Source organism: Hetaerina americana, unplaced genomic scaffold (assembly GCF_022747635.1).
Source record: "Hetaerina americana unplaced genomic scaffold, ioHetAmer1.1.p SCAF_124, whole genome shotgun sequence".
Lineage (NCBI taxonomy): Eukaryota > Metazoa > Arthropoda > Insecta > Odonata > Calopterygidae > Hetaerina > Hetaerina americana.
Genome location: NW_027286337.1, coordinates 469,740 through 541,828, shown reverse-complemented (window position 1 = coordinate 541,828; position 72,089 = coordinate 469,740).

Here is a 72,089-nt window from a genome sequence, read left to right as displayed (position 1 = left end):
AATCCAATTTTCCGACGCCTCCAGCAGCATCAAACGCCATTTCCCAACCCGTTTCCTCGGCAACCACACCAGCGCCCCAGGTCGAAGGAATCAACGAACTCAAAAACAGAATTATCTCCTGGCTAACGGGCTTGATAAGTAAACTTATCAACCCGCCCCTTGGCAAATCAACAACTGAAATACTTATAGAAGAAGTAACAAAAGCCGCCATCCTTTTCTTACGAAGAAAAACGCCCCAACATCAAAAATGAGAATCATTCAGTGGAATGCGAATAGCATCAGCAACAAAAAGGAAGAGTTACTCCTTCTCTTATCGGAAAACCATGCCGACATAGTATTGCTCCAGGAGACTTTGCTTAGCGTGTCAAAAAATCTTTTCATTCCGGGCTAAAATCAGTTTCGCTGTGATAGGAAAAATAAGGCTGGAGGAGTAATGGTGCTTATCAAGTCCTGCCACCAAGCTAAAATGTTACCTCCTCCACGTTCCATCCGCCTTGAAGCAGTAGGCGCCACGATTACCACCACCGGCGGAAACATAAATTTTTGGTCGATCTACCTGCCTCCAGGCAATCTCACACCCACGGACGAAGGAGCGCTGAGGGCAATTATTAAGGAAAAGTGCATCTTGGGAGGCGACTTCAACTGCAAACATCCGGACTGGGGATGCCGCGCAGCAAACGCAGCGGGAATTGGACTACGCCGACTGCAACAAGAATTAAACTTCGTCATCAGTGCACCTAACACCTACACTCATTATACCAATATCCCTAGCAACAATGATGATATCTTGGACATTGTTCTTTCGAAGAATATACCCAGTTTACCAACTCCCATAACTCTCGATAACTCCTCTTCGGACCACCTTCCGCTTCTGTACACTATCAACCTATCACCAATTCCTTCTTTGAGTAATGAAGGAACCAAAATTAACTGGAACTTGTTCGGCGAGACACTGGAAGGAAAAATGACAGACCTGAATAGTCTACCGCTGCACTCTCCCCCTCAAATAGACCAAGCTGCCGCCATATGGGAAAAGAGATAAATGCAGCATTGCGTGTTGCAAGGCAACCTTAAAAAAATACCACACAGCAACACGGTATTCCAGATGAAATTTTACGGAGTATTACAGAAAGGAATCGAGCAAGACGCAAATGGCAAAGAACTAGAGAGATAGAAAGTAGACAGCTCTTATGCGTCCTCCGGAACAAGGTACAAACTCTACTGAGAGAACAAAGGAAAAATACCTGGGATAAGACAATTGCGGAGCTCTCCACTGTACACGCCTCAGCCTGGAAACTGGCCAAGGCCCTCAAAGGGCCGAAGGCTGGATCTCCACCACTGGAGAGCGAAGACACCACCGCCTTCACAGACGAGGGAAAAAGTAACCTCTTCGCAAATATACTCGAAGAACGGTTTAACAACAGTGGCGGCTCAACGCACGCCACAGAGGCCAGCCAGCCGTCCCCAATCACGCCAGAGGAAGTCGGCTTTCTAATAAAGCGACTCAAACCTAAAGGCGCAGGTGGTCCGGACGGCATAAGCAACAAAATATTGAAACGATGCCCACCGAACGCCGAACTGTTCTTAGCCAAGCTTTTCAACGCCGCTCTAAACTTCGGCCACTTCCCGACTGAGTGGAAGTGGGCCAAAATCAAAATGCTACGAAAACCACAAAAACCACTCAGCGACCCGGCATCATATCGGCCGATCAGGCTAATCAAAACCACAGGTAAACTCATCGAAACAGCCATTAAAAATCAACTAAGCCCGTTCCTGGAGGAAGTAACCATCCCCGAGCATGCAGGGTTTCGGCCCAGGATTTCAAAAACTCACCAGATATTAAGGCTAACTGAGAACATTACAAATGGTTTCAAGTAGTAGTTTTAAGGATTTATAGGGTGCGTCGACAGCTCTGGTCATTTTACACCACCGTCACAACCTAAAACTTATGTTCCTTTTTAATTAGGAATAAGTAAATAAATAAATACGAATAAATATATCAATACATAAATAATTGCTAAAATCAAAAGGCATTAAAATTATCAGCTCCAAAGCTAAAGCAGCCTGGTTAAACCAGTTGCCCTTAAAAAAGTTAACACTATTTATATACCCAGAGTCATCCCCTAAAATATTACTTAAGTCTCCCCTTATATTAAACTTGTCTCTGGTCCTTTGGTATGTTCTACATTCCGTCAGGATATGTTTTATTGTCAAGGGTTGGAAGCACTCATTCCAGCGGGGCTGTTCTGTTACCTCCGCAAAGAGGTACGAGTGAGTGAGGGCAGGGTGCCCTATTCTTAGGCGCGTAATCATGACCTCTTCCCTCAGTTTTCCGGATGGAAGAGGACCATGGTGAAACGACCGCTTTTATTGCCCTGAGTTTATTATTTTACAAAGACCGCCAAGCCTCCTTCACCTAATGCAGAACCGAGTTTCGCAAGGCAGCCTTTAGGTCCTCCATTGGAACCAAGGCGGAGTCGGTCTCGGGTTTTCGAAGGGCATCCTTCGTTGCCTGGTCAGCTTTTTCGTTACCTCTTATTCAAACATGACCAGGAGTCCATATAAAAGATACCCTGTTCCCCATTCTCTGAAGGGACAAGAGGGTATAATGGATCTCCTTGACTATCGGGTGCGCAGGTGAAAAGCCCGATATACATTTTAGGGTGCTCAACGAGTTTTTGCAGATGAGGAAAGAGCCATTGCTTTCTTTTATTTCTCCTTGGGCCGTCCTAATGGCTGACAGCTCGGCTGTGAAAATGCTGCAAGAAGTGGTTTTTTCCTCACGACTCCATGGTAGTGGGACACGACCGCATAGGCACATGAGAACTCTGACTTTGACCCGTCGGTGTAGACTGGAACAAAGTCAGAAAGTGAGCCGAGGACGGCACTGAAGAGCTGCTGGTATTCGGAATCGGTCGTCTTGGCTTTGCGGCGTGCATTAGCAATGAATTTAATATCCGGCTTTGGGGTTAACCAAGGCGGATACTTAGCATAGGAGACGGGGCATACTTGAGGAAATGCAAAATTTACCTCATTAACAAAATCATTAAAACGAACGGCAAAGGGCCTAGTTGCCCTTCTCCGCCTGTTAAATAATTCTAAAAACCGTTGGTTAAAAGCTATGTTAAAACAAGGGTGGATTGTCTCTGATAAATTTTTACAGCCATAGTTGCCCATTAATATCATCCTGCAGGTTTCCAACGGAGGCTCCCCTGCATCTGCAAGTAAGCTTGGGACTGGGCTTCTTCTAAATGCCCCGGTGGCCAACCGTATCCCAGCATTGTGGACACATGTAACAGGTTTCAAGTAAGACTCTCGTCCTGAGGAATACACTATGCAACCATAGTCAAGTTTGGATCGCACCAAGCCTCTGTACAATAAAAGCATGGTGGTGCGGTCTGCTCCCCATGTGGAGTGAGTTAAAAACTTTAAAACGTTGAGGGTTTGGCGACACCTCTCACATAACACGCAAATACGCTCCCGCCAGTTCAGCTTTTAGTCCAGGATGATACCGAGAAAGCGGACAGACTCCACAAATGGGAGAATCCTACCCAACATGGTTAGGGTTGGGGTAACGTGGTAGCCGCGAAGACGGTGAAAGTGCACGCATTTCCTTTTCTCCATGGAGAAACGAAATCCATTCTTTCGCGACCACTCTCCCAGTTTGTTTAGATTCATCTGGGGTTGCCTGGAAGCGTTTGGCAGTCTTGTTGACCGGCAAAATATGGCTAGGTCGTCCACATAGAGCGATGCCATCACCGGGGCATTGATGCATTCCACCACGTCGTTGATGGCTATGGAAATTAACGTCACGCTCAGTACTGAACGCTGGAGTACCCCGTTCTCCTGTGTAAAAGATCTGGATAAGTGCTTCCCAGTCCTTACTTTAAAAAGGCGGTTTGTTAAAAAATTTCTGATAAATAGGCCTTCTCCAGCTCGAAGAAGACTGCTATGACGTGTTGACGCTGGAGAAAGGCTTCCTGGATGAAGTTCTCAGTGCGTACCAGATGGTCTGTCGTGGACCTGCCACGCCGAAAGCCGCACTGAACGTCGGAGAGCAGGTGTCGACTCTCCAAGCACCACATGAGACGTCGGTTTACCATCCGTTCCATCACCTTGCACACGCAGCTGGTGAGAGATATGGGACAGTAGTTATTCGGGTCATTTTTGTCCTTGCCCTGTTTTGGGATTGGTATCACGATGGACTCTCGCCAGGCATTTGGAAAACTGCCCTCGTTCAAAAGTTGGTTGATGGTATTTAGGACCTCCCCAATCGCAGTTTCCGGAATGTTCCGGAGAAAAGCGTTGTTGATTTCGTCCGCCCCTTGCGAGGTGTTATGAGTCTTGATGGCGGATTTAAGCTCCCAGGGCGTGAAAGGCTCATTGTAACATTCCCGTGTAGGACCTGCACCAAAATTGAGAGGGACTCTCTCGCATCGCCTCTTCATGTTCGCAAAGTCCACGGCATAACCCTCGTCACTGCTATTGGCCGCGAACTGACTGGCAAATGTGTTGCTTATTTCGGAAGGTGAAGAAACCACCCGGCCAGCGACAATCAATGGCGAGATGACAAAAAGCCCCTTGACCCGGAGATTTTCTTTACATAACGTGATCCTCTCAGGGGTGTGCACCTTGACAGCGACGGCTTGGAATGGAGAGTTCAGTTGGACTCGGGAGGTGTAAGGGGCCTCACCAGTCGCAACCGCCACTCCACCTTGAGCTCGTGGGCCACTTAGGTCATCTATTCCAAAAACAGTGAACCCCTTTAGAATACCCTTGTCTTTGGCCTCAAAATGTGTCTCTTGCAGACAAATGCAAGAGGGTTTAAAATCTTGGATTAAAATGCCCAGATACTTCTTGTGTCGATAAAAACCATTGCAGTTCCACTGCAACATTAAACACATTTAGAGGGTAAAATTAAAATGAATTAAAAAATAAATAAGTTAATAAAAAAGGGAGATGACCAACTCTATTGAGGTTATCGCTTGAAGCGATGTTTCCTCTTCCACTCGTTTGCGAGGACCTCAGTACCAGAGATAGTCTGGTCCTCTTCAGGTACATCCGGCTTATTTGGCTCGGCTGGAGGTGGCGGGGAAGGTGTATTCTTGCGCCCTTTTGGCGTGTTCCCCTTGGTGGTTTTTTGTGGGCTCTATTTTGAAGGGCCAACTGAGGTAGGTCGCTCGTTGTCCACCTTACTCTTCATATCTTTTACCTTTTAGGTTTAGGCGCTTGCGTGACGACGACGATGGAATTTCTGCCTGGGTTGCGATGGTACACTTTACACATGGCGTGGTTGCAACGGAAGCAAAGGACCAGGAGAAAGTTGGGGCGATTAGCGCCCTGTATTTTCTCCTCGCTTCCGCATATGGGATTTTTTCCAGTGTTTTTATCTCCATGACTTTCCTCTCTTCTTTCATCTTCGGGCAATCACGAGAGTACACTGGATGTGTACCCTTGCAATTGACACAAAGAGGTTCCGAAGAGCACTCTTTATCCTCGTGCGCGTCTTTGCCACAGCGCGGGCAGGTGGCCTTGCCCTCGCAGCGCGACGCGACATGGCCGAACCGTTGGCATTTGAAACAACGCACGGGATTTGGGATGAATGGCCTCACTGGTACCGATTCATAGCCCACAAACACCTTGTCGGGTAGTCTATCACGCGCAAACGTCAAGATCACGGAGATGCTGTTAACGTTTTCTCCGTTGCACCTCGTGGTGAGTCGACGACAATCAGTAACTCCCTGAGAGAACATTTCTCTTTTGATTTCGTCGATGTCCACATATAGGAGGTCGTAGTGACTGATGACTCCCCGACAGGTGTTAAGAGTGCGGTGCACCTCCATTTTTATCGGAATGTCATGGAGCATTCCCATAGCTAGCAGTTTTTCGCTCAGTGTATCGTTCAGGGTCTCTATAAGAAGTGTACCATCCCTGATCTTCTTCACGCTCTTTGGGTCCCCAGGCACAATCTGGGACAACACTGCGAATTAAGAAAGTAGAAACCTTTTTCAAGGTCTCACCTTCCTTCACACAGGCCATAATCAAATAACGTTTACATGCGCCAATACACTTTTCTCCCCCGCCGGTGTCCGAAAGGGTTTTTCCTCCATAATAATAAATGATTCGTCCCTCGGCCTCCCCACCCGCCACGGAGCCACACATTTATAACGCCGCTCCGCCGAACCGGAGTGGTCGCCAGGGCTAACTTGAGGGATATAGCGCTTCAGGAGTGGTTGTCTGTTTTGGGGTGGATCTTCGGTGCAAGGGCCCACCAAAACCCTTACATCTCCGACCTCCCTACGCAGACCCCCACAACCTTGGCACTCGCCACCGGAGCGCAAATGCGACGGAAGCCGATTGACCGGGAGTGGCTAGTTCCCGGCCTCCCGTTTACGCGAAATCCGGGGCCGAAGAGGGATATCGCTCTCCGGTCCATACAGGGCATCCGAAACCCTGCTGGGAACCAGAAAGCTCACCCTCCAGGAGCCCCTTCTCTCCTTTACGGGTCTCTAAGCACGGCAAACACCTGGGCGGATCGCAGGCCAGATGGTATGGCCGCTCACAGACAGTGGATCCATTACATTGTCCGGACGCATCCCTTGCTGACTTGGGGTTTGCTTTCGGGGTTTTCTCCCCGCCCTTTTAGTAACCTCTTACGACAAGCAGGGATACTGCGGGGGTATTCTTTTTCCCCTTACCCGCGGGGGTGTGTACCCAAGGGTTGGGCGTAGCACCGCCGCCAACAGGTGGACTCTTCTCCGCAGCGGAAGGCATGGATGGTACAGGATCGGGCCGAATTCTTGCTGCCGGGATGCCGCGATGCCGGATGGCCTCATAACATGCTGCCGCATAGAGAGACGCTTGTCGAGGACAATGCCAAGGTACAGCACCATCTCCGCCCAGTGGACCTCCGTCGCACAACCGAGAATTAAGCCAGGCTCCTTTGGTCCCTTGGAGAAGACGATTGTTTGGGTTTTATCCTCTCTGACACAATCTCCAATGGGAATACCATGCGATGAGGTCGTCGACCACTCAATGCAGGTACCGTGCCAACTGGTGCTCCTGCAAAGATATCGCCATATTGTCCAAGTACGTCGCTACGAGGACATTGCTTCCGAAGTCTGCAGAGTAGATGTTAAAGAGAAGTGGCAAGAGCAAACTTCCTTGCGGAATGCCCGCTTGTATTTGCCGCTTCCCCTCCCATGGGCAAAGCGGGAGCATCTGTGAAAGAATTGGGGATCTCTGTATGCATAAAGACACTAGGAAACAACGCTGTTACCAATGCTTCGTAACGTCTTAATTTGCAGAGATTGTCCTTTTCTCCAAAGTTGCGATGGCAACCACCAATATGCCAATTGGCTTCCCCTCCAACATTATCTGGCGTCCCCGATGCGCATCAATTCCCAGAACGCGCTGGTCCTTGAGGAGATGCTTAACCTGTTGGCGCGCCGAAAAGCCTGTAAAGCCCGAAAGCCATAGTCTTCTCCCAAACCCTACAAGTCGAAATCTGTGCATCTGCTGCCAAGAGGGCCATGCACAGGGACATGAAGTCCAGCATTGGGCGGGTTTGCACCTGCGTGGAGGACTCCATAAGTTACGGTGAAGGTTAGATCCTTCACCGCTGAATTGTTCATTTCACGAAACGACCTCGCGTCCTCAATGTCATAAATCATGAGAGGGGGAGTTTCCCACGGCTAGGGCGAGGAGCAGCAGCACCTTCAGTTTGGGCTGGAAAAGTGTCCACATCCATTTTGGTTGCACTCTCCACTGAAGACAGGTTAATTCTGAGGGCAACATTACGCCTCGGCTGACTCCTGGTAATGAGGCGCTCTGGGAAATTGCTGGCACTCCACCCCTAGAGGACGTCTTTCATAAATGATCTATTTCGTTCCTGAAAAGGGCAGTATCATCTTCTCACGAATAAATTCAAGGAATCAAGGCTGTACTGATCTGTCCGTGGGATAAACATCCTCATCCATGGGCAGGGGCATGCTTCGCTGAAGACCAGCTGCCTGCCAAGCAGTTTAAGTCCAACGGCCACAGTTACACATCGTGGCCTATGCTCCGAAATGGTACAATAGAGGAAGGATTGTTCAGGCACTGCGCAAATGCCGATTGTGATATAACCCCGGACCTGATAGAGGAAGAACCCTCTGAATCTCAGCCGCGGCCTCCACTTCCTTTGATATACCTAAAGGATATCCGGAATTGGCAGGAAAAATACAACTCCCAGCATTTGGCTTGTGTCCTCCCTCCTGTGGCCACCTTAGTGCGATATGAAATCAAAATAAACTGCCAAACGGTTTTGGACTTCCATGCTGCCAATTTCCTTCTCAGAACCAAGGGTTGGAGCATTACACTCACCAGCTCAAGTGCGATAAAAAATGCCACTTTGTACTCCGGGGCATCCTGATTAACACTCCAGGGGCAAGCATCAAAGAAGCCCTAGTGGACATCAGCTTTCCGGCGGACCAAGTTGTCCAGCTAAACACCACATGCCCTTCCCCCATTGAACAGACGGAGAGGAATATGATCGAGACTGGACTGGACCGGGGAGATCTACTGAGCTGCTGGTGTGCAGGTGGAGGAGCTTGGTGTGGAGACCGGCTGCCTTAAGAAATCTGCCTTGCTGCTTGCTAGGCCTTCGCTGAAACTGACCGTGACCTCTTGGACTTTTCTTCGGTTCCTGTTCTCTGCTGTTTTCTTTGCTGTTATCGACCGTGCACTTCCTGGACAACGACGGCTTATTCTTTACCACTGTTTGCTGCTTGAACTCGACCTAGACCGTCTGGACTTTCTCAGGTGTACGGCCCCTATTGGGACCACATCTCACTTCGGTTCTTTTTGGAACCTCGTCTCTGCTGTTCCTTTTAAGTGACAAAACAAAAGCTGCCTTTACTGGTTCTGGACAACGGAGGCATAAAAGGGGGGTGGCTAACTTAGTCCCACCTGCTCTCCCCAATTTGGTGCTCCAGTCCATCTACGTCCCCTGGTTTTCTCAGCCGGCAACACTGAGCAGAGGGCTTGTACCTTCACTGCACGCTCAGTGAACCCTACTGGGTCCACTCCTTAGGATCTTCCTCCCTCTCTAATAAGTTATTGTCTTATTAATTAAATGACAATTTTGGTAATTGCTTCCGTTCCAATGTGATAGTAAGTAAACTAAGGAGTGATCATGCCGAAATCAGGGCAACCCTCTGAGCCTCCGACTGTGTACTCAACCAGAATGGCAGCCAAAGCACGTAACGCAACAAAAGAACAATCAGCTCCCTCGCTTAATTTAAATCTCCTGAATGCCTTTTCATCAATGACCAATGATGATAAAGACGACTTTATCAGGTCCCTTTTATCTAAATACCCGGACATCATCAGCAAAACCTCGACCTTCTCTTCCACCAAGGACGACGCCTCCCATAAGCCCGAAGAACAGCCCACTATTGTTCAAGCTCCCCCTGCGTTCATTGAAGTGACCAAAAGAAGGCAGACTGCTCCAAACCCGACCACAAAACCTACAATAATAACACAAAATCGTTTTACTGCCCTCACTACCTTAGCAGATAGCAATCCCAATCCCAGCGCACCTGCTGCCATATCCCCACCACCCATAACAGTCAAGCGAAGACCAAAAATTCCTCCCTACCGCATTGCCGATACCTCCAAATGGTCAGCGCTTCACGCAGAAATCACCAGCAACTCCTCCACTCCTCCCATATGCTACTCCACTGGTACCAACTCAGCAATCATAAAATGCTCAACTATTGATGATTATCATACAGTTGGTACCACCCTCAAAAGATTGTCTATTCCCTGTCACCTACCAACTCCCATCAGAGCGCAATAAGGAATTTCCCCTCAGGGGACTATTCCCGTCAATAAAAGACGAAACCATACTCGATGAAATCTAACTGCAAGGGTTTCCAGTGATAAGCGTGCAGAGAATCTGGTCCACCCGTCCCTCTGTTGCTGAACGTGCCTCTGGCATCTTTGCTGTCGAAAAATACCCCACCCGAACATGTCACGTCATTTTTGAAAACTTCGTTGATTGTCAAAAACTCCTCTCGAAAACTAACCTTGCTGGTCTTGCAGTCAAATTTGACTATTTTAGAAAATCCCCCAACTCGTCCAATGCCATAGATGCCAGCAACTGGGTCACAAAAAATTGCACCCTCCCGCCAAACTGCGTCCGCTGTGGGGAAGCCCACGCCACTTCCGAAAGCAAAAAATCTAAGGATTCCGCAGCAACTCACTACCTTTGCAAACAGGGCCACACTGCGAACTATAGGGGATGCCAGGTCCATTAAAAAGCTAAACAGGCCATGTTGTTGCGTTCAGGTTTCACCCAGCGCGTAGATCCTGCTCCTTTACCAGCCCCCCTCACACAATCATACTCTGCTGCTCTCACCAACGTCAATTCCTTTCCCACTTTAATCCACCCCTCACCCACTGAACCTTCATCTCACCCGGAAACAAACACAAGCGAAGCTACAGCACTAATGTCTTTTTTTAAAGACACTTGGTCCAAAATGACTTCCCTTCCGTCCCTTAAGGATAAAAAACTGTTCCTCTCAGAGCAGATGTTCCTTCTCCAGGCCGAACCATGAATACCACACCTTCAACTATTCCACATCACATTAAAATACTTTCCTGGAATTGCAGCAGTATACAACATAAAAATCACGAACTATTCAAATACATTAACGACAACCATATACTTGTTACACTCCTACAAGAGACATTCTTAAAACCATACATCGGCTTGCACTCACCGAACCACAACATATGCAGACTAGACAGAAACACACCTGAAGGAGGAGTCGCAATCATAATAAACAAAAACATTAAACATACCCCATTACAAACACCCTAGAGGTCCTTGGTATCACACTACACACATCACAAGGTAACCTACACATTTACTCAATATACCACTCGCCTTGCAGGAAACTAAGCAGGGAAGACCTCAAAAAGATCTTCTCACTCCACGACAGGGCCGTGTTTGTGGGCGACTGGAACTGCAAAAATAAAAAATGGGGTTGCCGCTCCACAAACCAAGACGGCAAAACTCTCTACGATTTCATATCGTCCAGACCAATCGCCATCCTCATCCCACCCGAACCCACCCATTTTCCTCCCAGCTCGAAAGCTCGCGGCGACATCCTGGACATTGCCGTCTCTCAAAACTTACCCTTTACCATTTCCCCATCCGTTATTCACGCCCTAGACTCTGACCACCTGCCGATCATCCTAGAAATCCCCCTCAGAACCGAACTAGACTCTTCCTACTAAAAAACTAATCGACTGGAACCGATTCCCAGACACCCTACGTATCTTACTTGACCCACTTTCCCCACTGGACAATCCCACATACGAAGACCTAAACACACGAGCCGTACAAATATCAGACTCCCTTCTCAACGCCCAAGAAAAAATAACACGTACAATACCCAACACAAAACACATCCATAATCGTCCACTCCCACAAGTCATCAAAACCCTCATCACCACAAGAAACTTCTCGAAAACTTTGGCAACAAACCCGACTTCATCAACACAAACACGAATACACGCATTTAAGCAACAAAGTAAAACAAGAACTCCGTAAGATCAGAACCAAAGAATGGGAGTCACACCTTTCCACACTAAACTTTGAAGACAATTCCCTCTGGAAAATAACACGCTCACTGAGAAAACCAAACAAAATATACTCCCCTCCCCTAAAACACAACAACAGCTACATTTTTGATCCTAAACGTAAAACCGAAATTCAAGCAGACATACTACAACAAACAATGACTCTTAACCCCGCACCCTCAAAAATGGACAATAAAATAGACGAAACCCTCCGCTTTCTACCACATAACCCCCCTGACCTAACTCCGATAACGGACTCTTCTGAGATACTACAAATAATAAATTCTTTTCCTTCCAAAAAATCCCCTGGACTCGACAAAATCTCCAATAACTTACTAAAATCAGCCTCCACAGTCCCTAAATTCCTACTTTCCCTGGCCGACCTCTTCAATTACTGCTATCTGAAGTCCTACTTTCCAGAAACCTGGAAGATAGGCAAAGTAATTTTGATTCCTAAACCCGGTAATGACCCCACCACCCCAGGCAATAGCAGACCCATCACATTATTATCCAATATTTCAAAACTTTTCGAAAAAATTATTCTCACCCACCTACAAAACCATGCTTCCTCCCACAATATCCTTCGCCCGGAACAACTAGGGTTCCGTCAAAACACCTCCTCAGTACATCAAATCCTTCGACTGGTTGAAACGATCAGTCGCGGCTTAACTCGCCGTCGCCCAACAGACGCCGTGTTCCTGGATGTCGCCCGAGCATTTGATAAAGTATGGCGCAAAGGTTTAATCTACAAACTCTGCACCAATGATTTCCCACCGCCGTTAATCCGTTTAATCAAAAATTACCTAATCCGTCGCAAATTTACAGTTGCCGAAGCACCGGTCCTGTCTACGGTGCGTCCAGCACCAGCTGGCGTTCCCCAGGGGTCCCTGCTTAGTCCTCTACTGTTTAACCTCTGCATTAACGATCTCCCAAAGTCAACATTCACACAGGCACACATGTATGCAGACGACACAGCCATCTCCGCCACCTCACGTTCATCCGACAGCAACATCAGAAAACTAAATGGTCATCTCACAAAAATACACCCCTGGACGAAAACATGGAAAATTGGAATCAACGCCACAAAAAGCACACGTACACTTCGAACGCGGACGCAAACACGACACCAAAAACTCTGCTAAAATCAACAAAACACCAATTCCAAGGGCCTCAAACCATCGTTTCCTGGGCGTAACACTGGACCGGGCACTCACCTATCAAAACCAACTGCAAAATAGTATTACCTCGGCCCTGGTTGCAAGAACAAAGTTGCTGTGCCTCTTCACCGATCAATCTCCGCTATCACACCCCACTAGAGTCCGTTTGTATAAATCCATAATCCGCCCGAAACTACTGTACGGGTGTGAAATCTTCGCAATCACAAAAACAATACGTAAATCACTGTAAACCTTCAAAAATAAATCCTTGCGTCTCCTTCCCCAGAGCTACTAACATGCAGCACGTGCGCTCCGCTCACCATCGCCCAACAATAGGCTCTTTTATCACACATCTTGTTAAAAATTTTCACAAACGCTTAAAAAAGACGAACAACCGCCTACTAGAAAATATCTGGGACTATACTATTCCCGATAAGACCAAAACTAGACTGCCTAAACAAATTACTCGCCTATGAGTCTTTCCTATCCACTCTTTAGATTTTAACACTTACTAACTTTAGAAAATTTATCTAATACCCTAAGTAAACCATTATTTGGTCATGTGTCTAAATCAAAGATATGTGGAACCTAGGACATTTCGAAGTGTCCGCAAGTCGAAACGGAGGAATCCTACCGGCGCGATGTTTGCCACGGAGTCGCTTCGGAGGACATCTGCTGAGGCGGCCGGGATGCTAGCGGGGGAAATGGGGATCGGTTCACTCAAAAGCGTGAACCGGTTCTGAACCGTCTTGGAAGACGGCGGAACAGCTGAAATTGCGCCTGACGCCATTAAGCGACGACGCTTATTTGCAACTATTTGGAAACCCTCCTCAGGGGTCGGCGGAATGCCATCTATAAGAATATGAATTTCTCGAATTCATTTTCACAAGAGATTGACCGGTAAGGAAATAGTCACTCACCGGTGGTTCAGAGTCGTTTCCCGCTGCAATGTCCATCGGCATGGGCTCAGGAGAGGATTCAGCAGGCAAAATGGATGCGGTGCGGCTTGCGGCGGCATCCGTCGGAGGAGGAGAAGCGGCGTTGATCTGTTGAGGATCCGGGACCGGAGAGGCGAAGCGGAGGTCCGCGAGCAGCTCATTTCGTTCATTGACCGAGACAGCGGCTGGGGCGGCTGCCACTGATGATTCGGGTGGCGTCTTGGGCATCTTGGGAACACAAATCACCTTAGTTGCACACAAGGGGGAGCTTGCATCATCTGTAGTGGGGATATACGGAAGAATGGCTCGGCGGCGAAGGGCCTGTGTCCCGAGATTAATGCTCAAATCACGACAGCCTCGGGGATGATTAAAGGGGCCCTCGTGAGTGTTTTCTCGTAATAGTTTCTCGTAAGTCGCATTACGAAATTAACAATAAAAAAGGCCTTTCACTGGCCATAGTCAAAAATAATTCGATAAAAATCCTTCCCATTATATGTGGCGAGAGGGGAAGGAGGGGAGGGAAAAGTGAAAGGCCACGGCCGGGCGGTGGCGGGGCCTAGGCGGGCAGGCGACGCGCAGACTGGGCGCGCTGCAGGGGGAGGGGGTGGCACGCGACCGGCCTGCCTGGGTGGTCGGGCGGGCGGCGGCTTCGGCGGGGACAAAGGGTCCGCACTGCGGCACTCGGAAAACACAAGGGCGGCACGAATCTTTCAAAGGAAAGAAGGCGCACTGACCAAAAGCACGTCCGTACTTGACGGAGGTTGAACAGAGAATCTTAATCCTCAATAGCTGCACAGAATCGTCGTTACGCGCATCTGTAGTAGCTGTTGCTCCCTGGAGGCCGCCATCTAAGTTTCTTCGTAGTTTGTCGTGGTCGAGCGTCGGGCCGGAGAACTGAACGAGGGTATTAAAGGAGGAGACTTTCTTGTTCGGAAGAGGACTGGAAATGGAAAGGAAAGGAAGGAAGGAAATGGAAAGACGATACTCAAATACTGACTGCAAATAGAGATCCTGATTACTGATCCTGACTGCTGAATTTACTACGGACTTTGCCTGCTTGGACTTTCTCTCCTGGATATTATACGGACTGGACCTGAAATTATCGTATCTTCTCTCCTGCTCGACCTTGACCTCTTGGACCACCCTACGGCTTCTGCATACTCTGCTGATTCTCCTGGACATCCTTTCTGCCCTCCAATTCGACGTTGTGTCGAGAAAAATCATACCCAAACTTCGGAGGTGGACGGACCTTTCCAGGACCATTCCTACACACCCGTTTCACATAGTACACTCACTACACTTAGGTGACTTGAGACCATCTCAGCCGTAGCTCCGGAGAGGGGAGGCTAACTTAGTCCCTCCTTCTCACTCTCTGGTGGCGATCGAGCTGTGTCCCCATTGGTCGTCTCGTGCGGTTACCAAGGAAAGGGAGCCAGTCTCCCCTTGCACTTCCTTGGGACCCGTGCGGGTCCACTTCTTAGGGATTTAGGGCGGGTAGATCCCTGGACACAGACCTGCTGTGCCCGCTCTGCGGATCGGCAGGGGTGTCCAAGGGGCCTCCCAAGGTAACCCTCTCCCCCCCCTAGGTACGTCTCGAGTCGCCAACACTCAAAACACTCACTACACGATTTCACACTTACCTTTCACATATCTGCTCTTTACCTCCCCTAAAATTTATTCACCTCCTCCAAAGCGACCTATCGATTTCAATCTGGCCGAGTAACGCAATCATGGATCTCCCGGCCTCGGAAACGTCGTCGGCAGTCCAGCCGGATACTCTATATACGCTACGCCCTGACCCTTTATCATCATCTCAAATTTTACCTCACGACCTGCCTTCAACTTCCATGACAGATCCTTCCGAAGCTACTGCGAACTCAGCCAACCTTAATCTACTAATGGGTTTAATCCCAAAGCCGAAACCAACTGTAAAGTAGTAGTTTTAGGGGTTTGTAGGGTGCGTCGACAGCTATGGTCATTTTGCACCACTGTCATAACGTAAAACTTATGTTCCTTTTAAACTAGGAATAAGTAAACAAATAAATACGAATAAATATATAAATAAATAAAATAAACAAAAAAAAAAAAGGAAAATGCTAAAATCAAAAGCATTAAAATTATAAGCTCCAAAGCTAAAGCTGCCCCATTAAACCGGTTGACCTTAAAAAACTTAAGACTCGGTTAATAGACCCAGAGTCATCCCCTAAAATATTTTTTAAGTCTCCCCTTATCTTCAACATGTCTCTGGCCCTTTGGTATGTTGTGCATTCCGTCAGGATATGTTTTATCGTCAGGGGTTGGAAACACTCATTGCAGCGGGGCTGTTCTTTTACCTCCGCAAAGAGGTACGAATGAGTGAGGGCAGAGTGTCCTATTCTCAGGCGCGTAATCATAACCTCTTCCCTCCGAATTTTCCGGATGGAAGAGGACCATGGTGAAACGACCGGTTTTATTGCCCTGAGTTTATTATTTTGCAGAGACTGCCAAGTCTCCTTCCACTGATGCAGGACCGAGTTCCACAAGGCAGCCTTTACGTCCTCCATTGGAACCAAGGTGGAGTCGGTCTCGGGTTTTCGAAGGGCATCCTTCGCTGCCTGGTCAGCTTTTTCGTTACCTCTTATGCCGACGTGACCAGGAGTCCATATAAAGGAGACCCTGTTCCCCTTTCTCTGAAGGGACAACAGGGTATAATGGATCTCCTGGACTATCGGGTGCACAGGTGCAAAGACCGATATAGATTTTAGGGCGCTCAAAGAGTCTGTGCAGATGAGGAAAGAGCCATCGCTTTCTTTTATTTCTCCTAGGGCCGTCCTTATGGCTGACAGCTCGGCTGTGAAAATGCTGCAAGAAGTGTGCAGTTTTTTCCTCACGACGCCATGGTAGTGGGACACGACCGCATAGGCACATGCAGATTCTGACTTTGACCCGTCGGTGTAGACTGGGACAAAGTCAGAAAGTGAGCCGAGGACGGCACTGAAGAGCTGCTGGTATTCGGAATCGGTCGTCTTGGCTTTGCGGCGTGCACCGGCAATGAGTTTAATATCCGGCATTGGCGTTAACCAAGGCGGGTACTTAGCATAGGAGACGGGGCATATTTGAGGAAATGTAAAATTTACCGCGTTAATAAAATCATTAAAACGAACGGCAAAGGGCCTAGTTGGCCTTCTCCGCCAGTTAAATAAGTCTAAAAACCGTTGGTTAAAAACTATGTTAAAACAAGGGTGGATTGTCTCTGATAAAATTTTACAGGCATAGTTGCCCATTAAATTCATCCTGCGGGTTTCCAACGGAGGCTCCCCTGAGTCTGCAAGTAAGCTTGGGACTGGGCTTGTTCTAAATGCCCCGGTGGCCAACCGTATCCCAGCATTGTGGACACATGTAAGTGGTCTCAAGTAAGACTCTCGTCCTGAGGAATACACTATGGAACCATAGTCCAGTTTGGATCGCACCAAGCCTCTGTACAATAAAAGCATGCTGGTGCGGTCTGCTCCCCAAGTGGAGTGAGTTAAAAACTTTAAAACGTTGAGGGTTTGGCGACACCTCTCACGTAACACGCGGATATGCTCCCGCCAGTTCAGCTTTTGGTCCAGGATCATGCCGAGAAAGCGGACGGACTCCACAAATGGAAGAATCCTACCCAACAGGGTTAGGGTCGGGGTAACGTGGTAACCGCGAAGACGGTGAAAGTGCACGCATTTCGTTTTCTCCATGGAGAAACGAAATCCGTTCTTTCGCGACCACTCTCCCAGTTTGTTTAGAGTCACCTGGGCTTGCCTGGAAGCGTTTGGCAGTCGTGTCGACCGGCAAAATATGGCTAGGTCGTCCACATAGAGCGATGCCATCACCGGGGCATTGATGCATTCCACCACGTCGTTGATGGCGATGGCAAATAACGTCACGCTCAGTACTGAACCCTGGGGTACCCCGTTCTCCTGTGTAAAAGATCGGGAAAAGTGCTTCCCAGTCCTTACTTAAAAAAGGCGGTTGGTTAAAAAATTCCTGATAAATAGGGCCATGTTGCCTCTAAATCCCCACTTGTGGAGCGTGTTGAGGATTCTCCATCGCCACACACTATCATAGGCCTTCTCCAAGTCGAAGAAGACTGCTATGACGTGTTGACGTTGGAGAAAGGCTTCCTGGATGAAGTTCTCAGTGCGAACCAGATGGTCTGTCGTGGACCTGCCACGCCGAAAGCCGCACTGAGCGTCGGAGAGAAGGTGTCGACTCTCCAAGCACCACATGAGACGTCGGTTTACCATCCGTTCCATCACCTTGCACAGGCAGCTGGTGAGAGATATGGGACGGTAGTTGTTCGGGTCATTTTTGTCCTTGCCCTGTTTTGGGATTGGTATCACGATGGACTCTCGCCAGGCATTTGGAAAACTGCCCTCGTTCCAGAGTTGGTTGAGGGTATTTAGGACCTCCCCAATCGCGGTTTCCGGAATGTTCCGGAGAAATGCGTTGTGGATTTCGTCCGCCCCTGGCGAGGTGTAATGGGAGTCTTCGATGGCGGATTTAAGCTCCCAGGGCGTGAAAGGCTCATTGTAATATTCGCTTGTAGGGCCTGCACCAAAATTGAGAGGGACTCTCTCGCATCGCCTCTTCCGGTTCGCAAACTCCGCGGCATAGCCCTCGTCACTGCTATTGGCCGCGAACTGACTGGCAAATATGTTGTTTATTTCGGCAGGTGAATTAACCACCCGGCCAGCAACAAGCAATGGTGAGATGACAAATGAGCCCTTGGACCCGGAGATTTTCTTGACTTTGTCCCATACCTGACCAAGTGGCGTGCGATGGTTGATGGTAGAGACGTATTCTATCCAGGAAGCCCTCTTGGCCTCCTTCACGGCCCTTCGAGCTCGCGCTCTCAGGCGGCGGTACGATACCAGATTAGTTGCCGTGGGATATTTTCTAAAAATATTCAATGCTTTTTTCCTCGCCCGAATCGCCCGGTCGCATTCCCCGTTCCACCAAGGGACAGGAGCTCGATTTATATTCCCGGACGTACGAGGGATACTTTTGGTAGCTGCCGCCAACAGCGTTGAACTTAGTTTATCGACGTTGTGCAACGCGTCGAAACTTGCGTCGTGTTTATATGTAAACGTACGCTTGAAAAGTGGCCAGTCCGCACGGTTAATACGCCACTTTTCCGGAGGTTTTGAAATGGTGGGCGAAGAGTCTTCTTTAACGAGTAGAAGAGGAAAATGGTCACTCCCACAGAGATCGTTGTGGGTGGACATTTTCAGCTTTGGGGCTAGACTTCTCGAGCATAGACAAAGATCTATTGCTGAGAATTCCCCATTGAAGCTGTTAAACCGGGTTTTTTCGCCGCTATTTAATAAAAACAGGTTAAAATCCTCAATAAAGTTGGATAAAATTCGACCTCTCCTATTGCTTTTGGTTTCTGGCCCTCCCCAGAGAGGATCATGGGCATTAAAATCTCCCATCAAAATGAACGGCTGAGGAAGCTGGTGGACAAGGGCTTCAAGGTTCAGGCGGGTCACCGGTGCACCCTCTGGCAGATACACGTTGCATAACGTCATCCTCTCAGGGGTGTGCACCGTGACAGCGACGGCCTGGAATGGAGAGTTCAGTTGGACTCGCGAGGTGTAAAGGGCCTCACGGGCCGCAACTGCTACTCCCCCTTGGGCTCGTTGGCCACTTAGGTCAAACATTCTAAAAACAGTGAACCCCTTCAGAATACCCTTATCTTCAGCCTTAAAATGGGTCTCTTGGAGACAAATACAAGAGGGTTTTAAATCTTGGATTAAAATGGCCAGCTCCTCCTTGTGCCGATAAAAACCATTGCAGTTCCACTGCAGAATGGAACACATTTAAAATGTTAAATTAAAATAAATAAATAAATAAATAAATATATAAATAAATAAGTTGACTAAAAAGGGAGATGACCAACTCTATTGAGGTTATCGCTTGAAGCGATGTTTCCTCTTCCACTCGTTTGCGAAGACCTCTGTATCAGAGATACTCTGGTCCTCTTCAATTACCTCCGGCTTCTTTGGCTTGACTGGAGGCGGCGGGGAAGGTGTATTCTCACGCCCTTTTGGCGTGTTCCCCTTGGTGGTTTTTTGTGGGCTCTTCTGTGAAGGGCCCACAGGAGTAGGTGGCTCCTTGTCCACCTTACTCTTTCCATCCTTCACCCTTTTGGGTTTAGGCACTTGCGTGTTTTCAATTGGGGATTCTTTCGGTATCTCCGTCTGCGTGGCGATGGTACACTTTACACATTGCGTGGTTGCAACGGAAGCAAAGGACCGGGAGAAAGTTGGGGCGATTATTGCCCTGTATTTTCTCCTCGCTTCCGCATATGGGATTTTTTCAAGGGTTTTTATCTCCATGACTTTCCTCTCTTCTTTCATCTTCGGGCAATCACGAGAGTACACTGGGTGTGTACCCTCGCAATTGACACAAAGAGGTTCCGAAGAGCACTCTTTATCCTCGTGCGCGTCTTTGCCACAGCGCGGGCAGGTGGCCTTACCCTCGCAGCGCGACGCGACATGGCCGAACCGTTGGCATTTGAAACAACGCACGGGATTTGGGATGAATGGCCTCACTGGTACCGATTCATAGCCCACAAACACCTTGTCGGGTAGTCTATCACGCGCAAACGTCAAGATCACGGAGGTGCTGTTTACGTTTTCTCCGTTGCGCCTTGTGGTGAGTCGACGACAATCAGTCACTCCCTGAGAGAACATTTCTCTCTTGATTTCTTCGATGTCCACGTATAGGAGGTCGTAGTGACTGATGACTCCCCGACAGGTGTTAAGAGTGCGGTGCACCTCCACCTTAATCGGAATGTCATGCAGCATTCCCATAGCAAGCAGTTTTTCGCTTTGTGTATCGTTCAGGGTCTCTATAAGAAGTGTACCATCCCGGAGCTTCTTCACGCTCTTTGGGTCCCCAGGCACAATCTGTGACAAAACTCTGCGAATTAAGAAAGGAGAAACCTTTTTCAAGGTTTCACCTTCCTTTATGCACGACATAATTAAATAGCGCTTACATGCGCCAATGCACTTTTCTCCCCCGCCGGTGTCCGGACGGGATCTTTTTAGTGGTGGAAAGGGTTTTTCCTCCATAATAATAAGTGATTCGTCCCTCGGCCTCCCCACCCACCACGGAGCCACACATTTGGGACGCCACTCCGCCAAACCGGAGCGGTCGCCAGGGCTAACTCGAGGGATATAGCGCTTCAGGAGTGGTTGTCTGTTTCGGGGTGGATCTTCGGTGCAAGGGCCCACCAAAACCCTTACATCTCCGACCTCCCTACGCAGACCCCCACAACCTTGGCACTCGCCACCGGAGCGAAAACGCGACGGAAGCCGATTGACCGGGAGTGGCTAGCTCCCGGCCTCCCGTTTACACGAAATCCGGGGCCGAAGAGGGGTATCACTCCCCGGACCATACAGGGCATCCGACACCCTGCTGGGAACCAGAAAGCTCACCCTCCAGGATCCCCTTCTCTCCCTTACGGGTCTCCAGGCACGGCAAACACCTGGGCGGATCGCAGGCCAGATGGTATGGCCGCTCACAGACAGTGGATCCACAGCACTGTCCGGACGCATCCCTTGCTGGCTTGGGGTTTGTTTTCGGGGTTTTCTCCCCGCCCTTTTAGTCGCCTCTTACGACAAGCAGGGATACTGCGGGAGTATTCTCTATCCCCCTACCCGCGGGGGGGCCAGCTGTAAAGAAAGCATACATTGAGCTCGATGAACACTTCTTAAATGACCCTCGCTTTCAATCCCTACTAGCCGGATTCAAAGGAGCAAAGGTCACCATCGCACCTGAGCCTGCCACCTACGAACTAAGACCTGAATGCGGACCTCTGCACCCCCCTTCTCATTCCAGTCCAACAGTGCACCCGATCAAAAGCGGTACCTCTCAAAGCACCCAATGCCTTGATCCACCTGAAAGCTATCCGAACCAAGCTTCCACAGTCAAACGCTCCGCTCCACTCGATGAACCTTTTCAAACTGTCACTTCCAAACGGAAGGCCCGGAATAAACCAACCCAGCAAGCGCCTCAAATACTTACTGCCAACCGCTTCACCTGCCTTACCCCCACCCCCATGGACGATCAAAACGAAGACTCTTCCATCCACGACGAAAACACCTCAGCAGAGCCCACTCCTCCTCCCAAAACTCGCATCCCGCCCATTTTCCTCCGTGATATGGCCAACTGGCAATTAAAATTCAACGAAATCCGGGGTGTCTGCACGATCCCCCCGGTCGCCAATCTGATCCGCAATGAAATCCGTATTCAGTGCCAGACCATCACGGACTTCCGAGCGGTAACTAAAAAGCTGTCCTCAAAAAACATTTCCTACTATACCTATCAACTACAAACGGACAAAAAACCACACTTTGTCCTTCGTGGATTACCAGCTAACACTCCTAAGGAAGCCATAGAAGAAGCTCTTGCGGATGTTGGTTTCCCAGCGGAGAATATTTCTCAACTACGCTCTAGCCGGCCAAACCAACTTGAAAAGGAAGAAAGGGAAGCCATTCGCAGTCAAAATCCCAATGCAGAGCTTCCACGAATTGACCCCCATCCGCTACCGCTCTACCAGGTCCGTCTCCAGGACCCCTCTCGTGCGAAAGAATTCCTTGAACTCAAATCAATCCTCCACCTCAAAACCTCGGTTGAACCATTCAGACCCCCCCCGGGACCTCCGCAATGCCTCAGCTGCCAACGGTATGGCCACACTTACAAAACGTGCGGCCTTCCACCTCGTTGCGTTAAATGCGCTGGCAACCACCACTACAGGGATTGCCAAAAACCAAAAGCCACTCCAGCCACCTGTGTTAACTGCGGCGGTCCCCACACTGCTAATTACCGCGGTTGCATTGTTCACCGCGAACTTCTCCTTAAGATACGAAACAAAAGAGATTCCCTGCAAATACAACCCACGCAAAATTCTTCACCTCAGTTGCACAATAACTTCAACGCCCAAGCCTTCCCCTCACTTCCAAATCCTTGGAACAACCGTGCAATCCAACAAACGAAGAAGCCTCAGCCGTCACACAACCCGCCGACCTATTCCGATCAAAACCAGCCACCCCCGGCTTCGCACGATCTCCCGGTGACCATTAATACACCGTCCAATGACGTTAAGACCACTCTATTAAGTATTATCACGAAACTTCTCTCCCCCACCGATAACAAATCCCTCATCCGCATCATCACCAACGATCTCATACCTGCCCTTCTTCAACTCATAAATGGCGCCTAATATACTAAACTCAGCCCATATGCTAAAAGTTCTACAATGGAACGTTAATGGAATCAATGCCAAAAAACAGGAGTTAAATCTGTTAATAAGCCGTCACAATCCAGACATCATCCTTCTACAGGAAACCAAAATGAACAATAGACAAACCTTCAGCTGCCCAAACTACCGTGTTGTCAGGAAGGATAGGACAAGCGGTCCCGGAGGAGGAGTTAAGGTCCTATCTAAAACAAGCCTGCTCTCTGTCGAGCTTCACCCCCCAACCACAATAAAACTCGAACTTGCCGGTATTGCAATTAAAGGACCAACAGGGACGCCGAACGTCTGGTCTGCTTACTTCCCACCTTCAACCTCATCTAAAGTAGACTCCTCTGATCTATCAGCGCTTTCTACCTTGCTGCACTCAAAGATAATTATAGGAGGTGACCTGAACGCCAAGCACGCTGCTTGGGGCTGCAACACCACCACTACGCGAGGACGCGCCGTCCGTAAACTACTATCATCCAACAACCTAGACATTCACGCGCCACCTTTTCCCACCCACTTTCATGCCAATCCCCTCTCCTCTGATATTTTGGATGTGGTCCTCTCATCCGCGGATATTTCATTCCAAATAACCAATCTAGACAACTCTGCCTCCGACCACTGCCCGATATTTTACTGCGTTCCTACCCTTTCTTACTCACAACCCGAGCCTCCCAAAAAAATCGACTGGAAACTCTTCAAAGAAAATTGTTTGAGTGTAAGCCTTGCCTCTACCATAACTTACTCATCTGAAAGCATAGAAAAAGCGGCTATAGACTTCACTGCCACCCTGAGCCGAATTATTCAACGGTCCTATTACCCTCCTTCCCCGGCCTCCATCGCCGGACCCACGCTACCTCCTGACATCCTGCGCCTAATTTCCCTCAGAAATAAAGCGAGAGCTCTTTGGCAACGAACCCATCTCCGCCAAGACAAAAACTATTACTGTGCATTAAGAAACTTAATCACATCCAAAATCAGAATCCACAGGCAAAAAACTTGGCACAACAAAGTTAGCTCCCTCTCACACGAGGACAACTCCGTCTGGATCCTAGCCCGCTGCCTACGAAGGAAGAAGTTACCAACTCCGCCAATAATCTATAACGGCAGAGCGCTATATGATGACGGCGACAAAGCCGACGCCTTTGCGGACTCCTTGGAACTAATTTTCAAAAATGACAAATCCTCGCCGTTGGCCTCAGAGGCCTTGAGCAATGACAAAAACCTCTCCCTATGCCCCCCACCGCCTTTCCCGGAAATCACGTCGCAAGAACTAATCTCTATAATCTCCCACTCCAAATCCAAGTCGTCTCCAGGCCCCGATCAGATATCCTACCTTCACCTCAAAAACCTACCCAAGACCCTCATCAAACACCTACTTTGCATCCTTAACGCTTGTATCACTGCAGCGTACTTCCCGAAGATCTGGAAAATGGCTAAAGTCATCCTCCTACCAAAACCAGGAAAATGTCCATCAGACATCCAAAACTACAGACCCATCAGCCTGCTCTCCTGCATGGGCAAGCTTCTGGAAAAATGCGTGCTAAACAGGCTTCAAGAAGAGGTCTCCGCCCTTGACTTGATCAGACCTGAGCAAACCGGCTTTCGCCGTCACCACTCTACAACGCAGCAAATCACAAGACTGGTAGAGCAAATAACGTTCGGCTTTAACATACATAAGCACACCCAAGTAGCCTTCTTGGACTTGCAAAGAGCCTTTGATAAAGTCTGGCACGGTGGCCTGTTGCTTAAATTGTCCCAAAGTGAAATTTCAATTTACTTGTTAAAAATCATCCAATCTTTTCTCTCGCACCGCACGTTCTATGTATCCCTCCATGACTCCAGATCAACCACCCGCACTATAACAGCAGGCGTCCCACAAGGATCCATCCTATCACCTGTCCTATTCAATATTTATATTAACGACATCCCCTCGCACCCAAAAACCGAAAGCTACCTCTACGCGGATGACACAGCCATAGCCTCAACATCCTTTGATCCTGATCATGCTGCCGACAATGTCCAAGAACACTTAGACATCATAGAAGAGTGGATGTCCGACTGGAAACTCTCCATCAACCCATCAAAATGTGTGAACGTCAATTTTGCCAGAAAATGGAGGAAACCAAACAGCACCCCAATATACTACGGCAAGGAAAAGATCCCACAGGCATCATCTGCCAAATTTCTCGGTGTGCAGCTAGATACAAAGCTAACCTGGCAAACTCACATCCAGCATGCACTAAATAAGGCCAACGCAGCTTTATTCTCCATCTACCCCCTTATCAAACGCACAAGTCCCCTCCGTCTGCTCACTAAAACACTCCTGTTTAAATCAATGATAAGGCCTATTCTGACGTACGGATATCCAGCCTGGGGGTCAGTAGCTGCAACCAATCTGATAAAATTGACTCGCTTCCAAAATAAAACTTTGAGAATAATCACTAACGCTCCTTGGTTCGTCCGAAATGAAGATATCCACAAAGACCTCAAAATTTCAGACCTACCAACACATCTCAATGACCTTGCGTCGTCCTTCAACCAAGCTCTGGGTAAAACTGGGAACCCAATTATCGAATCTCTATGGGACTATTCTACAAATCCTCACTTCAAACACAAACGCCCCAAAACTAGCCTCAATGAAAAATAGACGCCATTAAATTAAATACGCAATCAGCTCCTTCGACACATCCTTTATTGCTTAACCACACCCTGCAAGAAATAAATCCGCCAACCGTTGATCAGCTTAGCTGGATATCGGAAATTAAAAATGCGCCTAACGGCGCAGTCCTTTACGGTGGTCATGGTCATGGTTCGGAGGAGATAGATAGGACTGGTTAGGGTGGTGACTTGGTGACGACGTAGACTTGGCGAAGAAGGAGCGCAGATCTTCAAGCGGAGATTTCCCTGCCTACGGGAACCTTCTCACTTATCTTTGACCGGACCGGAAATTGGACTTTTTCTCCTGGCTGACCCTGCTTATTCTTGGACAACTCTGGACGCCCTGCAGTGACCTCGACCTTCTGGACTACTCTTTTCTCCCGGCAACGACCTCAGCTTTCCACTGGACTCATCTACTTTCTTCAATTGTACGGACCTTTTAAGGGCCACATTTTGCTGCGGTATCCACGTGGTTTACTCGGCCCTTATTAGGACCAGATACAAAATCATTGCTCGTACTATTACTCTTAAGCAACTGGTCACCAAGTGACTGAGGCGCTCGGTGGGGAGGGCTAACCTGTCCCCTCTTCTCACCCCCGGGTGGCGCTCTCTCACATCCCAATATTTTTGGTCGTCTTGTCCGGGGAGACTAGGCAGAGGGCTTGCACCTCCGCTGCACGCCTAGTTGAACCGGAGGGTCCACTCCTTAGGGCTGTTAGGCTTAACTTCCCCTACATTGGTAGTTTGTAAAATGGTACTAGCTCTAACTTAGAATGCCGAAGCCGGTTAACCAAGAACCCCCGACCGTGTATTCTACACGGATGGCGGCCAAGGCCCGTAAAGACGTGAAGGAACAGCCTGCACCCGAACTTAATACAAATTTACTAAATGTCTTCTCAGAATTGTCCAACGAAGACAAAGAAGGCTTTTTGAAATCTATACTCGTTAAATACCCGAATTTGCTTGGGAAAACTTCAACATCCCCAATAGAGAGTGCTGTTAATAAAACCAAAGACCCTGCAAAACATCCGTGCTCTTCAAGCCGCCCGATGAGTCCACTTCCGAAAAAAAATGAAATTATCACACTCCCTCAACATAAAATTGCCACTGACATAAGTAGTAGTAGTTTTAGGGGTTTGTAGGGTGCATCGACAGCTATGGTCATTTTGCACCACTGTCATTACGTAAAACTTATGTTCCTTTTAAACTAGGAATAAGTAAACAGATAAATACGAATAAATATATAAATAAATAAAATAAACGAAAAAAAAAAAAGGAAAATGCTAAAATCAAAAGCATTAAAATTATGCGCTCCGAAGCTAAAGCTGCCCCATTAAACCAGTTGCCCTTAAAAAAGTTAAGACTCGATTTATAGACCCAGAGTCATCCCCTAAAATATTTTTTAAGTCTCCCCTTATCTTCAACATGTCTCTGGCCCTTTGGTATGTTGTGCATTCCGTCAGGATATGTTTTATCGTCAGGGGTTGGAAACACTCATTGCAGCGGGGCTGTTCTTTTACCTCCGCAAAGAGGTACGAATGAGTGAGGGCAGAGTGTCCTATTCTCAGGCGCGTAATCATGACCTCTTCCCTCCGAATGTTCCGGATGGAAGAGGACCATGGTGAAACGACCGGTTTTATTGCCCTGAGTTTATTATTTTGAAGAGACTGCCAAGTCTCCTTCCACTGATGCAGGACCGAGTTCCGCAAGGCGGCCTTCACGTCCTCCATTGGAACCAAGGTGGAGTCGGTCTCGGGTTGTCGAAGGGCATCCTTCGCTGCCTGGTCAGCTTTTTCGTTGCCTCTTATGCCGACGTGACCAGGAGTCCATATAAAGGAGACCCTGTTCCCCTTTCTCTGAAGGGACAACAGGGTATAATGGATCTCCTGGACTATCGGGTGCACAGGTGCAAAGGCCGATAAAGATTTTAGGGCGCTCAACGAGTCGGTGCAGATGAGGAAAGAGCCATTGCTTTCTTTTATTTCTCCTAGGGCCGTCCTTATGGCTGACAGCTCGGCTGTGAAAATGCTGCAAGAAGTGTGCAGTTTTTTCCTCACGACTCCATGGTAGTGGGACACGACCGCATAGGCACATGCAGATTCTGACTTTGACCCGTCGGTGTAGACTGGGACGAAGTCAGAAAGTGAGCTGAGGACGGCACTGAAGAGCTGCTGGTATTCGGAATCGGTCGTTTTGGCTTTGCGGCGTGCACTGGCTATGAGTTTAATATCCGGCATTGGTGTTAACCAAGGCGGATACTTAGCATAGGAGACGGGGCATATTTGAGGAAATGTAAAATTTACCTCATTAATAAAATCATTAAAACGAACGGCAAAGGGCCTAGTTGCCCTTCTCCGCCTGTTAAATAAGTCTAAAAACCGTTGGTTAAAAACTATGTTAAAACAAGGGTGGATTGTCTCTGATAAAATTTTACAGGCATAGTTGCCCATTAAAATCATCCTGCGGGTTTCCAACGGAGGCTCCCCTGCATCTGCAAGTAAGCTTGGGACTGGGCTTGTTCTAAATGCCCCGGTGGCCAACCGTATCCCAGCATTGTGGACACATGTGAGTGGTCTCAAGTAAGACTCTCGTCCTGAGGAATACACTATGGAACCATAGTCCAGTTTGGATCGCACCAAGCCTCTGTACAATAAAAGCATGGTGGTGCGGTCTGCTCCCCAAGTGGAGTGAGTTAAAAACTTTAAAACGTTGAGGGTTTGGCGACACCTCTCGCGTAACACGCGGATATGCTCCCGCCAGTTCAGCTTTTGGTCCAGGATCATGCCGAGAAAGCGGACGGACTCCACAAATGGAAGAATCCTACCCAACAGGGTTAGGGTCGGGGTAACGTGGTAACCGCGAAGACGGTGAAAGTGCACGCATTTCGTTTTCTCCATGGAGAAACGAAATCCGTTCTTTCGCGACCACTCTCCCAGTTTGTTTAGAGTCACCTGGGCTTGCCTGGAAGCGTTTGGCAGTCGTGTCGACCGGCAAAATATGGCTAAGTCGTCCACATAGAGCGATGCCATCACCGGGGCATTGATGCATTCCACCACGTCGTTGATGGCGATGGCAAATAACGTCACGCTCAGTACTGAGCCCTGGGGTACCCCGTTCTCCTGTGTAAAAGATCGGGAAAAGTGCTTCCCAGTCCTTACTTTAAAAAGGCGGTTAGTTAAAAAATTTCTGATAAATAGGGCCATGTTGCCTCTAAATCCCCACTTGTGGAGCGTGTTGAGGATTCTCCATCGCCACACACTATCATAGGCCTTCTCCAGGTCGAAAAAGACTGCTATGACGTGTTGACGGTGGAGAAAGGCTTCCTGGATGAAGTTCTCAGTGCGCACCAGATGGTCTGTCGTGGACCTGCCACGCCGAAAGCCGCACTGAGCGTCGGAGAGCAGGTGACGACTCTCCAAGCACCACATGAGACGTCGGTTTACCATCCGTTCCATCACCTTGCACAGGCAGCTGGTGAGAGATATGGGACGGTAGTTGTTCGGGTCATTTTTGTCCTTGCCCTGTTTTGGGATTGGTACCACGATGGACTCTCGCCAGGCATTTGGAAAACTGCCCTCGTTCCAAAGTTGGTTGAGGGTATTTAGGACCTCCCCAATCGCAGTTTCCGGAATGTTCCGGAGAAATGCGTTGTGGATTTCGTCCGCCCCTGGCGAGGTGTAATGGGAGTCTTCGATGGCGGATTTAAGCTCCCAGGACGTGAAAGGCTCATTGTAATATTCACTTGTAGGACCTGCACCGAAATTGAGAGGGACTCTCTCGCATCGCCTCTTCAGGTTCGCAAAGTCCGCGGCATAGCCCTCGTCACTGCTATTGGCCGCGAACTGACTGGCAAATATGTTGCTTATTTCGGCAGGTGAATTAACCACCCGGCCAGCAACAAGCAATGGCGAGATGACAAATGAGCCCTTGGACCCGGAGATTTTCTTCACTTTGTCCCATACCTGACCAAGCGGCGTGCGATGGTTGATGGTAGAGACGTATTCTATCCAGGAAGCCCTCTTGGCCTCCTTCACGGCCCTTCGAGCTCGCGCTCTCAGGCGGCGGTACGATGCCAGATTAGTTGCCGTGGGATATTTTCTAAAAATATTTAATGCTTTTTTCCTCGCCCGAATCGCCCGGTCGCATTCCCCGTTCCACCAAGGGACAGGAGCTCGATTAATATTCCCGGACGTACGAGGGATACTTTTGGTAGCTGCCGCCAACAGCGTTGAACTTAGTTTATCGACGTTGTGCAACGCGTCGAAACTTGCGTCGTGTTTATATGTAAACGTACGCTTAAAAAGTGGCCAGTCCGCACGGTTAATACGCCACTTTTCCGGAGGTTTTGAAATGGTGGGCGAAGAGTCTTCCTTAACGAGTAGAAGAGGAAAATGGTCACTCCCACAGAGATCGTTGTGGGTGGACATTTTCAGCTTTGGGGCTAGACTTCTCGAGCATAGACAAAGATCTATTGCTGAGAATTCCCCATTGAAGCTGTTAAAGCGGGTTTTTTCGCCGCTATTTAATAAAAACAGGTTAAAATCCTCAATAAAGTTGGATAAAATTCGACCTCTCCTATTGCTTTGGGTTTCTGGCCCTCCCCAGAGAGGATCATGGGCATTAAAATCTCCCATCAAAATGAACGGCTGAGGAAGCTGGTGGACAAGGGCTTCAAGGTTCAGGCGGGTCACCGGTGCACCCTCTGGCAGATACACGTTGCATAACGTCATCCTCTCAGGGGTGTGCACCGTGACAGCGACGGCCTGGAATGGAGAGTTCAGTTGGACTCGCGAGGTGTAAAGGGCCTCACGGGCCGCAACTGCTACTCCCCCTTGGGCTCGTTGGCCACTTAGGTCATCCATTCTAAAAACAGTGAACCCCTTCAGAATACCCTTATCTTCAGCCTTAAAATGGGTCTCTTGGAGACAAATACAAGAGGGTTTAAAATCTTGGATTAAAATGGCCAGCTCCTCCTTGTGCCGATAAAAACCATTGCAGTTCCACTGCAGAATGGAACACATTTAAAGTGTTAAATTAAAATAAATAAATAAATATATAAATAAATAAGATGACTAAAAAGGGAGATGACCAACTCTATTGAGGTTATCGCTTGAAGCGATGTTTCCTCTTCCACTCGTTTGCGAAGACCTCAGTATCAGAGATACTCTGGTCCTCTTCAATTACCTCCGGCTTCTTTGGCTTGACTGGAGGCGGCGGGGAAGGTGTATTCTCACGCCCTTTTGGCGTGTTCCCCTTGGTGGTTTTTTGTGGGCTCTTCTTTGAAGGGCCCACAGGAGTAGGTGGCTCCTTGTCCACCTTACTCTTTCCATCCTTCACCCTTTTTGGTTTAGGCACTTGCGTGGTTTCTATTGGGGATTCTTTCGGGATCTCTGTCTGCGTGGCGATGGTACACTTTACACATTGCGTGGTTGCAACGGAAGCAAAGGACCGGGAGAAAGTTGGAGCGATTAGCGCCCTGTATTTTCTCCTCGCTTCCGCATATGGGATTTTTTCCAGTGTTTTTATCTCCATGACTTTCCTCTCTTCTTTCATCTTCGGGCAATCACGAGAGTACACTGGGTGTGTACCCTCGCAATTCACACAAAGAGGTTCCGAAGAGCACTCCTTATCCTCGTGCGCGTCTTTGCCACAGCGCGGGCAGGTGGCCTTGCCCTCGCAGCGCGACGCGACATGGCCGAACCGTTGGCATTTGAAACAACGCACGGGATTTGGGATGAATGGCCTCACTGGTACCGATTCATAGCCCACAAACACCTTGTCGGGTAGTCTATCACGCGCAAACGTCAAGATCACGGAGGTGCTGTTTACGTTTTCTCCGTTGCGCCTTGTGGTGAGTCGACGACAATCAGTCACTCCCTGAGAGAACATTTCTCTCTTGATTTCTTCGATGTCCACGTATAGAAGGTCGTAGTGACTGATGACTCCCCGACAGGTGTTAAGAGTGCGGTGCACCTCCACCTTAATCGGAATGTCATGGAGCGTTCCCATAGCAAGTAGTTTTTCGCTCTGTGTGTCGTTCAGGGTCTCTATAAGTAGTGTACCATCCCTGAGCTTCTTCACGCTCTTTGGGTCCCCAGGCACAATCTGTGATAACACTCTGCGAATTAAGAAGGGAGAAACCTTTTTCAAGGTCTCACCTTCCTTTGCACAAGACATAATTAAATAGCGCTTACATGCGCCGATACACTTTTCTCCCCCGCCGGTGTCCGGACGGGATCTTTTTAGTGGTGGAAAGGGTTTTTCCTCCATAATAAGAAATGATTCGTCCCTCGGCCTCCCCACCCGCCACGGAGCCACACATTTGGGACGCCACTCCGCCAAACCGGAGTGGTCGCCAGGGCTAACTCGAGGGATATAGCGCTTCTGGAGTGGTTGTCTGTTTCGGGGTGGATCTTCGGTGCAAGGGCCCACCAAAACCCTTACATCTCCGACCTCCCTACGCAGACCCCCACAACCTTGGCACTCGCCACCGGAGCGAAAACGCGACGGAAGCCGATTGACCGAGAGTGGCTAGCTCCCGGCCTCCCGTTTACACGAAATCCGGGGCCGAAGAGGGGTATCACTCCCCGGTCCATACAGGGCATCCGACACCCTGCTGGGAACCAGAAAGCTCACCCTCCAGGTTCCCCTTTTCTCCCTTACGGGTCTCCAGGCACGGCAAACACCTGGGCGGATCGCAGGCCAGATGGTATGGCCGCTCACAGACAGTGGATCCACAGCACTGTCCGGACGCATCCCTTGCTGGCTAGGGGTTTGTTTTCGGGGTTTTCTCCCCGCCCTTTTAGTCGCCTCTTACAACAAGCAGGGATACTGCGGGAGTATTCTCTACCCCCCTACCCGCAGGGGGCCACTGACATAAGCTTACAAAATAGGTTCACGGCGTTGGCATCCTTAGCCGACGCACCACTAAGCGCACCTGCTGCATTTCCCCCCGCCGTAACAGCAACAAACCCCAGGGAGAGAGTACCTCCTTACCGTGTCGCAGACACGAAAGACTGGCCGGCGCTTCACGCCCAACTATTAAAAGCCTGTACAATTCCCCCGGTCTGTCACTCAACAGGACCGAGCTCAGCCCAAATTAAATGCTCCACGGTCGATGATTACCGCCAAGTGGGAAAAATCCTAAAGGAAAAAGAAATCCCTTTTACAACGTACCAACTCCCTGGGGAACGCAGGAAAGAATTCGCTCTGAGGGGTCTTTTCCACTCGATTCCCGACTCAGATATCCTCACCGAATTAAATAGACTGGGATTCCAAGTTATATCGGTGAACAGAATCTGGTCCACCCGTCCCTCAGACGAACAACTCGCTTCAGGCACAAAAGCTGTATCCAAATACCCCACAAGAACCTGCCACATCACCTGTGATCCTGCAGTAGATGTCCAAGCCCTGCTTGCACTGACGAACCTTGTGGGCCTCGCAGTAAAAATTAATTATTTCAGGAAATCTCCCCAACCAGTCCAGTGCCACCGTTGCCAACAGCTTGGCCATACAAAAAATCATTGTACCCTGCCACCAAACTGTGTTCGTTGCGGTGAAGCTCATGCCACATCAGAATGCCTTAAATCCAGAGACACTCCGGCAACGTGTTTTCTCTGTAAGCAAGATCACACCGCCAATTACAGAGGCTGCCCTGCTCATAAGAGGGCAAAACAGGCCCAACTGTTGCGCTCAGGAAACGCCCGCGCCTTTACTGCAACACCCTCTCCGGCCCCTCTAACCCGCTCATTTTCTGCTGCTTTGTGTAATGCAAACTCTTTTCCATCTCTACCTAATTCCCCACCTGTAACTTCTTCCGCCAGTCTAGAACCTAATCCGAATGAATCAACAGAACTTATCTCATTTTTTAAAGAAACATGGTCGCAATTGTCCTCCCTTGCTTCCGTCAAGGATAAAAAACTGTTCATACTAGAAAAAATGTTCCTCCTCCAGGCCGGACCATGAACATTACACATTCCAATACACCAGACCACCTACGCATTCTTTCATGGAACAGTAATGGCATACTACACAAAAAACAGGAACTGTTCACATACATACACGACAACAAAATTGACGTCACACTTCTGCAAGAAACATTTCTTAAACCACACATCTCTCTATACTCCCCTCACCATAACATCTACAGACTCGACAGAAACACGCATGGCGGAGGAACAGCGATCATTGTAAATAAAAATATCAAGCATAACCCATTACCGATCCCCTTTTTTGATACCCTTGAGGCCCTTGGAATCACACTTCAGACATCTAAAGGCAGACTCAACATCTACTCCATATACCACCCACCTGGTAAAGCACTAAGCAGGGATGACCTCCAAAAACTCTTCTCGCTCCATGATAGGGCCCTGTACATAGGCGACTGGAATGCTAAACACCGCACCTGGGGTTGCCGCAGCACGAACAAAAGCGGCCGAATACTTCAGTCCCTCTGCCTGAATCGGCCTATATCATTTATTACCCCATCAGAACCAACTCATATACCCTCCCAATCGAGAGCTCGCAGCGACATCCTTGACTTTGCAATTTCCCTAAACCTACCCAGAATAAATCCTCCGTCCGTCATCAACGCTTTAAACTCCGACCACCTACCAATTTTATTCCACATTCCTCTAGCAACTGAGATTGACGTTCTCCCCTCCAAGCAACTGACTGACTGGCACCGATTTCCGGACACCCTTCGCTCCACAATTGACCCAATGTCCCCACTTGACAACCCTTCCTATGAACAACTAAACACACGGGCCATACAAATAACTGATTCCCTTCTAAGTGCCCTAAGCAAAATCACCCGCACCGTCCCCAACAAGAAACACATTCACAACCGTAAGCTCCCTCCATACATTAAATCACTCATCAACGCAAGAAACCACAAACGCAGACTTTGGCAACACTAGACTCCCCCAACACAAACGAATACACTCATCTCAGCAATAAAGTTAAGACCGAAATCAGTAAAATTAGATCAAATGAATGGGAGACACATCTGGCAACACTAAACTTTGAAGACAATTCCCTCTGGAAAATGTCACGATCTCTAAGGAAACCAAACAAAATTTCCCCCCCCCCTAAAACACAACAACAACTTCATCTTTGACCCAAAACATAAATCAGAAATACAAGCAGACTTTCTCCAGCACACAATGACGCAAGACGACTCTCCCTCTAACATGGAAGACAAAATTGACGAAGCCCTTCAGCTCCTACCTCACAATCCTCCTGACTTACTTCCATTAACAGACTCCTTAGAAATTAAGCAAATCCTACAATCTTTGCCATCCAACAAATCCCCGGGACTTGACAACGTTACCAATACCCTGTTAAAATCCGCCTCGACAGTTCCCAAATTCCTCCTTTCCCTCGCCGATCTCTTTAACCATTGCTACTTACAATCCTACTTCCCAGAAACCTGGAAAACAGGCAAAGTCGTTCTAATCCCAAAACCAGGCAAAGACCCAACCATTCCTGGCAATAGCAGACCAATCACCCTACTCTCAAATCTTTCCAAAATATTCGAAAAAATAATTCTCAACCACCTGGTATCCCATGCATCCTCCTACAACATTTTACGCCCGGACCAGCTCGGCTTTCGGCAAAATACCTCTTCCATCCACCAGATCTTGCGGTTGGTCGAAGCAATAAGCCGAGGATTCACTCGTCGTCGCCCAACAGATGCGGTGTTCCTGGATGTCGCCCGAGCTTTTGATAGGGTGTGGCACAAAGGCCTCCTGTATAAACTAACCGTCAACAATTTTCCGCCTCCGTTAATCCGCCTATTGAAAAATTATCTCAACCGCCGTAAATTCAGTCGCCTATGGAACAGCTACATCAACAGTGCGTCCGGCAACCGCGGGTGTCCCGCAAGGATCCCTGCTTAGTCCTTTACTATTCAACATTTACGTCAATGACCTACCAACATCAAAATTCACACAAACCCACATGTATGCAGACGACACAGCCATCTCTGCCACTTCACGTTCCTCTGACTACAACATACGTAAACTAAACGGCCACCTTACCAAAATACACCGCTGGACAAAAACATGGAAACTACAGATCAACCCAACAAAAAGCACACATGTACACTTCGAACGCGGACGCAAACATGACACCAAAAACTCTCCGAGAATTAACAAAACTCCTATTCCAAGGGCCCCAAACCATCGTTTCCTGGGTGTAATTTTGGACCGAACTCTTACCTATCAGGATCACCTATCCCATTGCAAAACCATGGCACTCATAGCCAGAAATAAACTACTAAGTCTGTTCACCGAAAACTCTCCTTTGTCCCATCCCACTAGAATTCGCTTATATAAAGCTATTATCCGCCCGAAACTACTATATGGTTGTGAAATATTTGCAGCCAACAAAAGTATTAGAAAATCTTTGGAGATATTCCAAAATAAAACCCTTCGCCTGTTACTAAGACTCTCCAGATGCACCCATATGCAGCATGTGCGCTTAGCCCATAAACTCCCCACAATTACCACATTTATCAACACCTCAGTTAAGAAGTTTCAAAAAAGGTTAAAACTAACAAACAACCCCCTCCTTGTAAATATATGGGACTACGAAATACCACGTAATCTTACAATAAGACTGCCTAAACAAATCACTCGTCTATGAGTCTATCCTATCTTCTTTCTTCTTCACTAACTGTAAGTAGATTGTAAGTAGTATGTAGCAAATTATCTTTTGATATCACTCGTTTGTTAAAATTAATTAAAAAAAAATAATAAAAAAAATAATAAAACCATTGTAAAGAATTTGGAAATAAAAGGAGAAAAACAGATTAAAAAAATAAAAAAAAGAGGAAAAAAAAAGAGTGAAAAAGAAAATAGAAAATAACAGGAAAAAAAATTATATGTATAACAAATGATAACATTATAAAAAAAAAATCAAAAATAATAATAATAATAATTAAAAAAAAAATGGTAAGCAAATCCTTTATATTCCTTTTTCTGTAAACTTAAGGTGTTAAAATTATATCTTTTTTCAATTGTCATTGTCTTTTCATATCCAAACATGTTCTTACTTAACTTCATACAAGAATTGTAAATACCTTAATTTAGACTTTAAGCTTCATCTTCACACAAACAACACTAGAAACGTACAGATACCACACACGTCACTGCAAGATGGACTTTCAAAACTACCGGTAGTGGTGGATTCTTCCACCGGAACGGAAAGAGCTAGACAGCACACAGAACGTGCTGCATCAGACAGTTCGGCGTTGTTCGGAGGAAGAGGACAACTGACTGACTGACTGAGGAGACTGGGAGCTGGATCATCGACTCAACGGCTGGTGGAACCTGTTGTGGAGACTTGTTGCATTCAGCAATTGGCCTTGCTGCCTGCCAGGCCTTCGCTGTAACCGACCGGACCTCTTGGACTTTTCTTCGGTTATTCTTCTTGCTGTTTTCTTTGCTGATATCGACCGTGCACATCCTGGACAACGACTACGGATTACTCTGAACCCTTGTTTGCTGCTTGAACTCGACCTAGACCGTCTGGATTTTCTGAGGTGTACGGCCCTTATCAGGACCACATCTCACTTGATTCCTGCTGGAATTTAGTCCCTGCTGTTCCTTTTAAGGGACGAAACAAAAATTGCCTTTGCTGGTTCTGGACAACGGAGGCATAAAAGGGGGGTGGCTAACTTAGTCCCACCTGCTCTCCCCAATTTGGTGCTCCAGTCCAGCTACGTCCCCTGGTTTCCTCGGCCGGTAACACTGAGCAGAGGGCTTGCACCTCCACTGCACGCTCAGTGAACCCGACTGGGTCCACTTCTTAGGATACCCCTCCCCCCCAAATTAGTAATAGTCTAAATGACAAGTTTGGTAATTGCTTCCGTTCCGATGTGATAATAAGTAACCAAGGAGTGACCATGCCAAAATCAGGGCAACCCTCCGAGCCCGCTACTGTGTACTCTACCAGAATGGCAGCCAAAGTGCGTAACGCAACTAAGGAACAACCAGCCCCGTCGATTAACGTAAACCTTTTAAATGCCTTCTCATCAATGACAAATGATGACAAAGACGAATTCATCAGGTCTCTTCAATCGCAATACCCGGATATCTTCAGTAAAACCTCGACCTTCTCTTCCACTAAGGAGGACATCCCCCATAAGCCCGTAGAACAGCCGACTATTGTCAAAACTCCCCCCGCATTCATTGAGGTTACGAAAAAAAGGCAGACTGCTCCAAATCCGACCGCAATTCCGCCTATAGTAACAAAAAATCGCTTTACTGCCCTCACTACCCTAGCAGATAGCAATTCTGATCCCAGCGCACCTGCTGCAGAAATATCCGAACCGACCCCAACAGCCATGCGTAAACCGAAAATTCCTCCCTACCGCATAGCCGATACCACCAAATGGTCAGCGCTTCACGCAGAAATCACCAGCAACTGCTCCACCCCTCCCATATGCTACTCAACTGGTACCAACTCAGCAATAATTAAATGCTCTACCATTGATGATTATCGTACAGTTGGTACCACACTCAAAAACATGTCCATTCCCTATAACACCTACCAACTCCCGTCAGAACGTAACAAGGAATTCTCCCTCAGGGGACTATTCCCGTCAATAAAAGACGAATCTATACTTGACGAAATCAGACTGCAAGGGTTTCCAGTGATAAGCGTGCAGAGAATCTGGTCCACCCGTCCCTCTATTGCTGAACGTGACTCTGGCTTAAAAGCGGTTGATAAATATCCCACCCGTACATGTCACGTCATTTTTGAAAACTCAGTTGACTGTACCAAACTCCTCTCCAAAACAAACCTTGCTGGTCTTGCAGTCAAGTTTGACTATTTCAGGAAATCTCCCCAACCCGTTCAATGCCATAGATGCCAGCAACTGGGTCACACAAAGAACCATTGTACCCTCCCGCCTAACTGTGTCCGCTGTGGGGAAGCCCACGCAACTTCCGAATGCAAAAAGTCGAAGGATTCCGCAGCAACTTGCTACCTTTGCAAACAGGACCACACTGCGAACTATAGGGGATGCCAGGTCCATAAACAAGCTAAACAGGCCATGCTGTTGCGCTCAGGTTTCACCCAACGCGTAGCTCCTGCTCCTCTACCAGCCCCTCTCACACAATCATACTCTGCTGCTCTTACCAACGTAAATTCCTTTCCCACTTTAATCCAACCCTCACCCACTGAACCTTCATCTCACCCGGAAACAATCACAAGCGAAGCTGCAGCACTAATGTCTTTTTTCAAAGACACTTGGTATAAAATGACTTCCCTTCCGTCCCTTAAGGACAAAAAGCTGTTCCTCTTAGAGCAGATGTTCCTTCTCCAGGCCGAACCATGAATACCACACCTTCTCCTATTCCACATCATATCAAAATCCTTTCCTGGAACTGCAGCAGTATACAACATAAAAACCACGAACTATTGAAATACATTAACGACAACCATATACACGTTACACTCCTACAAGAGACATTCTTAAAACCGCACATTGGCCTTCACTCACCTAACCACAACATATACAGGCTAGACAGAAACACACCTGGAGGAGGAGTCGCAATCATAATAAACAAAAACATCAAACATACCCCATTACAAATCCCTATTTTCGACACCCTAGAGGTCCTTGGTATCACACTACACACATCACAAGGTGACCTACACATTTACTCAATATACCACTCGCCTTGCAGGAAACTAAGCAGGGAAGACCTCAAAAAAATCTTCTCACTCCACGACAGGGCCGTGTTTATGGGCGACTGGAATTGCAAAAACAAAAAATGGGGTTGCCGTTCCACAAACCAAGACGGCAAAACGCTCTACGATTTCATATCGTCCAGACCAATCGCCATCCTCAGCCCAAACGAACCCACCCATTTCCCCCCAAGCTCGAAAGCTCTCGGCGACATCCTTGACATTGCCGTCTCTCAAAACTTACCCTTTGCCATATCCCCATCCGTTATTCACGCCCTAGACTCTGACCACCTACCGATCATCCTCGATATCCCCCTCAGAACCGAACTAGACTCTCTTCCTACTAAAAAACTAATCGACTGGAACCGATTCCCAGACACCCTACGTATCCTACTTGACTCACTTTCCCCACTGGACAATCCCACTTACGAAGACCTAAACACACGAGCCATACAAATATCAGACTCTCTTCTCAACGCCCAAGAAAAAATAACACGAACAATACCTAACACAAAACACATTCATAATCGTCCACTCCCACATTTCATCAAAGCCCTCATTACCATAAGAAACTCTTCTCGCAAACTTTGGCAACAAACCCGACTTCACCAACACAAACACGAATACACGCATTTAAGCAACACAGTAAAACAAGAACTCCGTAAGATCAGAACCAAAGAATGGGAATCACACCTTTCCACACTGAACTTTGAAGATAATTCCCTCTGGAAAATAACACGCTCACTGAGAAAACCAAACAAAATATACTCCCCTCCCTTAAAACACAATAACAACTATATTTTTGATCCTAAAAGTAAAACCGAAATTCAAGCAGACATACTACAACAGACAATGACTCTTAATTCCGCACCGTCAAAAATGGACAATAAAATAGACGAAACCCTTCGCTTTTTACCACATAACCCCCCTGACTTAACCCCAATAACGGACTCCTCAGAAATAAAACAAATAATAAATTCTTTTCCCTCCAAGAAATCCCCTGGACTTGACAAAATCTCCAATAACGTACTAAAATCAGCTTCTACAGTCCCTAAGTTCCTGCTTTCATTGGCCGACCTCTTCAATCACTGCTATCTGAAGTCCTACTTCCCAGAAACCTGGAAGATAGGCAAAGTAATTTTGATTCCTAAACCCGGTAAAGACCCCACCACTCCAGGCAATAGCAGGCCCATCACCTTATTATCCAACATTTCAAAAATTTTCGAAAAAATTATTCTCACTCACCTACAAAATCATGCTTCTTCCCACAATATCCTTCGCCCGGAACAACTAGGGTTCCGTCAAAACACCTCCTCTGTACACCAAGTCCTTCGACTGGTTGAGACGATTAGTCGCGGCTTTACTCGTCGTCGCCCAACAGACGCCGTGTTCCTGGATGTCGCCCGAGCATTTGACAAAATATGGCACAAAGGCTTAATCTACAAACTCTGCACCAATGATTTCCCACCGCCGTTAATCCGTTTAATCCAAAACTATCTAAACCGACGTAAATTTACAGTTGCCGAAGGACCGGTCCTGTCTACGGTGCGTCCAGCACCAGCTGGCGTTCCCCAGGGGTCCCTGCTTAGTCCTCTACTGTTTAACCTCTGCATTAACGATCTCCCAAAGTCAACATTCACACAGGCACACATGTATGCAGACGACACAGCCATCTCCGCCACCTCACGTTCATCCGACAGCAACATCAGAAAACTAAATGGTCATCTCACAAAAATACACCCCTGGACGAAAACATGGAAAATTGGAATCAACGCCACAAAAAGCACACGTACACTTCGAACGCGGACGCAAACACGACACCAAAAACTCTGCTAAAATCAACAAAACACCAATTCCAAGGGCCTCAAACCATCGTTTCCTGGGCGTAACACTGGACCGGGCACTCACCTATCAAAACCAACTGCAAAATAGTATTACCTCGGCCCTGGTTGCAAGAACAAAGTTGCTGTGCCTCTTCACCGATCAATCTCCGCTATCACACCCCACTAGAGTCCGTTTGTATAAATCCATAATCCGCCCGAAACTACTGTACGGGTGTGAAATCTTCGCAATCACAAAAACAATACGTAAATCACTGTAAACCTTCAAAAATAAATCCTTGCGTCTCCTTCCCCAGAGCTACTAACATGCAGCACGTGCGCTCCGCTCACCATCGCCCAACAATAGGCTCTTTTATCACACATCTTGTTAAAAATTTTCACAAACGCTTAAAAAAGACGAACAACCGCCTACTAGAAAATATCTGGGACTATACTATTCCCGATAAGACCAAAACTAGACTGCCTAAACAAATTACTCGCCTATGAGTCTTTCCTATCCACTCTTTAGATTTTAACACTTACTAACTTTAGAAAATTTATCTAATACCCTAAGTAAACCATTATTTGGTCATGTGTCTAAATCAAAGATATGTGGAACCTAGGACATTTCGAAGTGTCCGCAAGTCGAAACGGAGGAATCCTACCGGCGCGATGTTTGCCACGGAGTCGCTTCGGAGGACATCTGCTGAGGCGGCCGGGATGCTAGCGGGGGAAATGGGGATCGGTTCACTCAAAAGCGTGAACCGGTTCTGAACCGTCTTGGAAGACGGCGGAACAGCTGAAATTGCGCCTGACGCCATTAAGCGACGACGCTTATTTGCAACTATTTGGAAACCCTCCTCAGGGGTCGGCGGAATGCCATCTATAAGAATATGAATTTCTCGAATTCATTTTCACAAGAGATTGACCGGTAAGGAAATAGTCACTCACCGGTGGTTCAGAGTCGTTTCCCGCTGCAATGTCCATCGGCATGGGCTCAGGAGAGGATTCAGCAGGCAAAATGGATGCGGTGCGGCTTGCGGCGGCATCCGTCGGAGCAGGAGAAGCGGCGTTGATCTGTTGAGGATCCGGGACCGGAGAGGCGAAGCGGAGGTCCGCGAGCAGCTCATTTCGTTCATTGACCGAGACAGCGGCTGGGGCGGCTGCCACTGATGATTCGGGTGGCGTCTTGGGCATCTTGGGAACACAAATCACCTTAGTTGCACACAAGGGGGAGCTTGCATCATCTGTAGTGGGGATATACGGAAGAATGGCTCGGCGGCGAAGGGCCTGTGTCCCGAGATTAATGCTCAAATCACGACAGCCTCGGGGATGATTAAAGGGGCCCTCGTGAGTGTTTTCTCGTAATAGTTTCTCGTAAGTCGCATTACGAAATTAACAATAAAAAAGGCCTTTCACTGGCCAGTCAAAAATAATTCGATAAAAATCCTTCCCATTATATGTGGCGAGAGGGGAAGGAGGGGAGGGAAAAGTGAAAGGCCACGGCCGGGCGGTGGCGGGGCCTAGGCGGGCAGGCGACGCGCAGACTGGGCGCGCTGCAGGGGGAGGGGGTGGCACGCGACCGGCCTGCCTGGGCGGTCGGGCGGGCGGCGGCTTCGGCGGGGACAAAGGGTCCGCACTGCGGCACTCGGAAAACACAAGGGCGGCACGAATCTTTCAAAGGAAAGAAGGCGCACTGACCAAAAGCACGTCCGTACTTGACGGAGGTTGAACAGAGAATCTTAATCCTCAATAGCTGCACAGAATCGTCGTTACGCGCATCTGTAGTAGCTGTTGCTCCCTGGAGGCCGCCATCTAAGTTTCTTCGTAGTTTGTCGTGGTCGAGCGTCGGGCCGGAGAACTGAACGAGGGTATTAAAGGAGGAGACTTTCTTGTTCGGAGGATAATATCCTGCTGTTAGGGTGGTGACTTGGTGACCTGGTGACATCGTAGACTTGGCGTAGAAGGAGCGCAGATCTTCTAGCGGAGTTTTCCCTGCCTACGGGGAACCTTATCACTTATTATCGAACGGACCGGAACTTTGACTTTTCTCCTGGCTGACCCTGCTTATTCTTGGACAACTCTGGACGCTCTGCACATCGACCTCGACCTTCTGGACTACTCTTCTCTCCCGGCAACGACCTCAGCTCTTCACTGGACACATCTTTATTTACGAATTGCACGGACCTTTTTAGGGCCATATTTGCTCGTGAACCCACGTGGTTTTTTCGGCCCTTTTTAGGACCAAACAAAAAATTATCATTGCCCGGAACGCTATTTTAGCTCTAGTCGTTAACAATACCAAGTGACTGAGGCGCCTGGTGGGGAGGGCTAACCAGTCCCCTCTTCTCACCCCCGGGTGGTGCTCACTCACGGTCATTCATCCTTGGTCGTCTTGTTCGGGGAGACTTGGCAGAGGGCTTGCACCTCCACTGCACGCCTTGTTGAACCGAAGGGTCCACTTCTTAGGGCTGAACTTCCCCCTTACTTGTTAATTAATTTACTTGCCGTACCCCCACCTAAATTTAGACTTCATCATGTGGTTTCCGTACTAGAGCCACATTGAAATGCCGAAATCAACCGACTCTGAAATCCCGATCACTGTATACAGCACCAGAATGGCTGCTAGGTCAACAAAAAAATCCGATCCATTACCCCCTCATAACTTCGACTTGATTAATGTAATCACAGCCTTGCCTGAGGAGGAAAAGAAAGCACTCTTCCATTCCCTCCTGGACAAGAACCCTAATCTACTCAACTCTCTGCCCTCAGCCTCCAGTAACATTGTTTTACCTCCCCCTACCGATCAAGATTTCCAAGTCCAAGGTCCTTCTAAAAGAACTAGAAGCACCAAGAATTCCTCCCATTCATCTATGCCCTTGACCAGCAACAGATTTGATCCCCTTACTTCCCTCCCAGAAGAATCTCAAAGCGCACAGGGCCCGACTACTTCTGAGCCCAGTCTCCCCCCAATCAGTACAACCCCAATCTCCCCGTCAAGCAGCTTAATAACCAATGGCCCTAATAATCAAAAGATTAGAATTCCTCCCATTAAACTGGAAGATACCTCAAACTGGTCAGCACTTCATGCTGACATCTCCAAAGCTTGCCAGTCTCCCCCGATTTGTCACTCAACTGGGCCCTCCTCTGCAGTTATAAAATGCGTCTCTGTGGCTGACTTCAAAGCGGTTTCGTCCCTATTAAAGGAAAAATCTGTCCCGTATGTGACGTACCAGCTTCAGGGTGAGCGAAGGAAAGAGTTTGCCCTACGCGGTCTCTTCCCCTCTATCACAGAGGAGGACATTCTTGGCGAGCTTAAACTTAAAGGCTTCCAAATCATATCGGTCCACAGAATATGGTCCACGAGACCTTCCGACGCTGTTCGAGCGTCTGGTACCCTCTCTGTCGCGAAATACCCAACGCGTACATGCCAAATCATCGCAGAAAGCGCTATCGACCCTCAAGCCTTCTTATCCCTGTCAAACTTGCTCGGTCTTGCAATAAAAGTAGACTACTTCCGCAAACCCCTTCAGCCCGTTCAATGCCACAGGTGTCAGGCCCTAGGCCATACCAAAAACCATTGCACTCTCCCTCCGAACTGCGTCCGCTGCGGCGGTCCACACGCCTCCTCAGAATGCGTGAAATCACCGGACACCCCGGCTAAATGCCTTCTCTGCCAGAGTGACCACACGGCCAACTACAGAGGCTGTCCTGTCCATAAGAAAGCTAAAGCGACCATGATCTTGCGCCTAGGAAAACCAGCCCAATTCTCCCCTGCTCCCATTCCCAAACCGCTAACCCAGTCTTACTCTGCAGTCCTTCATAACCATCCTTCCCTCTCGTCTCCTTCACTTCCCCCTGCTTCCCACTCAGTAACTAATGTTGACCACCACCAAGAATCATCCGAACAATCCTCCCTTAACTCTTTTTTTAGAGACATCTGGGTTAGAATGTCCTCCCTTCCATCTGTTAAAGACAAAAAGTTATTCATTCTAGAACAAATCCTCCTCCTCCAGACTGAACCATGAACACAGTAAACAGTCCACATACTCACACACTCAACCACATCACGATTCTCTCCTGGAACTGCAACAGCATCATTAGCAAAAAAATTGAACTACAAAAATACGCTTCTGATCATGCCACGGACATCATACTCCTACAAGAAACCTTCCTTAAACCGCACATCTCCCTACACTTTCCTAACTACACTTGCTACAGACTTGACAGAACCACTCCTGGAGGAGGAGTTGCAGTCCTCATCAAAAAAGGTTTGAACCACACCCCACTTCCTTCCCCTGTCCTCAGCAATATAGAGGCTCTTGGTATTACACTGCACACTCCACAAGGCAACTTACACTTGTACTCGATTTACCATCCCCCCTCTCACCCCCTGAGCAGGGATGACCTGGGGAAAATGTTTTCTTTACACAGCAGGGCCTTGTTCGTCGGCGACTGGAACTGTAAACATCCAAACTGGGGCTGCCATTCCTCCAACAACAACGGCCGCATTCTCCAGTCCTTCATCTCCTTTAAGCCTGTGTCCATCCTTTCCCCTCTAGAACCCACTCATTTCCCGCCGCAATCGAATGCTAGAAGTGACATCCTCGACATTGCCATATCCCTCAACCTTCCGTTTTTTGATCCCCCCACAGTGATTCATGACTTCAGCTCCGACCATCTACCTATCCTATTCTCCATCCCTCTTAATCCCATTCTTGACATCCTTCCAAAAAAACAACTGACTGACTGGCCCAGACTTCCTGACACCCTCTCCACTCTACTAGATCCCCTGTCCCCCCTTCTAAACCCAACTTACGAAGACTTGAACTCCCGAGCCGTTCTCCTGACTAACACGCTCCATGACGCCCTCAGCAAAATAACGAAAATTGTCCCCCACAATCATTCATCCAAATTCTCCCTTCCGCAACACATTAAAAATATCATCCTTGCCAGAAATGCTGCGCGCCGACGCTGGCAGCAATCCCGAATCCCATGTTACAAACACGAATACTCCCGCTTAAGCAACCTTACAAAATCTGAAATATCCAAATTTAAATCCAAATCCTGGGAAACCCACCTATCCAAATTAAACTTTAACGACAACTCCACTTGGTCCATTTCACGTTCTCTCAGAAGACGCAACAAAATTTTCTCCCCACCATTAAAACATGACAATACATACATATTTGACCCAAAAGCCAAAGTGGAAATTCAAGCTGACATCCTGCAGACGGTTATGACTTTGGACAATTCCCCTTCCTTAACTGAAGACAAAATTGACGAATCACTGCGCTTCCTCCCATATAACCCACCCGACCTTCCCCCCATCACCGATGCATCTGAAATCCAATCCATCATCAATACCCTACCTCTTCATACTGCTCCTGGCCTTGATAAAATCCCTAATAAATTGCTCAAATCTGCCTCTTCAGTCCCCAAATTCTCCCTTATTCTCTCAGACCTTATCAACCACTGCTACCTTCTATCCTACTATCCCGAAACCTGGAAAACTGGCAAAGTCCTTCTCATCCCCAAACCCGGTAAAGACCCTACAATCCCTGGCAACAGCAGACCTATCACCCTTCTCTCAAACCTATCCAAAATTTTCGAAAAATTAATCCTTACCCGCCTTCTCAACCATGCAACCTCCAATAATGTCCTTCGCCCCGAGCAATTCGGCTTTCGATCTAACACCTCTGCAACCCACCAAGTGCTACGCCTTGTCGAAGCCATCAGTCGTGGCTTCATGCTTCGCCGCCCCACCGACGCAATATTTTTGGACATCGCTAGGGCTTTCGACAAGGTGTGGCACAAAGGCCTCATATTTAAACTCTTTCAAAATGATTTCCCCCCTCCTCTCATCCGTCTCCTCCGCAATTACCTGAACCGACGTAAATTCACTGTCGCCGACGGACAGACTCTCTCTTCGGTGCGCCCAACCTCTGCTGGCGTCCCACAAGGCTCCCTGCTCAGCCCCTTCCTATTCAACATATTTGTAAACGACCTACCTAAATCCCCGCACACACAATTACACATGTACGCAGACGACACAGCCATCTCCGCCACTTCTCGATCCTCCGACGCGAACATTAGAAAACTCAACAGCCACTTAACACTAATTCACCGCTGGACACAAACATGGAAAATACAAATCAACGCCACAAAAAGCACTCACGTACACTTCGAACGAGGACGCAAACACGACAGATACAACCCCGCACGTATTAAACACACACCCATCCCAAGAGCCTCTAGCCACCGATTCCTAGGCGTGGTTCTGGATCGCATGCTTTCTTACCGACCTCACCTAAAAGATCGCCTCTGTGCTGCCCATGTTGCAAAAAACAGCATGGCAGGCCTCTTTCTGGGGAACTCTCCTCTGTCTCACCCTGCCCGTATCCGCCTCTATAAGGGTATTATCCGTCCCAAGCTGCTTTACGGTGGAGAAATATTTGCCAACAACAAAAAGATTAGGTCCCAACTGGAGTCATTTCAGAATAAAACCATCCGCTTTCTATTAAAAATCCCTAGACTTACCAATATGCAACATGTGCGCTCGGCCCTTAAACTTCCCACCATAGCTTCCTTCCTTCAGAAACTAGTAAAAAATTTCCACTCTCGTCTCCCACGCACCAACAACCCCCTTTTAACAGATATATGGAACTATGACATCCCATCCAATTCCACAATTACACTGCCTAAACATATTACTCGCCTATGAGTCTTTCCTATCTCTCTTTTATATATTACTGGTATTAAGAAATAATATATTATCATTTACTCACATTTATATATAGCTTAGTAATCCCGCTGTTAGACTTATGCAATATTCCATTACCTTAAGTTGTTAAATCTAATATACCTGTGTGTTATTATATTGCAAACTCTGTCATTGTATCTCTATCTGTATCTATAGTTAACTGTTCAACTGTATGTAATTGAATTTATCTTTTCAAAAAAAAAAAAAAAAAAAAAAATATATATATATATATATATAAAAAATAATAAAAATAAAATAAAATAAAAATAAATAAAAAAAAAAAAGAGGAGAAAAAAAAATATTATAATAATAATAAAAAATGAGAGAGGTAAAAATAAATAAATAAATAAATAAATAAAAAAATCCAGAAAAAAAAAAATATATATAAGAATCTACTTTAAGAAAAGATAAAAATCCTATTTATTAAAAAATTATAGTCATCAAATTCAATATATGTAATAATCTGCCGTTGATCTATTGTATCTCACTCAATCATGTTTGTCACTATTGTCTTTTGTAAATAGTTCTTAGTATAGTCTGTAAGTTTCATCTTCTCGCAAACAACATAAGCACACGTCCCAATATCTCACAAGTCACTTCCTTGTCGGCCGTTAAAACTACCGGTAATGGTGGGTACTCCCACCGGTACGGATATTCTTGTCGGCACTTAGGTGCTGCATCAGACTGAGGGTCGGTGTTCGGAGGAGGACTGGAAATGGAAAGGAAAGGAAGGAAGGAAATGGAAAGACGATACTCAAATACTGACTGCAAATAGAGATCCTGATTACTGATCCTGACTGCTGAATTTACTACGGACTTTGCCTGCTTGGACTTTCTCTCCTGGATATTATACGGACTGGACCTGAAATTGTCGTATCTTCTCTCCTGCTCGACCTTGACCTCTTGGACCACCCTACGGCTTCTGCATACTCTGCTGATTCTCCTGGACATCCTTTCTGCCCTCCAATTCGACGTGGTGTCGAGAAAAATCATACCCAAACTTCGGAGGTGGACGGACCTTTCCAGGACCATTCCTACACACCCGTTTCACATAGTACACTCACTACACTTAGGTGACTTGAGACCATCTCAGCCGTAGCTCCGGAGAGGGGAGGCTAACTTAGTCCCTCCTTCTCACTCTCTGGTGGCGATCGAGCTGTGTCCCCATTGGTCGTCTCGTGCGGTTACCAAGGAAAGGGAGCCAGTCTCCCCTTGCACTTCCTTGGGACCCGTGCGGGTCCACTTCTTAGGGATTTAGGGCGGGTAGATCCCTGGACACAGACCTGCTGTGCCCGCTCTGCGGATCGGCAGGGGTGTCCAAGGGGCCTCCCAAGGTAACCCTCTCCCCCCCCTAGGTACGTCTCGAGTCGCCAACACTCAAAACACTCACTACACGATTTCACACTTACCTTTCACATATCTGCTCTTTACCTCCCCTAAAATTTATTCACCTCCTCCAAAGCGACCTATCGATTTCAATCTGGCCGAGTAACGCAATCATGGATCTCCCGGCCTCGGAAACGTCGTCGGCAGTCCAGCCGGATACTCTATATACGCTACGCCCTGACCCTTTATCATCATCTCAAATTTTACCTCACGACCTGCCTTCAACTTCCATGACAGATCCTTCCGAAGCTACTGCGAACTCAGCCAACCTTAATCTACTAATGGGTTTAATCCCAAAGCCGAAACCAACTGTAAAGTAGTAGTTTTAGGGGTTTGTAGGGTGCGTCGACAGCTATGGTCATTTTGCACCACTGTCATAACGTAAAACTTATGTTCCTTTTAAACTAGGAATAAGTAAACAAATAAATACGAATAAATATATAAATAAATAAAATAAACAAAAAAAAAAGGAAAATGCTAAAATCAAAAGCATTAAAATTATGAGCTCCAAAGCTAAAGCTGCCCCATTAAACCGGTTGACCTTAAAAAACTTAAGACTCGGTTAATAGACCCAGAGTCATCCCCTAAAATATTTTTTAAGTCTCCCCTTATCTTCAACATGTCTCTGGCCCTTTGGTATGTTGTGCATTCCGTCAGGATATGTTTTATCGTCAGGGGTTGGAAACACTCATTGCAGCGGGGCTGTTCTTTTACCTCCGCAAAGAGGTACGAATGAGTGAGGGCAGAGTGTCCTATTCTCAGGCGCGTAATCATAACCTCTTCCCTCCGAATTTTCCGGATGGAAGAGGACCATGGTGAAACGACCGGTTTTATTGCCCTGAGTTTATTATTTTGCAGAGACTGCCAAGTCTCCTTCCACTGATGCAGGACCGAGTTCCACAAGGCAGCCTTTACGTCCTCCATTGGAACCAAGGTGGAGTCGGTCTCGGGTTTTCGAAGGGCATCCTTCGCTGCCTGGTCTCTGGAACTATCTCCAAGGCTATTTTTCCTCCCCCAGAAAATGCTTGGGAATCCCGTCCAAACCCCCTTCCTGGAATCTCCCACCATAAGGCCGATACCAACCCTCTCTACCTCAAATCCCCTCCTCACCCAACCCAACTTAATTCCTGAACCCAACCTTTCTCCAGAATCCTCCCAATCAAACTTGAAGTCCTCTCTACGCAACATTGTAGCAAAGATCCGAACTCTAGATGATAATGCCTCCGTAATATCAGTCCTAAAAACGGATTTAATCCCATACCTTATCAAACTCCTAAATGGCCTGTAATCCCGTCTCCTATCCTCACCACCTAAGCTTTCTCCAGTGGAACTGCAACAGTATCACACCGAAATTGCTTGAGTGACAGCACCTTACAGCCACCTACTCCCCTTACGTAATCCTGCTTCAGGAAACAAAACTGAAACCTAGTCAAGCATTTTATATACTTAATTACAGTCTTCCGTGGGGACAGGCCTGAATCCAAGGGTGGATAAGTAGCAATCCTTATAAAGAAACATTCCATGCTGCCAATTATGCCCACCTGTCTCTCAAAACATGAACTTGTCGGCATCACGCTTAAGAAAAGAGAAGGCAAACTGAAAATATGGTCTGCTTATTTCCAACTGAAGAGCAGCAATATCCCAAGGAAGACCTTGATTCAATTAGAAACATCCTCCCTCCCGGGGAATATTAGGAGGTGACCTTAATGCCAAACATATGACCTGGGGTTGCAAATTCAACTCTAGTCGCAGCCTCTCTTTGTGCGGTCTCCAGATTTCAGCATTTTATGCCATACTGGCCCATGCATCCTCTACCCACTTTACCCAAACCACGTAGTAGTAGTAGTTTTAAGCGTTTTAGGGTGCATCGACAGCTAAGGTCATTTTGCAAAACTCATGACAACTAAAACTACAATTCCTTTTTAATTAGGAATAAATAAACACGATTAAATATATAAATAAATAAATAATTGTTAAAATCAAAAGGCATTAAAATTATGAGATTTAAAACTATAGCTGCCTCATTCAACCAGTTGCCCTTAAAAAGGTTAAGACTCGATTTATAAACACAGAGTCATCCCCTAAAATATGACTTAAGTCTCCCCTTGTATGAAGCATGTCTCTGGCCCTTTGCTATTTTCTACATTCAGTTAGGATATGCTTTATTGTCAGAGGTTGGAGGCACTCCTTGCAGCGGGGCTGTTCTTTTACCTCCGCAAAGAAGAACAAGTGAGTGAGGACAGAGTGCCCTATTCTCAGGCGTGTAATCATGACCTCTTCCCTCCAAATGTTCAGGATGGAAGAGGACCATGCTGAAATGACAAACTTTATTGCCCTGAGTTTATTTTCCAAAGTCCACCAAACCTTCCACTGATGCATGACCAAATTCCGCAAAGCAGCCTCTGCGTCCTGCATAGGAACCAAGGTGGAGTCGGTCTCGGGTTTGCGCAGGGTTTCCTTTGCTGCCTGGTGAGCTTTTTTGTTACCTCTTATTCCAACGTAGCCAGGAATCCATATAAAAGATACCCTGTTCCCCTTTCTATGAAGGGACAAGAGGGTATAATGGATCTCCTGGACTATCGGGTGCGCAGGTGCAAAGCCCGATAAAGATTTTAGGGCGCTCAACGAGTCTGTGTATATGAGGAAAGAGCCATTGCTCTCTTTTATTTCTTCTAGGGCCATCCTTATGGCTGACAGCTCGGCTGTGAAATTGCTGCAAGAAGTGTGAAGTTTTTTCCTCACGACTCCATGGTAGTGGGACACGACCGCATAGGCATGTGCAGATTCTGACTTTGACCCATCGGTGTAGACGGGGAAAAGTCAGAAAGTAAGCCGAGGACCGCACCCAAGAGCTGCTGGTATTCGGAAACGGTTGTCTTGGCTTTGCAGTGTGCATTGGCAATGAATTTAATATCCGGCATTGGCGTTAACCAAGGCGGATACTTAGCATAGGAGACGGGGCATACTTGAGGAAATGTTAAATTTACCTCATTAATAAAATCATTAAAACGAACGGCGAGGGGCAAAGTTGCCCTTCTCCGCATGTCAAATAAGTCTAAAAACCGTTGGTTAAAAACTATGTTAAAACAAGGGTGGTTTGTCTCTGATAAATTTTTACAGGCATAGTTGCCCATTAAAATCATCCTGCAGGTTTCCAACGGTGGCTCCCCTGAGTCTGCAAGTAAGCTTGGGACTGGGCTTGTTCTAAATGCCCCGGTGGCCAATCGTATCCCAACATCATGGATCCATGTAACTTGTAGTTGTTGATGGCTATGGAAAATAACGTCACGCTCAGCACTGAACCTTAGGGTACCCTGTTCTCCTGCGTAAAAGATCGGGATAAGTGCTTCCCAGTCCTGCCCCAGGACCATGTTGCTTCTAAATCCCCTCTTTTGCAATGTATTAAGGATTCTCCATCGCCACACACTATCATAGGCCTTCTCTAGGTCGAAGAAGACTGCTATGACGTTTTGACATTGGAGAAAGGATTCTTGGATGATATTTCAGTGCGCACCAAATGGTCTTTCGTGCCGAAAGCCGCACTGAGCGTCGGAGAGCAGGTGTCGACTCTCCAAGCACCACATGAGACGTCGGTTTACCATCCGTTCCATCACCTTGCACACGCAGCTGGTGAGAGATATGGGACAGTAGTTATTCGGGTCATTTTTCTCCTTGCCCTGTTTTGGGATTGGTATCACGATGGACTCTCGCCAGGCATTTGGAAAACTGCCCTCGTTCAAAAGTTGGTTGATGGTATTTAGGACCTCCCCAATCGCAGTTTCCGGAATGTTCCGGAGAAAAGCGTTGTTGATTTCGTCCGCCCCTTGCGAGGTGTAATGGGAGTCTTCGATGGCGGATTTAAGCTCCCAGGGCGTGAAAGGCTCATTGTAATATTCGCTTGTAGGGCCTGCACAAAAATTGAGAGGGACTCTCTCGCATCGCCTCTTCCGGTTCGCAAAGTCCGCGGCATAGCCCTCGTCACTGCTATTGGCCGCGAACTGACTGGCAAATATGTTGCTTATTTCGGCTGGTGAAGTAAAGACCCGGCCAGCAACAAGCAGTGGCGAGATTACAAATGAGCCCTTGGACCCGGAGATATTCTAAACTTTGTCCCATACCTGACCAAGTGGCGTGCGATGGTTGATGATAGAGACGAATTCTATCCAGGAAGCCCTCTTGGCCTCCTTGACGGCCCTTCGAGCTCGCGCTCTCAGGCGGCGGTACGATGCCAGATTAGTTGCCGTGGGATATTTTTTAAAATATTCAACGCTTTTTTCCTTGCCCGGATCGCCCTGTCGCATTCCCCGTTCCACCAAGGGACAGGAGCTCGATTAAGATTCCCGGATATACGAGGGATGCTTTTGGTAGCGGCCGCCAAGAGCGTTGAACTTAAGTTTCTCGACGTTGTGAAACGCATCGAAATTTTCGTCAGGTTTATATGTAAACGTACGCTTCAAAGTGGCCAGTCCACACAGTTAATACGCCACTTTTCCGGAGGTTTTGAAATGTAGGGCGAAGAGTCTTCTTTAACGAGTAGAAGAGGTAAATGGTCCCTCCCACAGATTTGGTTGTGGTAGGACATTTTCAGCTTTGGATCTAGACTTCTCGAGCATAAACAAAGATCTATTGCTGAGAATGCCCCCATTGAAGCTGTCAAAGCGGGTTTTTCGCCGCTTTTTAATAAAAACAGGTTAAATTCCTCAATAAAGTGGATAAGATTCGACCTCTCCTATTACTTTGGGTTTCTGGCCCTCCTCAGAGAGAATCATGGGCATTAAAATCCCCCATCAAAATGAACGGCTGAGGGAGCTGGCGGACAAGGGCTTCAAGGTTCAGGCGGGTCACCGGTGCACCCTCTGGCAGATACACGTTACATAACGTCATCCTCTCAGGTGTGTGCATCGTGACAGCGACAGCTTGGAATGGAGAATTCAGTTGAACTCTGGAGATGTACAGGGCCTCACGAGTCGCAAAAGCAACTCCACGTTGGGCTCATTGGCCACTTAGGTCAACCATTCTAAAAACAGTGAACCCCTTTAAATACCCTTGTCTTCGGCCTTAAAATGTCTCTTGCAGACAAATACAAGAGGGTTTTAAATCTTGGATTAAAATGGTCAGCTCCGCCTCGTGCCGATAAAAACCATTTAGAGTAAAAAATTAAAATGAATAAATAAGTTAATTCAAAGGGAGATGACCAACTCTATTGAGGTTATCGCTTGAAGCGATGTTTCCTCTCCCACTCGTTTGCGAGGACCTCAGTATCAGAGATACTCTGGTCCTCTTCAGGTATATCCAGCTTCTTTGGCTTGGCTGAAGGTGGCGGGGAAGGTGTATTCTCACGCCCTCCTGGCGTGTTCCCCTTGGGGCTTTTTTGTTGACTCTTCTTTGAAGGGCCCCTTGGGGGTAGGTGGCTCGTTGTCCACCGTACTCTTCATATCTTTTACCCTTTTGGGTTTAGGCACTGACGTGACAATAAGGGGGCTCTTTCGGAAAATCATTAGCAAGGGACCGGGAGAAAGTTGGGGCGATTAGCACCCTGTATTTTCTCCACGCTTCCGCATATGGGATTTTTTCTAATACTTTAATCTCAATGACCTTCCTTTATTTTTTGGGCAATCAGGAGAGTACACTGGTTGTGTAGCCTCGCAATTGACTCAAAGAGGGTTCGAAGAGCACTCTTTAACCTCGTGCGCGTCTTTGCCACAGCGCGGGCAGTTGGCCTTGCCCTCGCAGCGCGACGCGACATGGCCGAACCGTTGGCATTTGAAACAACGCACGGGATTAGGGATGAATGGCCTCACTGGTACCGATGCATAGCCCACAAACACCTTGTCGGGTAGTCTATCATGCGCAAACGTCAAGATCACGGAGGTGCTGTTCACGTTTTCTCCGTTGCGCCTCGTGGTGAGTCGACGACAATCAGTCACGCCCTGAGAGAATATTTCTCTCTTGATTTCGTCGATGTCCACATATAGGAGGTCGTAGTGACTAATGACTCCCCGACAGGTGTTAAGAGTGCGGTGCACCTCCACCTTTATCGGAATGTCATGGAGCATTCCCATAGCCAGCAGTTTTTCGCTCTGTGTATCGTTCAGGGTCTTTATAAGAAGTGTACCATCCCTGAGCTTCTTCACGCTCTTTGGCTCCCCAGGCACAATCTGTGACAACACTGCGAATTGAGAAACCTTTCTCAAGGTTTCACCTTCCATTGCACACGACATTATCAAATAGCACTTACATGCGCCAATACACTTCTCTCCCCCGCCGGTGTCCGGACGGGATTTTTTGAGTGGTGGAAAGGGATTTTCCTCCTTAATAATAAATGATTCATCCCTCGGCCTCCCCACCAGCCACGGAGCCACCCATTTATAACGCCGCTCCGCCGAACCGGAGCGGTCGCCAGGGCTAACTCAAGGGAAATAGCGCTTCAGGAGTGGTCTCTTCGGGGTGGATATTCGGTGCAAGGGCCCACCAAAACCCTTACATCTCCGACCTCCCTACGCAGACCCCCACAACCTTGGCACTCGCCACCGGAGCGAAAATGCGACGGAAGCCGATTGACCGGGAGTGGCTAGCTCCCGGCCTCCCGTTTACGCGAAATCCGGGGCCGAAGAGGGATATCGCTCTCCGGTCCATACAGGGCATCCGAAACCCAAGGAACTGAGTAACGCACCCAAAGTGATGGACAGCCCAGCGTCCCCGGACCTAGAATCTCCAGTCAACCATCCCGCAGGTAGTCGCAACTATGAAACATTGGAAACTACCTGTAAACCCGCAACATCCAGTCTGCACAACGCGGCGCTACTGAAGACTAGCGTCCATCCTACCGGATACCTCTCTCTCCAGCAAGCACGAAAACGTTGACCTCCCCTTACGACCAGAACCAATGGACACTGATGGCTTCACCCAAGTCCGCAAACGCAAAGCTCACACTCCGTCATTCCTAACAAAACCACAACTCCCATCTCCACCAATAATTGATTTCAACCGATTGACCCTGAAATTGATCCAATAACGTCTTCGGCTATTACGGGAAGCTCACAACCCGATAACTCCGCCCCCCGTAGCGCAGGTCCCAATATCCCGCCGATCTTCCTCAAAATCACTACCGACTGGGCTGCGAAGAGCAAAATGATTAACTATTTGCACCTACTCAACCGTCTCCCACATGACTGGTAATAACATCAGCTTGGGGTGCCAAAACCAAGCAGACCACAGAGCGGTGACCAAAGCCCTAGCTGACAACAACTGGGAGTACCTCAGCTTCCAGCTAGCTGAAGAAAAGAAAAAGTCCTTCGTCATCCGTGGGCTCCCTATCGAGTCCAATACTACTGCCATCCAAGAAGAACTGGCGCAAAAGGGCGTCCAACTCCACCATCAGCCAAATGCTGACGTCTCGTCCGACTGCTGCAGAAAGGAGACAGAGAAGAGGATATTCTTCTGGACACTTACTACGTGCCAGTAGCGCTTCCAAAGCGCCCAATGCAACTTTTCCAACTCTCCCTTGCGTCTACTTCCATGGAGGAAACTGAACGAAGAACACTCCCTCCTAGGGCTCGCAATGCACTTTGAACACCATCGCCCCTGTCCTGGACCACCTCAATGTACCAGATGTCAGAGGATTGGCAATACTTATAAAGGCTGCGGACTCATTCCACGCTGTGTCCGCTGCGGCCGTAGTCACTCAGATAATGATTGCCCACGCCTCACCGGAGAACTATCCACTCCCATCCGCGACTCTGCAAGGGACCGCATCCTCCCAGCTACCGTGGATGTCCTGTATACAAAACATTTGCCGAAAAACTTCGTGTTTCTCGCCGTCATACAGAAACCACATCGCCTGTTACCAACTCACAATCCTTTCCTCCCCTACCTTCACAGCAAACTGTTCCCCCTCAGACGGCTCCCGCTACTGCTCCAACCCCCAATCCTGACTCCTCAATCATAACTAAACTGAAAGCATGGGTCAGGCGCCTCATTCGCAAACTCCTCTCCCCCCTGCGGGAAAGTCCCTCCTAGGCACTCTCATAGAAGAGATTATTTCAGGCGCACTTAAATTCCTCAATGTAATTAAGGCAGAAAATTCCAAACTCATTATCAACCCTTAAGTGGAATTGCAGAAGTATTACTGAACATAAGGCTGAACTCCAGCACCTAATCAAAATGCGAAATCCCCAAGTCGTGCTTATCCGGGAAACGTTCCTGAAAACCCCACCAAGCGTTCACTATGCCTAACCACAAGGTATACCGAAAGGACCGTGACCCTGGCCAAGGTGGTGGTGTTGCGATCTTAGTTAAACGATCCCTAACTAGCAAGCAAATCGCCCCACCTTGTACCAAACACCTCGAAATAGTAGGCTCACAAGTCAACACAGTGGATGGCCTTGTTAAGTTCTGTTCACCTTACCAACCTCCTACTAATCAATATGCTAAAAGACTGCAATGCTCTCGTCTCCATACTCTCCTCCCCAGCCGTAGTCAGTGGTGACTTGAACATTAAGCACCAAATATGGGGTTGCAACCGAACGACATCCAAAGGAAAAACGCTACTCGAGCTAGCACAATCTACCTCCTTCACCATATTTGCTCCAGCCACGTATTCACACATACACGAGAAAAATCCAGCCGCAAACCACATCCTGGACATAGTCCTGACGTCCAACATCGCCATCGTCCCCTCCCCTAGCACACTGGACTTCGGAGCTTCTGAACACCTCCCTCTCACCTACTCCATCGATATTCACCCAATCCTGGCCTCCGTTTGCACCACTCGCACCGACTGGCGCATCTTTACTGTAGAGAGAGAGAAATACTCCCCTGCCCTAGACCGCCTTCCCTTAAACACCAGCGCAGAAATAGACCAGGCAGTTGACTTTCTCACCAAATCCATCCAGTCCGTAGCACAACGCCCTCTCTCCAATTTACATCACCGGATATTCTGCCACCACACATCCTACAAACCATCTCTGATAGGAACCGCGCACGTCGCGCTTGGCAACTCAGTCGGCACCCAATGGACCGCATTGACTACCAGGTTCTTAGGAACAAGGTCTGTGCCTCAATTCGCCTTCACCGGGCCCAATGTTGGGAGAACTACATCGCCTCACTCATCCTGGAGGACTACTCCGTTTGGCTCTTAGCCCTAAACCTCCGGTCGAAGATGGCACCTGCAACCCCCACAAACACCTACAACCCCTGCAAACTCTACAGACTCCCCAATCCAAAACGAGGTCCTGAACAAGATCACTTTTCTATAGTATTCCCCAATTAGCGAACCGGAATACACAACCGCCTACATCAACTCCCTAAAACCGAAGAAGGCACCATGAACAGCCCGCATATCCAACCTTTGCTTAAAAGCCCAACCTCGCTGCATCATTCGCTTCATGGCGCATCTTTTCAACCAATCCCTTCTACATTCGCACTTCCCATCCCCATGGAAACTGGCAAAAATAATCATTCTACCTAAACCAGGCAAAAACCCTTCGACCCTAATTCCTTCCGCCCAATTAGCCTTTTACCAGCCCTCTCCAAAGTGCTTGAAAAAGTAATCCACTGGCAGTTACAACCTTTCATCCAAGACAGTTTGCGACCTGAGCAAATGGCCTTTCGCCAATCCACGTCGACAATCCACCAAATTGCCCGTCTTACCGAGGAACTAGTACTCGGTCATAACAACCGAATGAGCACACAGGTTGCTTTCCTTGATCTCGCAAAAGCCTTCGACAAAGTATGGATCGAGGGACTCATTCACAAAATTACACATCAATCACTCCCGACAGAGCTTATTAAGATCATAGTCCTACGTAAACAAACCGCTTTTTCCATACTAGTGTCCGACGCCTCTTCCGATATCTTTTCCATCACCTCCGGCGTTCCACAAGTCGTAGTTCTATCCCCCTCCTAGTTTAATCTTTACATTAACGACATCCCATAACACCCCCGTACCAATTTAATGCTCTATGCCGACGATACTGCTATCTCCACCCGCTCACTACAACCAAACAAAGCCATAGGGTACCTACAAGAACACCTAGACTACATTCACGACTGGATGCGCTCCTGGAAACTATCTGTTCAGCCGGCCAAGGGTAGCGTCGTACACTTTTCGAGAATCAGAAGAAAAGGCGAGGGACTACCTATCTATTTCGGCGCCAAAGAAATCCCGAAGAAACGAAGTTTCTCGGTGTGTTCCCGGACAAAAATTTACCTTCAACTCCCACATCTCAGTACTGGCAAAAGGGTGGGGCGCTTATCACTCCCTTTACCTCCTCTTCAAGCCATCGTCTCCCTTAACATTACCCACCAAAATAATCCTCTACCTCTCCATGATCCGCCCTATAGTCACATACGCCGCACCAATCTGGGCCCACTCAAGAAAATACCAGATAAACCGGCTAACAACCTTCCAAAATAAAATTATCCGCAACTTCTCCAATGCCCCTCATTTAGAAACTCTCCGATCTACACAAGGACCTCCAACTCACACCAATGCCGGATGCCATAACCTCCCTAACAAAAAATTTTAATTTCTCCCTTCAAGCATCATCGAACCCACTACTTACCAACCTATGGAACTACGAATACGAAAAGCGCCTTATACACCCGCGACCAAAATTTGCACTGCTATAACATCACAGATAACAACATCACAGAAACGTCAAATAAAGACAATTAATAATACCACACACTACCATAACTATAACTCGCCATAGATAGAATTAACTTGCAAGGAACGAGGAAAAGTACCAGTGGGCGGGCGCCCACTGCCATTTTGCCAACATGCCATCGCCGAGTGAAGAGAATTTTCTGGCTGTGCGCTCAACCAGCCTTTCGTGGATCATGATTCGCGAGTAATCGTTAATTGTTGTCAATTGTTTAAATTGATTAAAGAATTCGACCTCCCGAATCGTCTGCACCTTTAGTGGATTGCACTTCGATTTTCACCCGCAACTCCGCCATGAAGGCTATGCTGTCGCCTGGCACATCACGCCCTGGTTCTCTCGTCGAAAAGGATGGATTCGTGATGCCTCTACGCGTAATTATAGTCCTCGCGCCCGTCTTTAAAGAAGGTCCGGCTCAAATTTCAAGATCGGTTGTACGCCGCCCTATTACCCCGCTTACTGATGCGGCTCTCAAGCGTACACGTACGTCCGCTGAAGCCTTAGTAAACATTCCAACCAAGAATTCATTTGCGGCTCTTGTCTCCGAGCCAATATAACAATAAACGTTCTGCAATGGAAACGGATATATCATCCCCCGATGCTGATAATGCCAAGACCGATCCGTGTCCGACCCGCGGTCCTCGCCCGCCTCCTCTTGTGGTCTACGACGTGGAAGACGTCCGTGCATACCGAGACCACATCCGTTCCTCGGTTAAAGACCAATCCTTCACCGTTAACTACGGCGGGTCGTCAGCCCGGGTTCAAACCCGGAGTCTTGAAGATTTTAAATCCCTCCGCGCAGCTCTATCTGCGGCGGATGCCCAGATCTCTATATGGGGTATTGGGAAGGAAAAGACCACCTCTACCTGTCGCGGCCATTCTTCGCGCCCACAGTTAGAAGACCTTCTCGAGGAATTGCGTGCCATGGGAATTGACGCCCGTCGCGGTCGTCAATTTTCTTCTCAGGGAAAACCCATCGGGGTCTTCGTCGTCGCCATCGCCAACTCCAAGGGACGATCTCCGCTATCAAGGCTCTCCGAACTGTTGGGAACAACATGGTGTCGACACGACATATCTCTATATATGCCGGGACCCGCAACTATGCCATCGTTCACTTTCTGCTGCCTACTCTTGGAGAGGTAACATCGTTCCGTGCTGGAGCTCTACAGCCTGTCCACGAGGCCGCTGCCATCGACGCTGCAAAACCTTCTGGCGATTGCCCGCCCGAACTGCCATCGAGTCTGCACGTCTGCGTCAACTCAGCCATAGCCATAGGTACACTTACACACACGCACACATAGGGGACTTGAGTCCTCAGCCGTAGCTCCGGTGGGGGGAGGCTAACTAGTTCCTACTTTTCATCCTCCGGAGGCGCTCGAGCTGTGTCCCCTGTTGGTGGTCTCGTCCGGCTACCTTTGGAAGAGAGTTTACTCCCATTGCACTCCACTGGGACCCGGGCGGGTAAACCTTTTAGGTCTAGGGCGGGAAGGCGCCTTGGCACGGACCTGCTGTGCCCGCTTTGCGGATCGGCAGGGGTGTCTTGGGCGTCCCCCTACTTTCCCCTCCCCTCCATTAGGTCGGCTCAAGCCACCTCACTCACCACTACCAACACAAACCCAATCACACTCGACCCCAACCTTGCTACATAGTGCTTACTTGTATTATTTTCCTTTTTCTTAAACCCCCCACCCCCTTCAAGTAGGCCTCATTGGGTAGAAAGTTTTGTTGGTCCCCTTACCCCCATTTTGAATTCAAAGTTTTAGTCAGTTTTGCTATAAGTCCCACCGTTCAGGAGATGGAGGCCCAACCTCCTTCAAGACGTTGTCGGTGGCGCCATCTGTTGAGTCAAGCCTCGAACCACGTAGTAAAACTAGTTTTTCCATTTTTCCAAGACGTTCTTAAAACGCAACCTACCCCCTCCATTAGGGTGCCATACGGTAGTGGGGTCGTTTGATCAACCCTTCCCCCAACTTGTATCCAAATCTTTTCTCAAATTTGAGCTATCTTCTACCGTTCCTGAGATACGGCCCTTTTCCTTAAAAGACGTGGGTGGCGACACAAGTGTCAGCCACCGGAACTACTCTCAAAACCCGCGCGTTGAAGTCTCCAGCGCGATCAACAGGTGGATGCGCCCGTTGAAATCTCCTGTCTATATAGCATATTATGTTACAAAATCTCCTTTTAAACAGTTTCTAAATTTTACCTTGGGCCCTCGCGGGCCGGGATCCACCAAAATGGATCCCCAAGCTACTACTCCGACTTCCACTGACCACGATAGTCAACTTAAGCTACCTACCCTAACACTCTGCCCTACTACCCTGACACTCCGTCGTCTAACCAGAACTCTGCTCTTCAAACCATTCTTAATCTGTTTCCTGCCACCTCATCAACCGCTCAGACGGTATTCATTCCCATCCCCTCCAAAGCTTTGGCCGACCCCCGTTTAAAATCCATCCTTTCCACATATGGAGTGCAATTCCCAGCCTCCATACCTTCCGCCTCAACCATACAAAGCTCATCAAAGCGCACTGCCCCCGCCGATACAGAATACACCACTGTGGTGTCCAAGCGAAAGGCAAAACCCTCCTTCAATGATGAAGTACGCCTCACTCCAACTGCAAATCGTTTCACTCCCCTTTCCACGCCCGAAACTGTGACGGAAGCTGATAAAACCCCGGACCTGATGGAGGAAGAACCCTCCGAACCTCAGACGCGGCACAAACTTCCCCCTATATTCCTTTAAGATATCCGCAACTGGCAGGAGAAATAAAACTCCCTTCGTTCGGCATGTATCCTCCCTCCAGTGGCCACCTTAGTCCGTAACGAAATTAGAATAAACTGCCAAACGGTTTCTGATTTCCGTGCTGCCACCTCCCTCCTAAGATCTAAGGGTTGGGAGCATTACACTTACCAGCTTAAGTGTGATAAAAAACGCCACTTCGTTCTCCGGGGCCTCCCATCAAACACCCCAGTGGCAAGCGTTGAAGAAGCTCTAGCGGATATCGGCTTTCCTACCGACCAAGTCGTCCAGCTTAAGACTACACGTCCTTCCCCCCATCGAACAGGCAGAGAGGAATGTGATCCGCTCAGCAAACCCTACTGCTGAACTTCCTCCTATTCTCCCAAAAGAACTGCCACTGTTTCAAGTTCGTCTGCAAGATCCTTCTAGGCACGAAGATTTTATGCAAACGACCTCTCTTCTACACCTGCGTACGAGCGTCGAACCCTACTGGCAACCTGTAGGCCCCCCAGTGCATGTCATGCCAGCGCTACGGGCACACACATAAAACATGTGGTCTTAACCCCCGCTGCGTAAAGTGTGCCGGCAGCCATCATTATCGTGACTGCAAAAAACCAAGAGACGAGCCTGCAAAATGTGTCAACTGTGGTGGCGCACATACAGCAAAGTACAGGGGCTGTATCGTCCATAGGGAGCTTATGCTGAAAATACGCGCCAAAAGAGAGGGCTTAGACACTGGCAAAAGGGCGACTGCACCCACACCTCCAACCATCTCCAAGCCTGCTTTTCCTCCCCTAGAAAACGCTTGGCAATCCCGTTCAAACCCCCTTACTGGAATCTCTTACCCTCCGCCCGATACCAACCCTCTTTCCATCTCAAATCCCCTCCCCACCCAACCGAACCCTAATCCTGGTCCCAACCTTTCTCCAGAATCCTCCTCCCAATCTAGCTTGAAGTCCTCCCTACTCTCTATTGTTGCAAAAAACCTAACGGTAGATGACAATGCCTCCCTAATATCGGTCCTAAAAACGGATCTAATCCCATGTCTTCTCAAACTCTTGAATGGCCCGTAAACACGTCTCCTCTCACCACCTAAGCTTCCTCCAGTGGAACTAACAGTATCAGGTCAAAATCACTCGAGTTACAGCACCTCACGGCCGTCTACTCCCCGGATATTATACTACTTCAAGAAACAAAGCTGACTGCCAATCAAACCTTCTATATCACCAACTAGTCTTCCGCAGAGACAGGCCTGATTCCAAGGCTGGAGCTGGAGTAGCAATCCTCATCAAGAAAAACATTCCATGCTGCCAATTATGCCCACCCGTTGCTAACAAACTTGAACTTGTCGGTATCACCCTTAAGACTAGGGAAGGAAATTTTAATATCTGGTCAGCTTACTTCCTGCCAAACACCAGCAAATATCCCCAGGAAGGCCTGGATGCAATCAAACGCATCCTCACTCCAAGGGCATTACTAGGTGGCGACCTCAATGCTAAGCACATGGCCTGGAGTTGCAAATGCAACTCTACTCTCGGCAACTCTTTGCGCCGTCTCCAAATCTTGGCAAATATTGCCATACTGGCTCATCCATCCCCAAAGCATTTCACCCAAAACCCCGATGACTCTGACATCCTTGACCTAGACCTTACCTCCCTTCCTTCCAATTTTCACCTTAAAAATGTAAACAATGCTGCCTCCGAGTAGTAGTAGTAGTAGTTTTGAGGGGAGGCGACCGACAGCTAAGGTCATTTGCGCCATAGGGGATGGATAGGAAAGGATGAAGGGTGGAGAGAAACCCGGCGTCGGCATTAGCCTACTCTTTACGAAAGGCGCCAAGGGGTCCACAGTTTAACGTCCCATCCGACGGACGGCGTACTCACTCAAAGTGCCCTCCACAAAGCACCTCAAGTAGGGATCGAGATACCTCTGAAAAATATTCAACACCGCCGGGATTTGAACCCGCGCCCTCAGGGTGGGAAGCCAGTACGTTAGCCCCCGCACCATCTCGATCCCCGCTGCCTCCGATCACTGTCCACTAACCTACACTGTTTCCCTGAATCCGACGATCCCCAACTTACAAACCACATAAGTCAAATGGAAACGGTTTCACTCGACCTGCTGCATTACGCCTCTGGAACGCCTAAACCTCAAAAATAAAGAAGAAACACTCAGCCATCAAACAGTTCACCTTGACCCTTACGTCGATATCTAATTCCTCCCAACTCCGCCAAGATCCGGCAACTCTCACTGGTCAAACTCTGCCGGCTGAGATATTAAACCTCATGCGGAGGAGAAACCAAGCAAGACAGCTATGGCTACAAACCCACCACCCCATTGATGGCCGCAGATACAGGGCCCTTCGCAACCTCGTCACCTCCTCCCTCAGAAAGGAGAAGCAATCCCTCTGGGATAAAAAGATTAGCTCCCTGTCCCATGAGGATAGCTCGGTATGGCCACTCGCCCGCTCACTCCGAAAAAGATCCACGCCTCCAGCTCATCTCTTCCATAACGGGTTATTATCCTACTCTGACCCGGAAAAGTGTGAAATCTTCGCTGACATTTTGGAATCGGTCTTTTGCAACCCAAATCCATCCCATCTTGACTCCCCCGCAAACCAAACCTTTGACTCTATCGCATTTACTCCCCCTCCTGCTATCCCAGCGGCTACACTGACCGACCTAAAGGCCATTATTAATAACTGCAAAGCCAAATCCGCTCCTGGCCCTGACCGCATCTCCTACAACCACCTTAAAAACCTCCCCATACACTTCATTGAACACTTTCTGTCCATCCTGAACTCATGCCTCTCACTCTGCTATTTCCCCGCCACCTGGAAGTGTGCAAAAGTCATACTTATACCCAAACCCGGTAAAGATCCAAAAGACCCTGGTAATCAGACTCATCAGCCTCCTCCCCTGCATGGGTAAGGTCCTGGAGCGCATCATCCACTACCGCCTTGAAGAGGAATTCACTGCACTTAAGATCCTACGGCCGGAACAAACGGGCTTCAGAAGAAAAACAGCCACTACCTACCAAATCCTCCGACTTGTTGAGCAAATCACGTTCGGATTCAATATTAAAAAACACACTCAGGTCGCCTTCCTAGACATCAAACGGGCCTTTGACCGCGTCTGGAAAGAAGGATTCGTGTACAAACTCTCCCAGACTGATATCTCCTTCTCACTTGTAAAAATCATAGCATCATTCCTCTCAAACAGAACCTTCCTTGTCTCCATAAACTCCCACAACTCTAACCCGAGAAAAATCCTTGCTGGCGTCCCTCAGGGTGCTGTCTTATCCCCAACCCTTTTCAACCTCTATATAAATGATCTCCCCTCCCATCCTAAAACCCAAGTGTATCTGTACGCGGACGACACCGCAATAGCATCCCAGTCTTTCTGTCCCGACACTGCAGCAGACAACGTCCAGGAACACCTGGACTTGGTTGAAGAGTGGATGGACTCATGGAAACTCTGTGTCCATCCAGACAAATGCGAAAACGTCAACTTCGCACGAAAATGGAAGAAACCCTGCTCTACAGCCCTTTTTTATGGTAACTCCCGAATCCCCACTCAGCCAAATTCCTAGGAGCCATACTCGACAGAAAACTTACCTGGCAGGAACATACTAAGTACATACTCAAGGCAAACGCGGCACGAGCTTCCCTGTTCCCCCTTCTAAATCACAACAGTCCCCTTAAACTGAGTACTAAAATTATCCTCTACAAATCAACGATTCGCCCTATCCTGACATATGGCTACCCAGCATTGGGAGCCATATCCGCAACCAACATAAATAAAATTTGCACTTTTCAAAATAAAACCATCCGTCACATAGCTAAAGCCCCCTGGTTCTTTCGCAATGATTCCCTCCACAAAGATCTGCAGCTACCACCCACCAGTACCTACCTCCAAACCGTTGCTTCCTCCTCCAAATCACTGCCCAACACCCAAAACCCCTTATTAGAACACCTATGGTCCTACGATAACAATCCACACTTCAAGCACAAACTCCCTAAACTAACCGCAATGCCCAACATAAATTAAGCATCCTTTCTCCGTAATCACGCCCTACAACACCCATATCATATCAACGTTTATCAACATCAGCTGGAAATCGGGACAAGATGCGCAAGGCGCAGTAATATATCGGTTCGGTTCGATGCCATCGCTGCTCGCGGTTTGGTCACGGCAGCTTCTGCTCTGCTTCTGCCCTTTCTGCTTGGGTGGTAACTCCTTACAGGGTTGCCCGAAGACAGAGGAGAAATACCCTAATTGTGGAGGAAATCACACCACCTTTTCATCGAACAGTGAAAAGTGGCGCGCCGAAAAAGATCGCAGCGAAGAAAAACCGCTGCGGAATCGTCGGGGGCGCCGCGAAGGCGGCTCAACGAACGGCAGCACGAATTCCGCCGCCCCAAAGAATCAGCCGTTTCCCGCTGCTGAGATCACCTCTTATTCCGCTTCCGCTGCGCAGTCAGCCACCCCTGGGACGACTAACCCCTGGCGGGGATGGGACGTGTCACGCGGCCCTGCTCCGCAACGCCCCATACAAAGTGCACGCGTCGGCATCACTTTCCTTCATTGCCGGAACCATCGACGTCACAGTGTGAATCCGCAGACTCCATCCTGCTTCCCGTGAAGGAACGACGTCGCATCCAAAGGACAGAATCTTCACAGCCGACGGCCCTTTTAGGGACCACGACTACTTCCGCTGCTGCCGATGCACCTGATGCTTCGGACGACCAAACGTTACTCGACGTTTTAAGAACGTTGGCTATTATCTCGGCGGCCCTGCAGTCACAACTGGAGGCACTTTCCACTACGCTGTAGCATATTCCCGCTCTTTTAATCGCCCGCAATGGATAATTCTCTTCCAGGACACCGTAACATCGTCATTGCGTCCTGGAATGTGGGAGGCGCCATGGCGAGGAAAACAGCAGAGCTCCTCCCGTTCCTGGCACGTCAGCGATGTGAGGTTGCTTTGCTGCGAGAAACTCATCTTTCGTCACGAGGTCGATGGACCGTCCCAGGATACCACGTATTCCGGGACGATCGAGCACGCCGTGGTGGGGGTACGAAGATCCTTGTCGCGAAACATCTTCGTACCCAGCGCTTTCCTTTACCATCCTTACAGTCGACGGAAGCAACCGCCGTGTATCTGGATTGCAATGAAGGTACTCTTCGAATCGCCTTCGTGTACCAGCTCCGCACGGACGATCTTGCGACGCTCTTCGTGGGATCCACTCCTACCATCGCAGCGGGGGATCTAAACGCAAAGCATGCAGATTGGCACTCCCGTGTCGAAAACACCCGTGGACAGCGCCTAAAAAAGAGGACTTCGGCAACGAACATCGGTGTCATTGGACCCAGCATGCAATCTCACTTTGCCACGCATGGAACCAGCGACTTTCTAGACATCGCTTTGCATGCGGGCCTATCTACTTCGCTTTCCGCGAATGTATTGCAAGCCCTGGACAAGAACACCCTGTTCTCCTTTGGATTGCACGTCGCCCACTTATAAAAACTAAGCGGAAAATTCGGGATTACGCCGCCGCAGACTGGATTCTCTTTCGGAACCTTGTGACGAACAAGATCCAGTCCGTTTAGCTACCTCCTATCGATTTGCCCGAAGAAATCGACAGTCAAGTTGCTTTTCTGACGGACACCCTGACATCAGCGATCGCAGAAGCGATTATTGAGCGCCAGGAAAGGGAATGGAACCATCTTGTGCTCCAGAAAACCATCCGCGACCAGATCCGGGAAAATAATCGGCTTCACAGGCGATTTCAGAGCTCTCGATGCCCTTCGGATAAATCCCTGCTGAATGCTGCACAGCGCCGTATCCGAGAGGAGATTCGAGCCTTCCAGACATCCACCTGGGAGAAAAATGTGTCCTCGCTCTCCGCGGATGACGGCTCCCTATGGAAACTGGCGAGGTGACTTCGCGGAGAGTCGCGGAAGGAAGCCCGGCTGCGCTTGCCGTCAGGAAATCTGCGAACACCGGAGGAAAAAGCAGAAGGGATGGCAGCCCACCTGGAAGAGGTTTTCTCTCCCTTACAGGGAGGTGAGGACCTTAGGGATCCCCTGACCTCGCCTGTTCCATCGCCAAGATCTCCACGTTTCACCTGAGTCCGTGACAAATCACCGCCGACCATCTGTGAAAAGGACCTTAGAGGGCCCATAAAGTATTTGAAGCCCCGCAAGGCCCCGGGACCAGACGGCATCACTAACGCTATTCTCTCCCAGATTCCGGTCTCATTCGCCACGATGCTGCTTTGCATTCTAAATGCATCTCTCGCTAGGGTACTTCCCTATGCGTTGGAAAGATGTATGCGTGATTTGCATCCCCAAAGCGAGGAAGTCACCGGGACCGGCGAACTTCCGACCCATCTCCCTTCTCGACAGGTTAGGGAAGCGCTTTTTAGCGGATTCTCCTCGGGCAGATTGTCTCAATCACAGAAGCGCTCAACATCATCCCGGACCACCAATTCGGCTTCCGCAGCGAACATTCCACCACGCACCAGATCGCACGCTTGCTGAACTTCATCACCGAAGGATTCAACCGTCGCCACTCCACCGTCGGCGCTTTCTTCGATATCAGCGAGGCGTTCGATCGCGTCTGGCATGAGGGCCTTCTGTGGAAGCTGAATTGTTTCGGTTTCCCCGATTGGTGGAACCGAATCATGGAATCCTGGCATTCTGAGAGGACCTTCCGAGTAAGCTGAGGCCGTGCAACCTCTGCAAAGCGAAGCATCCGAGGTGGCGTTCCGCAAGGAAGTCTGCTCTCTCTTTACCATCTACACGGCGGACTTCCCCGGGGACTTCGGGAGCAACGTCATCATCGCCACCTATGCTAATGACTCAGCTATTCTAGCAAGGTCGTCGCGTCAGTATCTAGCGGTTCATTCCCTGCAGAGGGCGGTGGACTCCCTAACTGAGTGGTTTTCCCGTTGGCGTTTCGGCGCAAACGATAAGACTTAGGCCATCGTGTTTTCCAAGGGACCGAAGGAGCCCGGCGAGATTCTTGTCGGTGCTACGGAAATTGCTTGGAAAAATCGATTCTGTACCTGGACGTTGCCCTAGATAAACGCCTTACGATGCACGCCCATGTCCGCTGATCTGCTGGCGTAACATCTAAAAGGAGAAACCTTCTGGCGCCCAATCTAGGCAATTCATGTCTAGCGCTGAAGCAATGCCTTTGGCTGTTCTCGGCGGTACTAAAACCGTCGCTGCTCTACGCAGCACCAGCATGGAGCGGAGTCATGGGAGGTGCGGCAAGAGGTGCTCTCCTCGTCGAGGACCGGAAGAACCTCAGAAGAACTCTACGTCTCGGCTGGACTCCTGGGAACGAGGCACTCCGGGAAATAGCGGACACTCCACCCCTAGAAGACGTCCTTCGGGAACGCTCTATTTTCTTCCTCGATAAAGCTGCATCGTCAAACTACCAGGAAATACATGGAATAACATCCGTGAAGATCCTTCCATGGGATAAACATCCTCGCCCGCTCGCAGGGACCGGCCTCGCGGACGATCAACCGCCGCCAAGCGGCAAAAATCGAACGGCCATTTCGGGGCCATATGCTCCAAAATGGTACGATAGCGGCGGGGTGCTTCTAGCACTGCGCTACTCGCCGAAGGAAACATCGCTGAAGAGCAGCAATGCTGGCCAGCGACAAAGGGACGAAAGTCGCTGGTCATACAGATAGGCCGAAGGAAGAATTTTGGGTATTCATTCACAGCTCCCTGTGAACGTACGTATCTAGGGCCGGAACGCGACAGCCAGTCCACGAGGTCGCTTCCATCCATTCTGCAATCTTGGTATTGCATGTTCTACACGCCATCCAGTCTGCACGGCGAAAATTTACTCATATTACAAACACCTACACTCTGACGATTTGAGTCCTCAGCCGTGGCTCCATTGAGGGGAGGCTGTCCCTCCTCATCCCTTGGAGGCGTTCGAGCTGTGTCCCTCCATGGTCGTCTTGTCCGGTTACCTTACGAAGGGCGCTTGTCTCCCATTGCACTCCTCTGGGACCCGGGCCGGTTCACTTCTCAGGGCTTTAGGGCGGAAAGACTCCTGGGTACGGATCTGCTGTGCCCGCTCTGCGGATGGGCAGGGGTGCCCGTGATGTCCCCCATCTTCTACCTTCCCTCCAGTAGGTTGACTCAAGTCGCTTACACACACACGGGTATTACCCTTCACACAGAAACTTTATTATTTTTATCTTACTTTTTCAAAACCCCTCCTATCTCTTCCCTGAGGATCCTAACGGGTAGCGAGGACTGTTGGTCACCCTACCCCCCAATTTGAACTCGAATTTTTGCAAGTTTTCCCACCGCTTAAGAGATAAAGGCCCTACCTCCTTTAAGACGTCATCTATTCACATTCAGTACGAACCACATCATTCATTTTCTTTAAGGATGTTTTAAAACAACTCCTCCCACCTAATTTACGGTGCCAAACTCTAACTAGGCTGTTCAATCCCCCAGACCCCCCGTTTTGGATTCAAATCTTATGCCAACTTTAAGCTATCTCTCACCGTTACAGAGATAAAGCCGTTCCTTCGATAAGACGCTGGTGGTGGCGACACTAGTGTCAGCCAACTTCACTATTTCCCATATCCATTTATTTTCTCCTTTAATTTTTTCAAACCCAACTTTCCTGGAATATCTTATTTCCATCTCGTAGCAAGAGCAGTTGATCCCCCCTTCCCCCAATTTGGTTTCAAATTTCTTGTCAATTTCGTGCTATCTCCAACTGTTTAGGAGATACAGCAACTTACCACCTCAAAACGCTGACGACGCCAATAACACTTGCGCCGCCAGTTGATATCTCCAATGCTATTAACAGGTGGGCACGGGTGGGTTAATATATTTCGGCCTCTTCGTCAACCTCCCCTTCCACGAGCCTTCCTGTTGTCCTTGCCTTCCCTTCAGACCACTTCCCCTATCCTCATTACATCGGCGAAAGAGATTTCGTTAATTCTCTCTTCAATTTCCGCGAGAAAAGCTCCCGGGTTGGAAAAGTTTCAAACTGTGAACTGGAAGCCTCTTCCAGTATCCCGTCCTTTCCGCTCATTCTTTCAAACTTTTTCAGTCATTGTTTTATCCACTCCCACTAAACAACTCCTTGGAAACTAGGCAAAATGTTCCTTACTCCCAAGCCAGGGATGGACGCCACCATTTCCGGTATTAGCCGTCACATTTCATCACTTTCCAATATTTCGAAAGTCTTTGAAAAGATCCTTCTCTCCCTCCTAAAGCACGTCTCGGAAAAAACATTCTACGCCCCGAATAGCTGGGCTTTTGCGAACGTGTCGGCAACCCATGAAGTCCTTCCCCTTTGTGAAAAAATCTCCCA